The 69,865-nt window shown below is 43.2% G+C and overlaps 2 protein-coding genes across 3 annotated transcripts; one reads left to right on the top strand and one right to left on the bottom strand.

Moving 5' to 3' along the window:
• Nucleotides 1-3,550: 3,550 nt before the first annotated feature.
• Nucleotides 3,551-6,077, top strand: LOC141108345 (ER membrane protein complex subunit 3-like; the record flags this gene model as incomplete). Its single annotated transcript, XM_073599877.1, is given in 2 exon segments — nt 3,551-3,633; nt 5,814-6,077. Coding segments are annotated over 2 exon segments (185 nt in total), but the record flags the coding sequence as incomplete, so codon positions are not given.
• A 4,452-nt stretch (nt 6,078-10,529) lies between these two features.
• CDK16 (cyclin dependent kinase 16) lies at nt 10,530-63,827 on the bottom strand. 2 transcript variants are annotated; one of them, XM_073599874.1, is made up of 17 exons: nt 63,633-63,827; nt 54,314-54,449; nt 50,485-50,643; nt 38,104-38,234; nt 36,808-36,933; nt 36,644-36,700; nt 31,481-31,595; nt 31,119-31,213; nt 27,330-27,392; nt 27,118-27,241; nt 23,743-23,863; nt 22,838-22,935; nt 22,028-22,133; nt 21,904-21,946; nt 20,377-20,467; nt 16,780-16,851; nt 10,530-11,731 (listed from the first exon to the last, which is right to left on the bottom strand). In XM_073599874.1, exons 2-17 carry the CDS (start codon nt 54,438-54,440, stop codon nt 11,691-11,693), a joined length of 1,569 nt encoding a protein of 522 aa, XP_073455975.1. In that variant the 5' UTR covers nt 54,441-54,449; nt 63,633-63,827; the 3' UTR covers nt 10,530-11,690. The 2 variants fall into 2 exon arrangements, with proteins under 2 accessions (XP_073455975.1, XP_073455976.1); XM_073599875.1 differs by lacking the exon at nt 50,485-50,643.
• Nucleotides 63,828-69,865: the final 6,038 nt, after the last annotated feature.

The raw sequence follows: 69,865 nt of genomic DNA, 5'->3' as shown, positions 1-69,865 counted from the left end.
AGCTGAGGCAGGTAAACAGCTTTGTTGACCAGATTAAAATGTATTATGCTAAATTGAGTATAAAAATTAATACGTGGATGAATGGTTATATATCCCATAGATTTTGTTGTTAGCTGTAGCCAATCACAGCATGTCAACAGTTAAACAAGCTGTCACGAATGGAAAGCCAATCATGACAGTTAAGTATTGCTTATAACAGTGATCATCACGGTTATAAGCAAAAACGGTATAAAAAACTATGGCGACACTGAACTATTCTGTTGAAAGTATTAGAAAAAAAAAAAAAAGTACAAAAAAAGTTTCAAAAATTGAATAAATGATGGTAAAGTCTTGTGCGTTTTTGTTATTTTTATATATTAAAAAAAAAAAGTTATACTTAGCTGCTCCGTTTTCAGTGGTTTTGCCCAGAGCAGTCCAGATTCTCCTTCTCGGGTTCCTCTTCTGTGCTCATGGCCACTCCCTCCTATTGCTTGCTGTGGGGGCACCCAAGCCGAGCTCCAGCTCTGTGCATCTGTTCAGGACACGGAGCTGCAGGTTGCCCCGTCCCCTCCCTCTACTAGTTGGCTAACTGCCATTGACAGCAGTGGAGCCAATGGCGCTGCTACGTCTCAGCTAATCAGGAAGGAGAGTCCTGGATTTCTGAGACACTCATGGACATTGCTGGACAGAGATTGGTCTCCGGTAAGTATTAGGGGGGCTGCTGCACACAGAAGGCTTTTTATCTTAATGCGTAAAGATAAAAAACCTTCTGACTTTACAACCCCTTTTAAATGGTGTTGTGTGTGTTTTTTTTTTTTTTTTTTTTTAACATACTGTCACCAGTCAGTATCCCTGATCACCGCCACACCTCTTATTAGAGTCTTATGATGACTCTGTAAAAAAAAAAAAAAAAAAAAGGGTTATATTTTACCAAGGAAATGTAGCACACATTTTGGCCTAAAATTAAGGAGAGAATATTTATTTGCAACATATACTAAGAAAAACTTGTTTATTTTTTCAAAAATCAGTATTTTTTGCATCTATATTGCAAAATATAAAAAAGCCCCAGTGGTGATCAAATACCATCGATTTGCGTGAATAAAATGTAATTTGTGTACAATGTTGCATGACCGAGCAATTTTCAAGTTAAAGTAGCACAGTGCTGAATAGCAAAAAATGGCCTGGTCATGAAGGGGTAAAACCTTCCGGTGGTTAAAAGAGAGACTATTAGAAATTGTACACAATGAATGTCTCCTGCTTTGTAACCACTGTTCATGTGGCTTGCTTCAGGAACAGTTTACCACACCACATTATATTTGACAGGTACAGTGGTGTAAATAATTATTTGATCCCCTACAGATTCTGTAAGTTTGCCCACTTACAAAGAAATTTAAGGTTCTATAATTTTTATCATAGGTGTATTTTAAATTCAGTGGTTCTCAACCTCAGTCCTCAAGTACCCCCAACAGGCCACGTTTTCAGGTTTTCCTTTACTTTGCACAGCTGCTTTAAATCAATATCAATGACATGGTATTGATCAGAGCTATTTTATCTAAGGGAAGTTCCCAAAACGGCCTTTTGGGGGTTCTTGAGGACTGAGGTTGAGAACCACTGCTTTAAATGATAGAGAGAGAATATCAACCAAAAATCCTGAAAAACACACAATACAAATGTTATAAATTGAGTTGCAGTTCAGTGAGTAAAATAATTATTTGATCCCCTACCAACCAACAATAATTTTGGCTCCCACAGACTGGCTACAGTATATACTCATGTGGTACACAGATTAGTCCTATCAATTTAGAAAGGTGCTCCTAACAGCTCGTTATGTGTATAAAAGGACACCTGTCCACAGATCTTCTTTTCAAACCTCACTATAATGGGCAAGACCAAAGAGCTATCAAAGGATGTCAGGGACAAGATTGTAGACCTGTACAAGGCTGGAGTGGGCTGAATGACCATCAGCAAAAAGGTTGCTGAGAAGGAGACAACTGTTGGAGCGATTATTCACAGATGGAAGAAATACAAAATAACCATCAATCACCCTCGGTTTGCAAGATTTTATCTCATGGGGTAAGGATGATCATGAGAAAAGTGAGGGATCAGCCCAGAACTACATGGGAGGAGTTTCTGAATGATCTCAAGGCAGTTGGGACCACAGTCACCAAACAAACTATTGGTAACACAATACACCGCCATGGATTGGAATCCTGCAGCTCCTGCAAGGTTCCTCTCCTCAAGAAGGCACATGTACAGGATGGGCGGAAGGAGAAAAGAAGTTAATACATCTTCTAGTTTTGTTCTGTTGGATATTTGGCTTCTTTAAATTCGATAGCTTAAATAAATAAAGTTTCCTACTGATTTAATGGATGCTATACCAAATGCTGGGTTTCTACTGGTTGTTATGCCAAAGTGAATTGGATTCTATATATATATATTCTGACACTTTATCTGTATGTTTGATGGTTGGTATTCATTGACTCTGTTTATGTATGGAATACGATTGTATGGTCACTTTATGCAATAACTAATAAACATTTTGATTAAAAAAAAAAAAAGGCATGTACAGGTTTGTACATGAACATTTAAATGATTCAGAGAAGGATTGGGAGAAAGTGCTGTGGTCAGATGACACCAAAATTGAGCTCTATGGCGTTAACTCAACTTGCCGTGTTTTGGAGGAAGAAAAATGCTGACATTGACCCTAAGAACACCACCCATACAGTCAAGCACAGAGGTGGAAACATGATGCTTTGGGGCTGCTTCTCTGCTAAAGGTACAGGCCGACTTTGCCACATTGAGGGGCCATGTATTGTAAAATCTTGGATGAGAACCTTCTTCCCTCAGCCAGAACACTGAAGATGGGTCATGGATGGGTCTTTCAGCATGACAATGACTAAAAACATACCACCAAGACAACAAAGGTGTAGCTCAAGGAGAAGCACATTAATGTCATGGAGTGGCCTAACCAGTCTCCAGACCTTAATCCTATAGAACATTTACGGAGGGAGCTGAAACTTCAAGTTGCCAAGTGATAGCCAAGAAACCTTAAAGATTTAGAGAAGATCTGTAAAGAATTGGACCAAAATTCTTCCTGAGATGTAACCTGGTCACTAACTACAAGAAACATCTTACCTCTGCTTGCCAACAAGGGTTTCTCCCCAAGTACTAAGTCATGTTTTGCTTGGAGATCAAATACTTATTTTACTCACGGAACTGCAACTCCATTTATAACACTTGTATCGTGGTTTTTTTTTTTTTTTTTTTTTTGTTTTTTTTTCTTCCTGGATTTTTGGTTGATATTCTGTCTTGATCATTTAAAATACACCTATGATAAAAATGATAGGACCCTTCATTTCTTTGTAAGTTGGCAAACTTACAAAATCTGCAGGCGGTCAAATAATTTTCCCCACTGTATAGGTTCTTGAAACCCATGAACAGGTCACATTAACTTTTTTTTTTTTTTTTTTTTTTATAACCAAAACACGATAGTTGTCAGGAAAGTTGAGGATTTTGGGTCTTGCTTTATAGCATGCTGAAAACTGCCTTTACAGTTCTGTTGTCTTCGCAGCTGCTGATCAAAGTCGGATAATGCAAGACCAGATGACTGGAGCAGCCATGTCTGCACCCCGCGATCCTAATAAAGCTTTCAAAGTGAGTATCATCAGTTTGAACTTGTGTAGTGAAACTCCAGTTTTTGTTGCGAGAAGAAAAAAAAATGAACACCTCACTTGTGTTCTTTTGGTATATAGACAGACCCATTTCATTAACTTGCTTAAAGAGGAAGTAAACCCTGATGGGTGTTACTTCCTCTTTGTTTCTCTGCAAAGGTAAAGCATAATGGGCTACTATGCATCGCTTAGTAGCCCAATATGTGACACTTACCTGCAGGAGAAGCCCGCGATGTCCCCGTCTTCCTCGCTAGTAGCGAGCGTCCATTCTTCACCCCTCTTCCTTCCGGGGCCGCGACCCCTGGCTCTGTGACTGGCTGGAGTCGCGTGATGTCACTCCTGCGCATGCGAGCTGCCCTTAACTACCGGTAGAAACGGCACAGCGTGCCCTTTCTAACTCCGGCACATGCGCAGAAGAAATAGCCCTACGGCGATTTGCAAATATCTCCTAGACCGTGCAGGTCTGGGAGATATTTCAAGCACCTACAGGTAAGCTTTAATCTAGGCTTACCTGTAGGTTAAAGTGGTTGTAAAGGGTTTACAACCACTTTAAGGGTACAGTCCATTAGGGTATTGAAACTTGCTCCATATTGCGTAAAGCGCGTTCCACCTAAAACTGGAAAGTATCTGATTTCTCCTCTTCGTTTGGCACCTTTTTTCAGGAGGGGGGAGCGGGTACCTGTTTTTGATAGGTACCCTGTCCCCACTTCTGATGTACTTCGCTTCCTATTTTCAGGCTGCCCCGGTCCGGCTCAAGTAATCCGGCTCCCGCGTGTCAGCCAGCCGTGGCTGCAGGAGAGAGGAGGAAGCGCCGACAGTGGATGGGGATAGCAAGCTTATAGGTGACAACATTGCTCACAGCAGGGCTCGACAAAACCCAGGTTGCCATGGCGATTGGAAATTGCATCCTGGTACCTGGGCTACACTGCAGCAGTGGTCTGGAGTCTTCCCATGTAGCCCAACCCCCCCATGGGTGTGCTGACTAAGGTTGGGCTGGCCTGTAATTGAGGCCGTGGCCTGCTGGAGCGTGACACACCCCTTTATGTGAGCCGGCGCCCTCCTCTGGTGGGTGGTGCTGTGATGAGCGCGGCTGAGAGCTTCACTTGCTTGCTGTCACTGGCTGCCCACCTCTGACAACCTCAACAATGGGGTTGAGGTTGTGTGCTTGATCTGTTGCCCTTTCCTTTACTGCTGCTGAGTGCTGCCTATCGGTGAAGGAGAAAAATGACTTATTTGCAAAATTTTATAACAAACTAAAGTTTTTTTTTTTTTTTTTTTTTGTTTTTAATTCTGTCTTTTGCTGCTTGGTACCAGACATGAGCAATTCCTACTGCTCAACGCCCGGACATGCAGTTCTAGGCGCTGGGCAGCTAATTTAAAAAAAATTGTCTCTTAACTTTTTAGCTGGCTCCTAGTTTTAAAGCAAAATTGTCAAGCCCTGGCTCACAGGCATCACCAGTTGTCTAGTGCTCTCCTCTCCCCTGCAGCTGACACTTGTGACTGGAACAGCTGGAAATAGGTAAGTATACAGATCTTATACAGGTTACTCAGAATAGGTGTTAGGAGGAGGATGGAGAATTTTTAAGATTAGTTGGCGTTTTCTTGGAATTCTACCTAAAAGTAAACTAACCTTTTGATTTTATATACTTCTCTCATCCTGCACATACATCATGCTCCAAAGGGGCAGTGAGCTGTCCTCCACCAAAATGATTCATCAGGGAATAGCATGCTTGCTATGATCATCTCTCAGTTGTGTAGCAAACTAAGAGCAGTGCTGTATGCCCAGTATATCACCAAAGATGAAAGGCTAACTGTTGGAAAGTCTGGTAATGTCTGAAACTTTACCCAACGTTCAGTATAGACTTTTGAAAAAAAAAAAAAATCAGAGTAAGACGTAGAGCATTCTGCAGATTTGCTTTTCTTGTGTTTGTGCCACATCACGTGTTAGACTGAACTAGTGACTTGAGGTTCAAAGAGAAGTATTGTAGCCAAAGTCATATTTGTGTGACACAGCCCTTAGATCTACTGTTACCATATTTACTAGGGCAATTATGAAAATTTTGTCAGCTTTAGAAAATTACAACAGCTACAGACTGTAATAGAAAGGTATGTGTATGACTTATTTGTTGTATCACTTCTTTAATTGCCAACTTTTACTTCTAGGCTGAATGGGAAGCCATGGAGATAACAGAGCATCAGTGGGCCTTAGAGAATGTGGAGGAAGAGCTGATTTCTAAGGACTTGACCTTGGACTACAGCCAGTGATCACTCCACACAGCCAAAAGATTCTTTATCCAGAGTATTTTTTCCTACGGACTAGTGCCATAAGCGAATAAATATTTTATAAGCTGCTGCTCTTATTTGTTCCAGAGCAATCCACTATTAAATATTTCACAGCAAATCTCAATCCTTGAGACTATAAACACAGATGATGGTCTGTCTGAGCTATCTAGAGATGATAAAATGAGAAGCCAGAGAAATGGTACAGGGTATTTTCAGTGTGTCAAAAAGGGGATCCGTTTTCCTAAAAGAAACAATGGGTTGAGAGATGGACTCTCATAGTCCCCCGCCTCATTTATGCAATGGAGGAGATTTTTTTTTTTTGGTGAATTAGGGACAGAAGAAGCTGGTTGAGGACCCAAAGGTTAAAAGGCTTCTTGTGTCTCTCAATAAAGAAAATAATATTTAACTTACCACTTAGGCAAGAAGGGTGGCATAGGTCTTCTAGTGCGATCCTGGGAATGCAGTGGATCCCCACTCTTGCATCTTGAGAGATTCGGCTTGCTTCATAAAACTGCAGTCTTGGTGTTGATACCTTTTAATAAATTGTAATTCTATGTATCCTATCGAACTGACAGCACAACTTACTTTACTGGTTCAGACCTGCTTACCCATGACACGCGCTACCCCAAGATGCAGTAAGTGGCACTGTTTTTAATGCGCCACACTTAAATAAATTGTGTGCAGAGGTGATCAGGGCCTTGTGGCAAAGTGCTTTTCTTTCTGACAGCATTAGGTTATGTGTATATACTTTATGTACATGACAGGATAGCCTCCACTCACCATGTATAATAATAAAGAAATAATGGGGCAACTGTGACCCTAGGGGAAAAGAAAAAAAGTACAGTCATGCAGGGTGATGGCAGCAGCTCCCCTGGTCCTGAAATAACCAAATACACATATGAAAGGGGAGGGGGGTGTACCAGTATTAATTATTGGAACAGAGCAGGATAAAGGTACTCGCATGAATCGGGATCAGCGTACTGTCGTCATCCCTTCCACCTCTGGATGCAGCCAATCTAAACCAACCAGCTGAAGAGCACAGGAAGCCAGCTGTGTGACAGCTTGCGGTCCAAGCACAGCACGGTTGTTTCCAGCTGAGTTCTGCTGATTCAGAACTCTTTATTTTCTGCTTACCTGCCAACCTCTGCAACCACCAGCTGCTGATCTCTGCATGTTGCAGAGGGCCACAGCCGCATGCTGATCCCAACTTGTGTGAGTGCATTTATACTGATCTATTCCATCCAGCCCATCCTCCCCTTTCTTTTCCACTCACCATGTAGCTAAACATCACCAGCTGACATAGCCCTGGTGCCCAACTAGCAGTCACCTGCAATCAGGTTTGAGCTGTCAGTGAATCGATCAGCTTCTGCACAGGGAGTGCTGTGTGAGCAGAGCACTGTAAACACAATGCAGAATAAAGCTTGATGACCATAGCTGGATTTTGCATTCGTTGTCACAATGATAGGAATGCCAGCACTGGCTGTCACATGATCTCTAATAAGTGGGTGAGATATGACTCGATCTGTGCCGTGTTTGGAGAATCTGCAGGTCTGGCTACCGCTGTCTTTGCTGCCATGACCTTTTCTCTTGCTGGCTAGGGCAGTGATATTCAGCCTATTTCTTCAGTTTGGGATGCTCTCTGTATTATGATTCCTCCTGGCTGGACAGTGTTAATGACGGTCATACAGCACATCTCACAGTGGAGGAAGAGATGTTGAATAGTGCTGCACTGGCTAGTGCTAGAAGAGAGCTTATGTCAGAAAGGTAGGGCCCACAGACTAACAATACTTGACCCTGCCTGGTAGACATAAAGTGGTTCCTAAATCCCCCAAATACTGCTTAAATCATTTTCACCTAAAATGTCCCCTGCTGGCTCTATATCCTGAGAACTGAGCAATTGCAACACCTCCGATTGCTGAGTTCTCGGTCTTCCTGGAGCAGAGAGCGGTGACTGTCAGTTACCGCCCTCTGCTTTGCCCCTCCAGCCCTCATTGGGATGCCATCCTGCTGGGTCACAAGAGAGCAAAAGTAAGTGTACGCCTGTGATGCAGAGTTTTGGCCATACTTCTCTTTTAAACTCCCTGTTAATTCAATGGTCCAAAGAAAGAAAACCGGCAACAGCTTCATAGGCGGCCAAGGCTCAATGATGCACATGGAGAGCAAAGGCTGGCTATGTGGTCCGATCCAATAGAAGAGCTACTGTAGCTGAAAAAGTTCATGCTGGTTCTGATAGAAATGTTTCACAACAGACAGGGAATTGCAGTTCGTTGCATATGGGGCTGCATAGCCGCAGACGACTGGTCAGGGTGCCCATTCTAACACGTGTCCACAGCCAGAAGCGCCTACAAAAGCCACATGAGCATCAGAAATGGACCACAGAACAATGGACGAAGGTGGCCTGGTCTGATGAATTCAATAATGGTTGGAGGAAGACAATGGGATGAATTCAATAAAGCTGCTGCGCCACCGTTAATGTATTGTTCCCATTTCATGAAGCATTTGCAACATTTTTGGTTCTAAAATGCGCCACTTTTACATTGTTTGACAATCAATGTGCAGCTTTTACATTGTGTTGCAGTAAAGTGTGCCAAATGTAAAAGTGGAGCTAATTAAGACCAACTCTCTTTTGGCGAACATAGAGAAAAACTGGCTCTGACAAAATTTTGCGAAAGTATCTCTCATGCATTCTATAAGTGGTGCACCCTGAGCCAAATTCAAGTACAAGTTGTAGACAGGTATAGACATTTGGTGCATTCTTCACTTTTAGAACGCATGATGTGTTAGGACAGCCTACTCATTTTTTTTTCTTTTATAAGCCATTAGTTTTGCTTGGGCTGGCAGAGCAACTTAACGTGGAACTTTAGTCAGAAAATTAAGTACTGCTAGTTTGTTAGAGCAGAACTTTACCCATAACAACTTGATAAGAAAAATGTTCTTTAGCAAGGAACATGCATTCCACATGAATAATTATGATGCCAAAATGTGTGTGCTGTAAATTGCCTCCAGCATTGCTCCTGTTTCTTCTTGCTGCCATTTGGTGAATCCCAGAACAGCAGTAAATCATAAAGCGTAACTAAACGCATCAATTTAATGGTTTCAAAAAAAGTTACATTTCTGGAATGCCGGGATTGCTAACTGCCAGGCTTGTGTCCTCAACCAAACTGTCAAACCATCAAATGGTTGGTGTCATAACTGATCACATGTGAAGCGCCATAGCAGTTGCAGATCAGACAGAAGCAGCTTCCTTGGCTGTAGTAGATAGGAGGGTTTAATTCTGCTTTAAGGCTGTCAGCAAATCAGCATCTACAAACTCAGCAGTGCCTAAAACTAGAGAGCAACTAAGCATGTGCAGAGCAGGGTGAGAGTGTATTACTGGATTTTAAACAGTACAGGCACTTATTTTTTATATTTTACATAGCTATACCCGCAAATCGGGATCTAGCAGGACTTTTCTGATTAAAGTGGTAGTAAAGTTTTTTGGTTTTTTTGGACTTGTGCCTACAGGTAAGCCTATAATGAGGCTTATCTGTAGGCACATTGAATATCTGCTAAACTTGCAGTGTTTAGGAGATATTCCCACTGGATGCAGTCACCGACGCATGCGCTCTAAAGGTCCGATATACCATGCCGGAGACGCCGTTTCCCATGGGAGTGACGTCATTGTGGCCCCGGACAGCCGGAGCCGCAAATCCACAAGGAAGATGGGGGGGAAGCTGGAAGCCCTGTTAGCGTGCCGCTGGAGGGCTTTGTTCTAAAGTAAGTGTTTCATAATGTGCTAGTATGGGGATTGAGGGTTTTTTTTTTTTTAATTTGCAAGATCCATTTTAAATGTTTTGCACAAACATATTTTTCCTGGGTGCATCGCAATGTAAAGTACTTATAGCAAATTTGTGACAATAGGGCTATTGTGCAGCCCTCCGGGCATGTTTCGGCCTCCATATTTAACGAGTTGACCACCACAACCTTATAGCATAACCACATACCAGGAACTGTATCGGACACTGTGATCCACCTAATTTTATTTTCAGCTGTTTATCTTTGTAAGTTTGTAAATGTTATTAAAAACTTCTTTATAAGCTTTCACAGTGCACTGTGGGAACAAATTGGTTGGCAGACCAATAACAAGCCTGCAGCAAGTCCCGTCAGTACTCCTTGTTTGTTTTTATTCACAAAGTCTGTGATTTAATCTTGAAGATTCAAACCACAGCCAGACAACAAGCATTTTCAAAAGGAGATCAGAAATGGCCTCCACGGTGTCTTTCGTGCAAATTTCCCTAATGCATGGAGCATTAGAATTGGTTTACACTATTCAATACACATTAGATCCTGGTTAGCAGTGTTGCTTTGCCAAGCTAGGGGTTGGTTTTCTGCAGGGACTCTATCCTTGCTCAAGTCCCCGCAGTCTAGAGGTCATAGAGGTTCCTCCAGCTGCTTTGATTAGCCCTAGGTTTGCCATGAATGAGTACATGACTGGTAGGAACAGCAGAGTGGAAGCCCTGATGCAAATGGATTTATAGATTACGATGTACTGTGTATCATTCAGTATCACATAAATATGAGATATAGTGGTCAATAAAGCGATGCATGACTAAATGCTGATTTTGATTTTCACGGTTTTATTGGTTGTTCATACATCCGATATGTTGCAGGAAGAGAGGTGGAGCCTCTGCCTTGCTCCTCCCCTGGGTGTCAAACTAAAAGGTATTATTACAGGGAAGGTGAAAGAGGAATCTACGCACAACTAAAAACAATAGTTTTTTTTGTTTTTTTTTGTTCTTACATATCCTTCTGCATCTAGACTCCTGCAAAGCTTTGGTACCTGCACGTTACTGGAGACCATAGTAAACAAGATGTTCTTTTATAATACTGAGTATTTCTGCCTCAGGCACAGCCCTGCTTCTTTATTCCTGAGAAAAGTAAAGTGACTTAACCAGAGACCCATTTGCCGCCAGAGCGACCACCATTGTGGCCTTCAGCTCACCCACAAGGACGAGAGATACGATTTACCCACAATATAACTTACTCAATAGTAAACAAGAGTTTACAAAAATAATAACAAGAAGCCCTTTACCGATCAACTGGGTCGAGGTCTAGACCAGCCCTTAAAACTAGGATCGCAGCAAAGGCTTCCTTTGTATTCATGACCGTTCCTCATCAGCTCACAACAAAGTGTAGCATTCTTAAAATAATTCCAAAAGCCTCTCCCCTGCTCACAGTGGTCTTTACAGCTCCTGCAAGATGCCAGGTTTTTTTTTTTTTTTTTTGGAAATCTGTCCTCCAGAGTAGTTCATGAGTCTTCTACCTCATGTATTGAGTCGTTAGCTGACTTCACAGAGAAGATCTCTGTTAAGGTTCCAAAAGTTCTTGATATTAGGATTGTATGTCAATTTTTTGGGGTTGAAGAACTAAGCACATCCTAAAACTCCCAAAAACAAAAGAGGAAACAATAACTGGGTAGACCATGGAGGCTGAGAGACAATGCAGGAGGGAAGAGGGTACGGAATGACACACGGCAGGGAGTGTGGCAAAAAAATACCCGGAGGAACAGCAGCAGATCGGCACAGAGTGTCCGCACGGCAACGGGAAAGATTATATGGGTACTGCAGGTGCCACATGCTGGCACAGCCTAATATCCACATTTTTATTTGTCCTCCAACTGCGGGCACAAAATGCAGTCCTTCAGGCCGATGCCTGGCCTAAGTCTGTTTCCAGCTGTAGGGTCAACACTCTTCTGGTCGAAGATGGGACGCCAAGCATTCACCCGAGAACAAGACTGAGTCTACGAGACTGTACATTAACTGCAAAAAAAAAAAACAGGTTTACTGTATGGAAGCTAAACAATTACATTCCTTGACATAAAGATCATACTTACTGTATGGAGGCTAAACAATTACATTCTTTGACATAAAGATCATACATAAAAAATATTTAAAATGTCACTAAACCTACATCATAAAAATCTATTAATACTATTGCTATTCATTCTCAGTCACTATGAGATTTGTTCTCTGTATTCTGCAAAGAACCTGTTTGATCCTGCTGCTCTCTATCTCCACCTTCTGTCCATGTCCCCAATTCAGCTAGGGATTTTGCAACTCTGATGGCAACCCTGCACATGCTCAGTTTTCAGCGAGTTTCTATGCTGAGCATTTTCTCCCCATCACATCTGAGCAGCCCATGTGACTATAGAGTCACACATGTGAGCGTATACACAGTGGTAAATGACAACCCACTCCCTCCTCCATGCCCACTATTCAGCTAAACACAAGGGGGTGGGATATTACATGCAGATTGATGGAGGCTTCACCTCCCTCTTATTCTAAGGCACAGGCTGAAGGGGCATGACACAGCCTGTAGCTGGCAGAAATCCGCCCACACCATGTTATTGCCAAAAATAAAGGATTTGATTTCAAATATATATTTGTATGAAAGTTTAAAAGTTTTTTTTATATTATGTATTTTTACTCTGTGTTCCAAAGGGTGTTTTTTTTTTTTTTTGAACATGTGACCAGAAGAGGACAAGAAGATCCTCCTACTTATGTTTCCCTGCAGACAGGCTGAGAAAAAGCTGGGTCATGTGACTGCTGTATATTGATTAGGAATACATACAGAACGAGAAGGGACAATGTAAATTAAACAGTGTGTGTTTAGTATCACTTTAATAAAACAAGCAATCAAAAAATTTTAAGTTTTCTACTCGCTGTAAAATCCTTTTCTTGGCGTATATCGAGGGACACAGGAATTTAGATACTGCTGCCTATGGGTAGAGTTGGACACTGGCAAATAAAACTAAATAAAATAAATCAATCTGATGCTCAAGACTTAAAAAAAAGGCCACCACAAAACCTAAACTAGTGAGAAGGTGGTCAGCCAAGCCCATTGAAAAGACCCACAACATGAGTTGGTCCACGATAAATGCTGGCAACTCTTAGGATACTGAACATTACTTCTTTATTCCAAAAAATGACAGGCAATACAGCACAGGGTTCCAAGTATGTTAACGTGTTTCACACAACATAGTACTTAAACATAACGTACTGGAATAAAGAAGCATTGTTCAGTATCCTGTTGCAGTGTGGGGCTATCTCCTATCTTCTTGGTTCATCATGGTAGCGAGCCAGGCCAGCATCTGCCAGGAGGGATCAGTGATGGGATTGGCTTTTCTTGCTCACCTGGGAGCAGTGTTTCCCCTATATTTAAACTCTTAGAAAGCACAGGGTCCAGGAAGGAATCTATAATCAATCAGGTGACAAAGACCATATGGCCTTTGCACCCCTGGTCGTCTAGGATCAAGGGGATGAAACTCTGTACCTTAAAAGTTTATCTGACCCTGACAACCAATCTTGCTAGACAATTCCTACCAGGTACAACCCTGTATCAGCAGAGCACCACAGCCCACAGTGGCCTTGCGTGTCCTAGAGATTCAATTCTATAAAGTCAATATGACTCAAGGGGTAGGGTGCTTGGGAAGCATCTCTGCAAGGGAAGGCAGGAATGAAGGCGTAGCCTTAGCCTCAAACTAGTGAGAAGAAATCACCAGATGGAATGGAGGATAAAGCGAATGCATCCTCCCTAGCACACAAAGTGCTGCAGGGACACTCTAGAAGGATCCTGCTAGGGAACTGCCCTGCCTAAATTTGACCTCAAGCTAAAGAATGCTGGATCTGGAGGATCAGGAGCTAAGTGTCAATTGCCATGAAAAAAGGCAGAGGAATTATAGCAGTACCACAAATAGTTTTTATCTGATTAAAGACAGAACAGGGTAAGGAATCCAAAGAACCCTCCTCAAGAGGCTGCAGATCTGCCAAGGCCGAAAGACCCATCCCCAGGTGGACAGCCCCCATGAAGTCCTCCAGACATGCACTATCCCTGGCAGACGGTACCTGCAGTAGAAAGTGTGTGCCACCTGCTGATAATCCATGGAGACACAGGGCCCTCCAGCGATGATCTCTGCCCTCCATGCAGGAATCAAGGGTCACCCAGGTACGTTAACCTCTTCTCTCATTGCATTGTTCATTGTCCTTAAAAGAAACCGTATAAGCATTGCTCTGTGCAGGGTAAAAACTAACTTCCCTGTCACATGAAGGACTCCCACTCCTCAGTGACGAAGGCACAGCAACTCCTAGACGATGTCAAGCTGAGATGGAACTAGAAAACCTCCCCAATGTTGAAGGAACCACTTGTTCTAAAGAGCCAGACACAAGCCCTGGGGATGGTGGTTCTCCACTGTACAAAGCCCCCAAATACATGGGGAGAGGAAATGATCCCATGACCTGCTCAAAAACCAGACGCTTAACAAAGGAGAAGCAGTGTGAAATGGGCGAGGAAAGTATAGCACATGGAGAGGTAACCTTGAAAGGAATGTCCCCCAATGTCCAACACTTCCATGAGGAAGGAGTAGGGATTAACTCCCTGTTTGATAACAAGGGACCTGAGGGCACACACTCTGCAGCTCTTTTTAGCAGGGCTGGAATACCTTGTCCACAGGTGACAGTTGCTGTATCAATGCTGGAACCTGGAGAAACCTGAGACAGATCTTGCAGGTGTTAAAGCCCTTTGATAAGATGCTGACTACAAGGATCCATAAAGTTGACTCTTCACAGGAGGTCATCGGAGCGCCCCACCATATATGTAGCAGGTGTTTCTGAATGATACTGAGGATCCAGGACTGAATCATGGAAGTAAACAGTCAGAGCTGGTCCCCACCGACCTATTAAGTTAGGGAGTCCCTCTGTTGAGGAGCAGTGTTGAGGGGTACTAGGAAGATATTTTTATGTCCCAGGGAAAGGAGAATATCCTGAGGGAAAGAGTAGGGCCCAGCTTTAGAAAATAAGTTGACACATGCACTGGAGAAAGATGTCCAGGAGTGGAGGAAATCCAAGGACAATGGAAAAGGTGCATTAAAGATAAGGAGTAGCACAAGTGGGTGCCAGAAGCAAGGGATTAGCCTGTGAGCCTAAAGGTGCGCTCTCTGCACCTGGATACAAGAGAGACAATCTATCCAAGAACTCGCCAGGGTTCACAATCAGTCCCTCACTTGCAATTAGCAATGTATTTTCAGGTGCTTCAGCCCGAATGGAACAATCAAGTGTGAGTCTTCAAATACCGGGAAAACATTGAGGCAGTGCCACGGCTATGGACCTGGAATGTACTCTGTGGCTAGCCTTTACCTGTACACAAAGGTCCTGAAAGCATCACAGTACAGCACCCAGTGCCTGAAGGTCACATTCCAGGCTAGCGTCACGTCCAGTCCAGTGGGATCTTGGGACAGCATTCCAAATTCTGGTTTAGGAATGGCCGATCCAGATAGCTGCTATATACAGACATACTCAAGCAGCTATATTGTAAGGAACCTTGACTAAAGTCGATGAAAGAAGAGTGCAAAGAAAAAAATAAATCAGAAATAAAAGCTAGCAAAGGCTGGTTTGACTTTTCTCAGCAGAGCTGAAGAAAAGAAGTACATCTCCTAAGACAACAAAAACCAGAGGCATGTTGAGTAGAGGAGTTATCCTGGCCCACAATTTTTTGGATTGCCAGTGCCAAACCCTCCTATAGGCAAAAGTAAAAGCCAACAGTATCTGAATTCCCCTGTCCCTCAATGGATGAGAAGGAAATATGAATGCCATGATAAAACTTAAAATGCGCACAGACAGAAAATACACTATTGTTTCCCTTTAACTAGGTTAACCAAAACTCCTACTAAGTGCTGAATGCTGCTAATATGTAACCCTCAGGACTGGTACATTGCTTTTGGCATCAGGAATTGGGCATTAGCATTGCTTGGTGCAGGAGTTTAACAATTACCCCTCCCTGCACCCAAACCCTTAGAGCCAATACATACTGCAACGCAGAGCAGCATTAGCAATTCACCGCCCCGGCCACTCTGTGTTGCTGGCTGCGCTAGGGGGCAGTGTGGTGCACGATTCATTGCACTGTCCCCCATTTTTTCCTCTTTTGTATGAGCTTTATTTGAAGTGTACAAAATGTTCACTGCATTTTCCAGAGAATTTTTGTCTCTTCTCCCTTTTCATCTTTTTCCCCCCTTTCATAGATTCTGGATTGGAAATATTTTTTTTTATCTACTACCTTCGAGTGGAAGACCTAGACAAGTTCCATAGACACTACATTTTGGCTTGGTAGTTATACTGCTTTGACTCAAGTAAGCTATGATTTGATCACATTTGTGTTAATATATTAATATATTTATACAATGCCTGAACATTTAAATATATGCCAAAGAATTTTCTTATTTATATATACATAATTTTTTTGTATAGCGTTTATTTGTCTCTTGAGCCCTTTCCTGCCTGCCCGATTGCCTGATGTGATTTCAGAGCATCTTTGATTGGGTTCATCCCTGTCACCAGCACTGAGTGTGTTTAATATAATGTGTTATTTGTCATATCATCTACTCTATCATATTACTGTAACAAAACGTTTATTGTACTCTTTAGTCATTTTATTGTCTTTTGTAGAGATTACCCATCACACCCATCCCCTAAAGAGAAGACAACAGAAGCTGAAACAGGTTGGAATTGTATTTATGCACTGGTGACCTCTTTGGTCTTTTTTTAAGTCAATACATTTTAAACATATCCATGTTTGTTTGGTACCTTTAAAAGCCCCATCCAATATAATTTTTTTGCTACAAATTGCTTGGGGATGTGGCACCTTTTCTGAGCATTGATTGCCTGTCTGACACAATGGGTTCAAGAGCACCAGTGCTTGGTGATGGGCCCAGTGCTGTTACATGGACTCTGTCACATGCTCCCCATGCTGGTGAACATGTGCCAAGGGTGGGGATCATGCACAAATCAGATGTTTACTTGAAGTTGAATCATCTTACCTGGGTCTGGGACTGCCCTGTGCTTGTTCTCTGGCTCCAGACTAGTCTCTTTCAGTGCAAAGATGGAAGTAGCTGTAAAAGAAAAAAACTGCTAGTTACCAACAATTATGAGGACTTTGCTGGAAATGAATTTTTCTGCACAGGCAGGGCAGGCAAGAATAATATTTAGAGGATACACTGACCAAAATCAGAGAAGGCAAAGAGCAAGAAATCGTGCTTCCTCTAACAATAAAAAGACTACAAGTGAACCTGTTCTTTTCCTAAAGTGGCAGGCTCATTTTAATAGAGAGACCATAGGGAGTTAGTAAGGGAAAAAAACAAACAAAAAAAAAAAAAACCATACTCAAGCTCAACTGCTTATACCTTGAGTAAAATGCTGAAAACCCATGCTCAGGCTGGGATGTTCAGCCCCCAATATGGTCTATCTATAGCAAAAAAAAAAAGCCGGCCACTCAGTATACGCTTATTGATCTTTATTGGCTACATATAAAATGGCACAGCATACAGAATGCTGATGCAATAAATCGAGTGGTGGGCAACAAAACCAAAACTTCTGCAACAGGCCCACAGGAAGAACAAGAAGGGTCAACAGATGTTGTAGCCTAAGCAGAGACCAGCAGAGGCTCAAACAACTGTTAGGGCTGATGGACAGAAGAAAGTTCAATTCGTACAGAGACCCTAACAAAGGGACTAACACTGCTCTTTAAGCACAAAGAGAGGGCTCTGCGTGGCAAGAGCATCTGAGGAAGTCCCCAGAGGGGCACAGAAAATCACAACGGTAATGAAGAAATGCTGCTTCTTGCAAAGTGCATCAGGAGTGCAAAGCCAAGGCAGTAGGAAGAGGATATACAAGGCCTAACCAAGACTTGCCAGATATCAAGGGCTAGGTTTTTTTTTGCAATTTCAAACAGAAGAAGTTGCAGCATAAGAAATTGGAAATTGGAGTTGCTAGCATGGAGTTCTCTATTGTCACACTGAGAACTACCTCACATGATACAACTCTTCCCTTCCCTAAGTAGCCATCTCAATGTATTCCTCAGGAGAATTTCCAAAGAGGAGCTCACCTTTGTAAAACATGAGCAAAAAAAAAAAAAGTTTTGCCTATAATTCTACCTTAAGCCATAAGATTCTGTGCATATGCACAGAAAGTAAGTTTATTCTGGCAATCTGAGGGATCATGTTCTCCATGGTATCTGCAAAAAAAAAGCAGTGCTGCAACAAGATTTAGATTGTCTATATCAGTGGCCTCCAAACTACAGCTCAGGGGCCGGATGTGGGCCTTTGCTTGCCTTTATTTGGCCCTTGGGGCTCTATTTCTTCCACTGAGACAAGACACTATTCACTGACACCAACAATGGGACACTATTTCCCCCACTGACACCAATGATTGGGCACTATTCCTCCCCTTCATGCCAAAGATGGGGCACTCTTTACTCCCAGTGACCCCAGGACATTCCCAATGCCCACAGCCCACCCGCTAATGTCTGAAGGACAAAAAACTGACCCTTGGTTAAGAAAGTTTGGAGACCCCTGATCTATATCTCGGAAAAGTTGATTGGTTTCTGCAGTCAAGTTTGCCATGGCCTGGGCAATTGACAAGGTAGCAATAGCAGGTTGCAGTGCATGACCTGCCAAAGCAAAGGAAAACCTTTAAAAGGTTCTCCAAACCCTTATAAACTGAATCCATAAAGGAGGGAATGCCATCAATGGAAACAGTAGATAATTTACTGCAGGTCTGCAGGGAGAACAGTCCAGTTCTTTTTAAACTGTCCTTCCAATAGGGTTAAAGGCATGAAAAATAGAAGGAGGGAATAACATCTCAAAGTTGGGCCAATTATATAAGGCCCAATTGGCTTGATCAAGAATATAGAATGGATTTCTAGGAATTGCCTTAATTTTCTGCTCGGAAGAATATGTGGGAGGTGAGCAGCACTGGGTGTATCTATCTAGAGAATAAGAATAGAACACACTTATTCAAATAACAAATGAGCCCACAGTTCCTTCAAAACCGCCTGCATGCTTAGTACTGTGGTATGTCTAGTACAATAAAAGAATATAGTGTAGTATCTATGACCAAGGCCGGGACAAGGGGTGGGCAAGAGGGGAAACTGCCTTGGGCACTGTGGTATCATGTGAGTGGGGGGGGGGGCGACGACCATGAGGAGATTGGGGGGAGGGAATTTGTGTTGGGAGGGGGAATTCTGGGAGGTGATTTGTGTTGGGAGGGGGGATGGGTAAAGAGGATTTCTGCTAGGAGGAGAGTAATATGGTGGGGGGGGGGGGGGGTTTGTGCCAATATCTAAATTATTCTTTTTTTGGGGGGGAATTTGTGTTAGTAGGGATGATTGGGGGGTAGTTGTGCTAGGAGGGGAAATAGGGGGGGGGGAGCTTTGTGCTAAGAAGCTGAGATTTGGAATGGAGGGGAGAGGATTTACGCTTGGAGGGGAAATTTGAGGGGTAGAGGATTTGTGCTAGGAGAGGAAAGGGGAGGGATTTTTTTTTTTTTGGGGGGGGGGGGGGATCTGAGCTGGATAGGGGAACAAAGATTTGTGCCAGGAGGGGGGGGGGGGTGATTTCAGCAGGGAGGTGGATTTGTACTGGGAGGGGGGATTAGTGCTTGGGAGGGGCATGCAGATTAGTGCTCTTTTTTGGGGGGGGGGGGTTTTATGAGACCTAATCATATATCTTGGTGGGGGGGCAATTTGGCATGTTCGCCTGGGCTCTAAATGACCTTGTCCTGGCACTGTCTATGACATATCCAGGTAATAATGCAACAAGATATGTGTAGCCAAGAACCAGTATGTAAAAGTACAGGGAAATCCTGTCTTACCTTATCCACATCATTGGTATTGATCAGGGTCCAGACTTTACCCATCAGTGCAAATTCCACTGAATGGGGTCTTCAGGGTCTGGGTATCATATAAAAGGCCCTGGATCTGGATAGCACCCTGCAGCTAACTCACTGGTTGCACCACATACCAAGGCGAGTGTTGAACGCAAGATCCAGTGCCCAAAGCAAACATGGAGGGTAACAGACCCAGAAACTGCTAGTGAGCCAGAAGGCGAAAAACAGTCAGATCTGAACAGAAGTGTCAGCCAAACAAAGAAGAAAAACTGTCTCCAACAGGAGAATGAGTCCATTACCTAAGGGCATCAAAAACTGGAGCCACACGGAGTAGGCTTGGTTCTATGAGTACATGGGCGGAGGGGGGCAGAGTTTCCCAGCAACGCTTTTGCCAGTGTCCAATCACCTGAAGGTAGCAGGATATAACCCATAGTCTAAGAATCAATTCTTGTGTCCTGTTCTGTACGATTAATATACTTTTTAAAAAATTTTATTTGGATAGTGTAAGGAAAAGCAGAAACCTTTGTCTGGTTTATATTGCCACACAGAATACCTCTTTACAGTGCCCAGGCACTGAGCAATCCAAAGCTCCCATTTCTAGGTAGCTTCTGGCTACAGGGTTGAATATTTAAACAAAAAATGCCCAAACTGCTTTTTTTCTCCACTGCTAATTACTTAAAATGTGTGAAAAAAGAATGGACAACTATGAGCAGGGTGGAAGAGGAATTATATATGAGGAGGAGAGTCCTTACTGTCTGGCAATTTGTGAATACGTTCGCCCAGTTCTTGGAAGTATGAATGTTTCATGGCTTCATCCGCAGAGATCCTCCTTCTTCCCTCCAGCTGTAATACAGAAATAATAAAACCATAACTCACACACAGTGATAAATAGGTCTGCATTCTACTTCCTTTAGCTAAAGAACATCTATCATGTTACCATTTAGGACCAGTTCACAACATAAAAGGCGCGGTTTTGCATGTTCCTGCATTTTTATGCGCAAAAAGTTACATTTCTACACACTTCTCCTCCACAGTGCATAGTATTTCCTGGTTGCTTTCCCATGTGCTTCCTTGTACCTGAACATGTGCAAATGCTTCAAGTACGAACAGCCGAGGCAGTCCATTACCGTATACGAAAATAACCTTCAAAGTTACATCGCATAGCTGTCTGCCACATCTTAGCACCTTCAGGGTTATTCAGGAATACATTTTTTCAGAAGCCATAAAAAAAGTATTTCCATTTCAGATAATATAATGACTTGAAATCTGTGTTTATATAGAGCTGCTACATGGCAGCTTTGTGGGAAAAGGACACAAGGGGGTGCCAACTAATTGCAGAATAAATAGTGGGCCTTAATAAAACAGCCTGGAGAGACACTTCAATAGCAGTTGGCGTGGTGGAGAGAGCCGCGGAGTCACTCATCAGCCAAAACAGGAAGTCTTGGAAACCACCATGGAGTGCAGAATTGGAAGTGATATTACTCTGGGGTTGGGGGGGGGGGGGGGGGGGCTGTTACCATGGTCACAGGCCAAATAGGCTCTCTCAACATGGTTATAGGCTGTCCCCTGGTGTGACGTCACTTCCGGTGCCGCGCTCCATGGTGGTTCTTGAGACTTCCTTCTTTGGCTGATGAGCGGCTCCACAGCGCTCTCCACCATGTCGGCTGCTTCTCTGGGATGACTGATCCCTGTAACATCTTTTAATCTGCTGACAAGTGCATTGCATCTTATTTATGTAAGTTTCCATTTGGCTGTTTTAATAAAGCTTACTATTAACACTGCACTTAGTTGGTGCCCTCTTGTGTCCTTTTGCTGAATTTTAGAGATAGATTCCTGTCTCTCTGGTGGAGCTGCCTACTATATGTGCTTTTCTGGCCCTGCATACAGACTTTGGATTGACTATACTATGGACATATTGGACTTTAAGGCTATGTAATCACATGGACTTTTTTGGGGGGAAAAAACGCTATTTACACGCCTATATTGTGTCGTATCAACTATATATATTATGCCAGCTTTGTGGGCATGCTCTCCATCACAACAGTAAGAACACATGTTGTCGGTCTGTCCTCAAGACAACTCTGTGTTAACCATTCAGCTGCCAGCCTCTGCTATTTTTAGGGAAGTTTTGGACTACAAGGATGATTAGGCTGTTGAGCATGGTTCATTTAGGTATGAGCAGCAGGATTGCAGTTGATGGTTATTTGAATTACAATGGTGTACTTATTATTCAAATGATCATTACCACTTACAGACAGTCCCTTCTCTTTATTACTGACCTGTAAGAGCTTAGAGAGAAGATTTGCCCCATCTGAATCCAGCCTATGGAGATAAAGGAAAGTGCATTTAGATGGCAGTAAGTGTCAAATGGAATGAGAAAATTTGGATCTTTGCAGCCCATACCTGGGTGCGTGCTTCTGGATAGGATCTGGAAAATATTTGGGATAACTGTAGGATTTAAATTCTTCATTAGATAGGATACCGGGCCACGTTTCTTCAGTGGGTGTCCCTGAAAAGAATGTAGAGAGGCTTAGTAAATGAAGGCACCTATCCAAATCATCTAAATATATCAAATTTGAAATATACATATCACAGCGTTTATTAAATCTCCACGTCTGAAATGCATTATTAGGCATATAAATCCAAACATGTTACAGCTCTTAATGCTACCCTAATCTTTACACTTTTGTTCCCAAGAGTACAATCCCACTATAGACCTGCAGTAAAACGTGACATACATGCTCGGTTTACTAAAAGTCGACCTGAACTAGCTAAAGTGAGGATTTACTATCTAAAAGGGAGCATCTCAAATAGTGAATTATGCCTAAGCAACGCCCTGAAAAAAATCATTTTTGTTTTGGATTTTGCCTAAAGAATAGAGGCGCACATCCCAGTATGCGACTGATTAGGCACCTATATTCTGTAGCCTCATAGCTGTATATCTGCTGTGTGAGCACTGGCTGCTAATCTCATCAGATTTAGAGTGAGATTGGGTAATATTACTGCTACTGCTGCTCACTGTTCCCCTGATGGCTTGATAAGGAGGAAGCTGTATCTGAGGGCCTGCAAGGCAAGCAATGCCCTGCTTCTGCTTCATTCATCCTTTGCATTTGTGTTCCTCCACCTATCCTCATAAGCAGGTCAGAAAGGTGAAAGAGGGCTTCTGAATGACGATAGGTTAGTGCAGACGGTTCTCGATAATCTTTTATTTACCGAGTATCCTGAATATAAAGTGCAACTGTTCTTCCACAGTGGATCCTGGAAAAAGAGGTCGTCCTGTAACCATCTCATAAAAGATGCATCCGACGCCCCTGAAAAAAAAAAAAAGAATTATGTTTAATATCTGACCTAGAAAAGTCAGTCCGCCAAAAATTGATAGTGTGGTCATAAAAAAAAAAAAAAAATCTATAAATTGCCAAAGGCAAACATTTTGGACAGAGCTGTGTGTTTTACTCAGAAGTGTCTTCAAAATCAGCACAATTCCTGTTCCTTTGTGGCTATGCTGTTTTTTTGTCCACTGTATTTATAAAAGGAGCCATGGTTATCACACAAACATGTTTGACTTTCTTCATCTCCGATACATGGTGGATTTATAGGATTAGTAGTTTATAAGATATATCATAGAGCGACACATATATGAGAAAACAAAATATTTGACTCCTATTTGCGGCTAAAAAGCCCCGTGGGGAACTTTCCACTTTTTTCTTTTCAAAGTAGTTTATAAGATTGACAAGTTTGTCTGTGCTTTCCTAAAAGGATAAGTTACATTTTAAAAAAATAATAAATTGCAAGAAAAAAAATGTGTATTTTTTTTTGGAGCCTGTAAAGTTTCTGCAGACCTGTCGTTGTATCTGTGTGTCTGTACGGGCAGGCAGAATCAATGAGCTACCACAGCGTCGTTGTTCATTGAGAACTACAAGCCGACATCTGCAAAGGATGTCGGGAGTTGTAGTTCATTCACAAACAGAACTGTGTGTATGAATGATTCGGCTGCTTGGGTGGATCCCCGCACAGCTGCGCTGATTTAAAAGACGGACAGCTAGTACGGGGAGCTTCTTCCCAAACTGCTGTCACAGGGAAGAGGGGGGGGGGGGTGTCCACTTCTGCATTTTACTTACCACATATCAATCTGCGTAGAGTATTCTGTTGATCCCAGGAGAATATCTGGGGGCCGATACCAGAGTGTCACCACCTCATTGGAGTAGGTCTTGGTGGGGATAGATTTTGCCCGTGCCAAGCCTAGAGAAAAAAAAAATAGAAAATGTGACATATTCCCCCCTTTTCTTCACCATTATCTAATTACAAGACAATAACATTAGGAGCAAAGCAGTTAAAATACCCATTAAATCATCAGAAAAAAAAAACTCTCTTGAGCCAGCCTCCTTCTGTTGGGACTACACCAATTCAAAGGTAAATGAGCTCTTTGCAATTCATAGCCTCATTCTAGAGACCTACTCACATGTGGGGTGGGATAGGGCTGCCTATCTATGTTGTGCATCATCCTCTAAAATCTAAGTGATGGCTGAGACAAATTTCACTGAATTTAGTGTCAGGGCTGGGCTCAGCCCTTCCTTCTCTGAGCTGGCTGCTCAGCTGTCAGCTAATTGCCAGCTCCTTTCTCTCCACAGTTACTCAGCTGTTGATGATATCCTGCTCGTCAGTCCTGCCTACTTAAGCCGTCCAGTCCAGAGGTTCTCTGCCTTCGCCTTGGTCAACATCACAGAAACTATCGCCTGTGATCCTGTTCAAGACTTGCTTTGCTGTCATTCCTTCTGGCTCCAGATCCTGCTTGCTGTTCCACTACATTGATCCCTGACTTCTGGCTTGGCTGACTAGGCGTTCTGGATACTGAAGTTTGTTCTTTTTACTTTTATTATTAAACAAGTGTGATTTAACTGTACTTCTGTATCGGCCTGATTTCATGGTTTCTGACATTTAGTCACTTTGATATATCACATTTTCTGTACAGGAGATATGAAGCCTGCAATGGGTATGTACAAAATGTAAGCAAAAGGAGTTCCCAGATAAAGTGGTGCATTACAGCAATATTTGGGTTCAAAACCAAGACAATGAGCATGCATATCAAGTTTGATCTTTAAGGTTTGACTGAGGAACTTTCCACTTTCAAATGCCTATTCTCTGTTACTTTTATCCGTGCACAGTATAAAGATCGTCTTTTATCTGGTTTATTATGTGTACTGATTTCAACATGCAACATCTGTTGCATGCTGGGAGAAGCCAACAATCTGTATGCTCTTGAAATGTACAAATATTGGGTGGGAGATCTTGTCACTTTGTATACAATTGGTACAATCCCCAGCTATAATCATGAATCAAAAAGAAAGCACTCACATGCCCGACATGACAGACTGTGGGAAATAGGAATTTTCAAGTGCCCAAATACAAAACGCAAAGAATTCGAAAAAATAAACATAAAAGCCTATTTTTATTTTGCAGTTTAAAAAGCATATCAACATATATAAACATTAGATACCAGCTACAAATACAGCAAAAAAGTTTTTACAATGAGGTGAATATGAAAACGAAGAGCAGGTGGATCGATGTGTTTCGCACAGGAAGAGCTTCCTCAGGATCCACTTAGTTTTTCAATCTTTATGATACTGTAGCCAAAAAGGACTAGATATAAAAATATATACGGTATACACTATATTATCAAAAGAATTCGGAGACCTGCCTTTACACGCACCTGAACTTTAATGGCATTCCAGTCTTATGCCCTGTACACGCGGTCGGAGTTCCGATGGAAAAAGTGCGATCGTGTGTGGGCTCCATCGGACATTGGAATTTCCGACACACAAAGTTTGAGAGCAAGATATAAAATTTTCCGAAAACAAAATCCGATCGTTTAAATTCCGATCGTGTGTACACAAATCCGAAGCACAAAGTGCCACGCATGCTCAGAATAAATTAAGAGACGAAAGCTATTGGCTACTGCCCCGTTTATAGTCCCGACGAACGTGTTTTACGTCACTGCGTTCAGAGCGATCGGATTTTCTGACAACTTTGTGCGACCATGTGTATGCAAGACAAGTTTGGCCCAAAATTCGTTGGAAAAAATCTGATGGATTTTGTTGTCGGAATGTCCAATCAATGTCCGATCGTGTGTACAGGGCATTAGTCTTTGCAGCTATAACAGCTTCTGGGAAGGCTGTCCACAAAGTTTAGGAGTTTGTCTAAGGGAAGGTTTGACAATTCTTCCAGAAGGGCATTTGTAAGGTCTGGTGTTGGACGAGAAGGTCTGGCTTGCAGTCTCCACTCTAATTCATCCCAAAGGTGCTCTATTGGGTTAAGGCCAGTCAAGTTCCTCCACCCCAAACTCACTCATCCATGTCCTTATGGATCTTGCTTTGTGCACTAGTCCAAATCATTTGGTGGAGGGGGATTATGGTGTGGGGTTGTTTTTCAGGGGCTGGGCTTGGCCCCTTCATTCCAGCAAAGGGAACTCTTAAGGCGTCAGCATACCAAGACATTTTGGACAGTTTGATGCTCCTAACTTTGTGGGAAAAGTTTGAGAATGGCCCTTCCTGTTCAAACATGACTCCGCATCAGTGCACAAACAAGGTCCATAAAGACATGGATGAGCGAGTTTGGGGTGGAGGAACTTGACTGGCCTGCACAGAGTCCCGACCTCAACCAGATAGAACACCTTTGGGATGAATTCGAGCGGTGACTGCGAGCCAGGTCTTCTCATCCAACATCAGTGCCTGACCTCACAAATGCACTTCTGGAAAAATGGTCAAACATTCCCATAGACACACTCCTAAACCTTGTGGACAGCCTCCCAGAAGAGTTAAAGCTGTTATAGCTGCAAAGGGTGGGCCAACTCAATATTGAACCCTACGGACTAAGACTGGGATGCCATTAAGGTTCATGTGCGTGGAAAGGCAGGCATCCCAATACTTTTGACAATATAATGTATATCAAGTCCTTTTTGGCTACGATATCATAAAGATTGAAAAACAAAGTGGATCCTGAGGAAGCTCTTCTTGGGCCAACCGCATCTCTCCACCTGCTCTTCATTTTCATGTTCACGTATATACTACAGTAGATGAGCTCTCTTTACAGCTGCACATACACTAAGCATATTTTGTCTGGTTTCTAATAAACCAGCCTAAATGAAATCAGTGGATGGCCCTGTTGGCAGCACTCTACCCAACATCTTTTTTTTTTTAATTCTTTATTTCACCTAACAACTTTCAGGATGGAAAATTGACAAAGCCAGGCAGAAAACTGCCAAACAGCATCTACAGCCAATCAGATGCAGTGACTGTTTGGGTATTCTGACAGCCAACGGCACCAGCTGTCAGAACACAATAGCTGTAGTGAGTTTTTCATCCATCCACTCTTTTGTTTAGTCCATTCAGTGTATGGCTAACTTTTCTCAACAAATGATACATCCTGCTTCCTTGCATTAATAGAAAGCCATTTTGCTGGCTCCCATGGCTGTAACCAAACTGATTTCCCTTTCTCACCAAAATCTGCAAGTTTGAGCTCCCCCTTCTCATTTATCAGCAGGTTCTGTGGCTTCAGGTCTCGATGAAGAACCTTGCGCCTGTGACAATACGCAAGCCCTCGGAGAAGCTGGAAAAGAAAGAGCTGAGAAAAAAGGAAGAGATGTTATTTCTTCTGCTTCACCACAAAACCAAAACCACATTTTTACCATCTTCACACAGCTTTGCCTCACCTTGATGTTGTGAAGGTTTATTAGGTTCCCACAATCATCTAGATATTGCTTCAAATCTTTGTCCTGCATGTGGGAAACACAGAGTTTAAAGTGTAAAGGATTAAAGAGCCAATGGTGATAAAATACAAGCTGGTGCTTATAAAATAACTGATCTGATATTTCAGTATTGGTGAGATCTTAGAGCTGAGTTCTGGTGTCTGCACACCTAGTGTGACCATTATGAAGGGCTCAAACCATCCCTGCTAAATTTTAATTGTATATTATGTGCTTGAAGAACAAGGGCCACTTAAGTGACATGATAACCGGTCGCAGGCCACAATGAGCAGAGTGGTCGGAAGACAAGTCCTTGTCCACTCTGCATATGCAGAGCAGACACGGACACAACCTGCTCTAATCTATGAGCCCTCCGATCTGCCCAGATGGAAGGGGATGGATCCCCTTCTTTTTTTTTTTTTTTTTTTTAACGGATCGGATTGGAGATAGGCAGGTGTAAACGGACTTGTGTCCAATGTTCAAGATATGGATAACTACAATATTGACTATTAAACAGTCGTTAGAAAGTACAAAATAAGTCCATAAGATACTGCACTGTACAGTGGCTACCGGCTGGGGGAGCTAGAAGTAACTCTGTAAAGATCAAAGCAAAGGAGGAGAGCAGTGCCATCTGAGTGCAGTATATAAAGGCAACAACATTTAAATGCAAAAAGTAAACCACTAACAAAGATAATACCGTATATACTCGAGTATAAGCTGACCCGAATAGAAGCCGAGGCACCTAATTTTACCACAAAAAACTGGGAAAACTTATTGACTAGAGTATAAGCCTAGGGTGAGAAATGCAGCAGCTACTGTGAGTGGAAAAGAGGGTCAACAATGCCCATTTTCAGCCTCACTGTGCCCATCTGCAGCCTCACTGTGCCCATCTCCCTGCCTCATGTGCCTGATTTCCAGAACACCGGGCGCTGTGACATGCAGTCTAGTCGGCGGCCATCCAGTGTAACAAAGCCTCTCCTCGTCTTAATCCGTGACTGAAGACTAATTCAGTTTGCCAGCAGTGAATCAGTGTTCCGCCTATCACGGACGAGGACGAGGAGAAGGCGGGGCTTTGTTATACTGGACGGCCGCCGACTAGACTGCATGTCACAGCGCCAGGAGATCAGGTGCATCAGTCTGCAGACGGGCACAGTGAGGTAGGGAGACTCGAGTATAAGCCAAGGGGGGCTTATTCAGCACAAAAAAAAAGTGCTGAAAAACTCGGCTTATACTCGAGTATATACGTTACTTGTGACAAGCATGTAACTGGCTCTCAATGCTGCAAGCCACGTCTGGTTTGCTGTGTATGGTATCCATCCATCTGGGCCTGGTGGTGTCCAGGGCTCCTGACTGGCGTGGAGCCACAGATGACAGCTAGTGGCGTCATATCTGGGAGAGTAAGCAGGAGGTGTGGCGGTGTTCAAGGCATGCATGCTCCATCATCAGGCCGTGCAGTGACCATGTCAAAGTGGGCTTATAAGGGCAAGCCGAGCTGGCGGACTACAACGCCCAGCAAGTCAGCACAGTGGTGCGCATATACAAGACCCACATGGAGTACACTGGTGCTCTGGGATGGCGGGTCAAAAACCTGGGCTTGCTGATCCACCATGCCAGAGCAGGAGGTCACGGGCCAGCAATTGGGCACCCCTAATGTAGAGTGTAACAAAAGAGGCTGGAGCACATACAGATGGACAGGAATATGCTCCCTGCCATAATTCCTATATGCCGCATATAGGAATTATGGCAGGGAGATTATTATTATTGTTGGATTATCTAAAGCTGGTCATACTCTAATGGAAAGTCAGCTGATTCAGCAAGGATCAGCCGAATTTCCATCAGTGTTTGGCCGTCCCTGTTAAATAGAAGTTGTTGATCTTTGATAGTTGATCGACTTCTGACGAAGGGGCATGTTGGAAAATTTTCCTTGATCAGCAACAGCAGCCACTAAGCTACAGCCGCTGATCAGTGTATTCTGAAAGCAGTGGATGCCGCTGTCAGAATGGAATGTCCTGGACACGGGCAGGGGTTGGTGGGTTTGGGATGGACATTATTTGTGGATGTTTTCTCTGAGAAGGGAACACAAAAGTTGCCCCTGGCAATTTGCCAATTATGCCGCACATGAGGAAAAATAGTAAAGAAGCCACCCCATCCAAACAACCATTCACCTATGGAAAAGGTAGTTGCTGTACTTAAAGAAAATGTGACATTCCTTTGAAAAGCTTAACTTCAAGCAGACAGCTAAAAAGATTATATAAATAAGCAGGAATTGACGTCTAAAGGATTTGTATTCCTTCTTACCCATTTCTGAAATTTATATAGCCCTGGCACACAGCACTGTCCTATTTGACAGCTCAGAAGAAGACCTGATTTCTCTCTGCTGCGGTCACAGCAGAACTTTACCCTATATTTAAAATCCCCCCTATGCATCCTGCTTTCTTCCTGTAAAAGAATAGGGCCTTTTTTTTTTTAATAAAAAGCGCTGCCCTCCCCTCCATGCACGTCATTTGCCTAGACAAACAACATCAAGTCACATATCATGGGAGGCCTTTAGACTTTCATCGAATGAGAAGAAAGGGGGCGGGTCTAGTGGTGCGTCATCGCGAGGTCCCGCTGACTGAACTAGGAGGAGGCGGTAGACCTCTCGATGACGTCAGAAGTAAGACGGTGGCATGGGACCAAGCGGTGTCTGTTGACAGAAGGCTGCCAGCGGGACAACGCTGGGTCAGGGGGGCTGGGGGAGTATCCAAATTGTGCACACATCGCCTGGAGGTAAGCACGGGAATGGGAAAAAAAATTAAAGGGAAAGAGGGTGAAGGTCCTCTTTAAGTAACACTTACAGGTCTTGTACGCTCCCCGTCTGGACAGTGAAAGTAGAAGCAACAGACTAATGAGCTCATATCACTATTACTTTCTCCTCCTATGAGCAGTGCTCCGTCCTCTCCCACTTGCTGTACAGTGCATTGCAAGATGCTAAAATCAAGCCACCAAAACCCTTCCCTCTGTATGCCCCTTTTTAAATCAGACTCACTTTGATACTAGGGGCTGACACAAGGCATAGGCCCTGGACACTGCAACTCCTTCTGTAAAAAACGAGAGCCCTTTTTGGCTCCTGAAATTTTTTGCGCTACCAAATAAGGCTAGGTTCACATCTATGTGGTTTTTAGTGCAATTCAGATCAACAGAAAACGCACTACAATCCATTTAACCTTATTTCCTATAGGGCTTGCTCACATCTATTGCCTACAATGGTTTGCCTGCAAAGTGTTTTTTGAAAATGTGCGGGGGACTTTTTTTTAAACACAACACAGTATGTTTTTGGCTCTATAGACATCCACGGAATTTCATCAAAAATGTATGTACATGCATTTTCCTACATTATAACAGACATCTCTTCCTAACAACATCAACACTTCCCATAAAACTTTCTGCTATCTGCAGCTGTTTCCAGAGGTTTATTTTCCATGAATATGGAACCATTGGATAATTGTTTTTTAGAACAACTGTTTTTACGCATGCGGCGTAAACTACTGACCAAAAATGCATATGTTCCTATTTTTATTTTTTACTCAAGAATGTGCATCGCTTGTTTACATGCCTGTGTGCATAGGCACATTACTAATTACTAATGGGTTGTATTTTAGCTCTTGAGCTTTTTCAAGCTGCAATGTGCAAGAGGCCTAAAAGGTAAAGACTCCATTAAGTCATTAATAAATGAGTCACAACCACTGTACTGATTATTTTTGAGATATCACTCACCAGGTACTCGAAGACAAGAGTCAAGGTCCTCTCTGTGTGGATGATGTCATGAAGAGTGACGATATTTGCATGTTTTAAATCCTTCAAAAGGGAAACTGCAAGAAAACCGCAATGGTACTGTTCAAGTAATGAAAGCAGAAAGCAATATATACAAAAGACTGCTTACTAGAAATATTGGCCACATATTAAAAGACTAAAATCCTTAGTGTGTATTGATTTGTTTCTAAAATATGCATCCATAAGCAGAACTGGATGTTCCTAAAGACTTGGAGGTGTTCCACAAGACAGCTGTATTTCAAAGGAAAATAACCTTCCAGATTCGCAAAGTGAACTGTCTCACTAGTTGTGTCCTTCTCACTTACCTTCTCTGATGGCTGTACAAGGAGCACCCTCCTCATGTTCCAGGCGAATTTCTTTAAGGGCAACCAGGTTTTCGGTCAGTTTACTACGGCCCTTGTAAACAGTAGCGTAGGTTCCCTGACAAGGAAAGACATAAGCCACAGTCAGCCAAGAACAACAGAAATCCCTATAAGATTTAAATACTAACTCAAAAACCATTTTTTGGGTTTTGGATAAAGTATTCATTTCAGTTTGTGAACCCATTGGGGAGATTTTCCCATCACCTTCTATCCCTGTGACATCAGGGCAAAAAATGAAGTTAAAAGTGGTCACTGGAGCAGGAAGGCATAGACAACATTAGGATTTTTGTACTCACCAAAAAAATCCCTTTGAAGCACATCGAGGGACACTGAAGGTGAAAAAATCTGAAGGCTAGTCAGGGATATGCCTACTACCAGCATGCCTAAATTTTGTAGCAAGGCAGTACTGAGCAGATGTGTGGCAGGACCCTTTTAACGCCTAAATTATCCACCACCCCCTCAGGTTGTCAGCCCTAAACTCAAAATAGAGTACAAATAAGAAAAATTATACAGTGCTGCACTGGCGTAAGGGTAAGGTGTACGTTTTATTTGTACTGTAATATTGACAGCATGATCATAAAGACACCGTTAGACCTGTGTTCCTCAAAGGACTCCAAAAAAAAAAAAAAAAAAAGGATTTTACAGTGAATACACGAATCCTATTTTCTTTCTCATTCTTTGAGGGACACAAAAGTCTTTGGGAAGTTCAAAAGTAGTCTGAGGGGTGGGCAACACAGCAAACAATCGCCAACAGGCCCAAGAAAAAAAAACAACAGCAAAGAAATGGGGGCTGCTCAAAGATCCACTTTTCCCCATTGCAAAACCAGAAAGGGTTCCCTGAAGCAGCAGTCCCCAAACTTTTTGGTACACGGGCCAGTTTTGTGGCCGCCAATTTTTTCAGGGACAGTGCAGTTTCCTTAACATTACAGCCCCCCCCCCCCCCCATCATAGTGCCCCTTGCAGTCGTGTCTATTCCTTTTCTCTCTAACATCACTGCCCCTTTCATTTTCTGCCTCCCCTGCACAGTCCTACCTTTGGCAGGACAGAGGCAGTTATCAGCACGTGTGTCCTTTCCCGGGTCTCTGGCCCAACCAGCGAGGTAAACCTATCAGCAGGGCAGGGGCGGGAGGAGCTGCAGATCTGGATGCTTGTTAATATGAAAAGACTCCTTCTCTCTGTTCAGACCTCCAGCTCCTACCACTCCCTGCCCTGCTGACTGGAGGACATCGGTGGCAGGGCAGGAGCCCCAGGAGAGAACACACAGGCTAAGTGGCACGGCTGGTGGTGTCAACTATGTTCCGTGATAGTCCTGTCCGGACCGCGGTCACCATTCACCTCCTGCCGTGTGGCTCGGCCATCAACAGGTCATGGACCGGTACTGGTCTCGCTCCCCGGGGATTGGGGACCTCTGTCTTGCAGGATAAAACCACCAGCTCAATCACTTGCCCTGCAGAGGTAATGGCTACAAGAAACACCACCTTGTGTGTGAGAATAGAGAAAGGATTACCTAGTGGGTTAAAACGAGAGTTTATGAAGCGCAAGGAGTCCCAGATTCAGCTCCCAAGGGGAACAGATAAGGGGAAGATACAGGGGAAGAGGAGATCCGGGCATAAAAGGTCCTAATCACAGAGTGAAAAGTCAACAGTCTCTAAAATAGAAAGTGCAGAAACCTGACATATGAAGCATCTGCAAGGAGTCTTCCCGGGTTAAAATACTGCATCCGCCTTGACAAGTCTGAAGCTATTTGGATCACAAGGATGCCCTTCCTATCTCAGTCCTGCAAAGAAGATGAGGAAGATGTTTCACAAGAGGAAAGGCATAGACCAGGGTGTAATGATCCCTCAAATCAACCAAAGCATCCACTGCTTCCACTAGAAGATCTCTGTACCTGAAGAAAAAAAACTTGTCAAGTTTGTACTTAAACTTGGAGGCCAGGAGATCCACATCCTGTGACACAGGTCCTAGAAATTCTCTGGGTGTAGGGACCACTCCTGGGTCCAGCTGCTGCTGGACAAGGAAATCTGCCTAATTGTCTATGCTGAAATGCACATGGCAGAGAAGGCTGGGACATTAAGTTCTGCCCAATACAAGATCCAATCCACCTCTCTTGGCACTGCAAGTCTTCTGGTTCCTCCATGACGACTGATATACACAACTGCAGAAGTGTCTAAATTTGCTGAAGTTCCAGAGCGTTGATCGGAAGACGAGACTCCTCCAAATGACCAATGTCCTGCATGAATAGGCTGGAATCTATCCTCCAAAGGATAGGAAATATGTATTTATTCGACTCTAGAGCTGGATTCCTGAACCTCCAATCCAGGTACAACCTGGTTCTCACTACAAAAAACAAATTGGTATGTCCAGAGACTGAACCGGAAAAGAGAAAAAAGAGACTTCCAGCAAACCGTCGCAACTAAAAATGTAACACTACAGCTATCTGCTTTATGCGTTCAACACTGAAATAAAAAAATATCTCTTTTAAAGTGAAAGGCAAGTCAAAATCTAACTAAGCTTAAATATACTCCCACCCCCCTTATTTGCCCATTCTATCTACCCTGTAAAAATAAAAATGCCTATAGTCAACTTTTCTTAAGCTGCGCCAGTCTGGTCACATGATCGCTTCAGTGTGGAGAAGAGTGCGCTGACAACGGCTGCTGAGCCTGGGCGATGCCCTCATCCAGAAGCTTACTTATGGGGCGTCCGCTGTTGGCTGTCCCTCCTCTACATTGAAGCTGGAAGCCAGCAATGTGACCAGACCAACTTCAGAACAGTTAAGTATAGGCATCTTTAGTTTTACAAGGTAAATAGAATAGGCTTAGAATGGAGGTGGGAGTAGATTTAAGCTTAGTTTTGACGTGCCTTCCACTTTAAGGGATTTTTGACCAATATGACATGGCTTGACAAAGTAAAGTCACAGCTAGGTTCGGATGAAGAGCAGGATCTTCCAGAGCTCTGAAAAGGACTTCCGATCAATTATCGATTGGGACGTTTAAGTATGTGTCAACCCTTACCCTTTAAACAGCTCATTCAGTTTAAATAGAAATGCAAGGCAAAACATTTGTGTATATAAAACGTGCAGGAGGGTGTGTCGGCACAAGTCTGATCATTGGAGGACAGGCAGGCTGTGCTCCCAGCACAGCTAGAAAACTGACCAGGCTGTAGTGGATGTGCTTCCATACCCTGGCATGGTCTGTTTGAAGTAGGAAAGCAGGGGACTGGCAGGATCACCAGGTATTTCAGAAACAGGAAGAAATACAAAGAGAACAGAACACTTTTAAACATGAGTACATGGTAGCACAGATGCATATCAGGAATGAAATGTTGAGGTAACAGACTCTTTAAAGATAGAGCTGTTTTCTATTGGAACGGCATCTTGATAAAGGCTGGACATGGTCACATGCCCAGACCACTTCTGTAGAAAATCTTTACTAAGTGGATAAAAGGCAAATAAACGCTTTTGTGGAGGGTGCTTCCAAACTCCACATATTATATAATATACCAAAAAAATAAAATAAATAAAATTAAAAAAAAAGTAAGTAGAGTAGAGGAAAACATGAATCTAGGCTGCAGGCAGTCCCGGACAAGTTTGCAGAAAGTAAGCTAGGGGCACCCAATATAGTGGGACTGTCCCTCCTGTATGTAGAATCATACACTGCATGACCCACGTGGTGGTAAGTTCAGGAACTCAAGAAACACGAACAGCTGGTAAGCAGGTGAGGGCAGGATGGCTAAAGGTGACCAAAGTCACTGTAAGCAGCCAGCAGGAATGGATCGAAGATTGGAGTTCCACCGGTCCCTTTGCAAGCAAGAGCAGTAGCAGAGAGATGCTTCCTTAAAGCTCTATGGCAGAAAAGAAAGTGCATGGCACCTGCAAGCGACACTCCTCCCAGTGCGCAGCCCAACCACTCACCAAATGAGACAGGGCAAATGTTGAGGCAATGCCAGCAGCTCTTGACCTTGAAAGCGCTTTACAGCTAACTTTGACCGAAAATGGAGTCTGAAAAGCGCCCCACACAGAGCCCAGTGCCTGAAGGTCATTTCCAGGCTATCCTTGCAACATCCTGTCCAGACACAATGCTCATAAAGCCAAGTTAAGGAAGACCACTGCAATCAAAGAGACAAAGCATGAGCACTGATGTAGAAAAGAGTTGTGATTGACTCTTTTTACCACAGTAGAGCTTAAGAGGACATCCATCCTCCTATGACACAAATGAAAAACAAAAATGAGGCATGCTGGCCATAGAAGGGGTGGGCTGGATTACAGTTTGATGTTTGCCAGTGTCCAATCCTCTTATAGGTGGCAATATAACCTGTAAGTTACCAACTTCCTTTAATCCTCGAAGGAAACAAAGAAAAACCATTTTCACATATTCTAACCCATCGTCAAGCTGCTAGACATATGTTTTTGTACGTGTCCCCACTGCAAAGATTTTCTATCACTTTTGTCCTGACAGAAAGTGAGGGACAAAGACAGCAATAAAAAAATACGACAGAGGCTCTAATGCTTTCCCACAGTATCAAAAACAAAATAAAACATTTTGGCTAGAATTGGGTTTTAATGAAGCAGCCACTTACGCTTTAATGTATTTTACAATAATCCATAGTTGCCCTTGCCTCCGTCATCCAGAATTTAACATAATTCTTGATCCAAAATTTCCCTCTTCCCAAACTCATCACTCCTACTACAAATAGCTTTTGTTGATGTCCTCCAATTCATTCCACCCTCAATAGACCTCTGACACGTTTCCTGCAGACGCACACTAGAAGTCTTTAGCTGCCTTGTAAATGTGATTTGTGGGCTACTGATGTGTTGCTGTACAACAGGGCTGCTTCCATGTAAGCCTACTCTGTGCATTACTATGTATTCCCATATGTGGGAAACTCGGTTCAGAGTTGGGAACCACACATATTAGAGGTACTTAGGCATGGCAATGTGGATTCCACATATATTTGCACATGTATGCAACTGAAAACTTTGTTTTTAGCAGTTTAGCTAGTTTTTTTTTTTTTTTTTGCTGGCTTGCTTGAAAGTGTGCTGGAGACCCCTTTTGTCACCTAAATCATGTCTACCTCCTCACCAAACCTTTATCAGTGTTGGTTACCCACCTCTCCCAATTTGTCCAACTTGACGTACGTCTCCAACTTCCCAAAACCAATCTCTGACTGAAAGGGAAAAAATACGTAAATCAGCACGAATATGAAAACAGGATACCAAAAAAGGGACTTTCCTTTAAGAAAAGGAAAATTTGTTTACTGACAGGCTTACTTACCAAAGAGACTCGTCTTAATCGCCTACTCAGGGGCTTATCAAATGGAGGGCTACTAAGAGACAGCTTCTCCAGATAACCCTCAGGAAGACGAATATCCGCTGGGAGGGACAGACGCTTATTAATATCCTAGAGAAAGGGTAAGATGCAGATTAAATGGCAGCAGTCATAGTCCAAAATATCTCAGGTTCAAAGTTCTCTCCCAACATTATGTGAAAAATATCAAAACAAAAAGGAGGGGGATCTATTCAGGGTGATAAAGTAGTTCTAAAGCCTAAACATTTTTGACCTTAATGTATTCCTTGTATTAAGGTAAAAAATGTTTAGACATCAGTATCCCCCCCGCCTTCTTTTACTTACCTGAGCCCTCATTCGATCCAGCACTGTGCATATCTGCAGCTCTTCTCTCCCCTCACTTCTGGGTCTCACTGGCTTTGCTGTGGCACTAGAAGCTTCTGGCTCCCGCTGCTGTCAATCAATGCCAGTGACGAGGGAGCAGGGCACAGTGTCAACTGATGTAGCAGCGGGACTTGAGAGCGAGCTTGCACAAGTGTCCCCATTGGAAGCAGCTTCCTATGGGGGCACTGGACATAGAGGAGAAGCCAAAAACACCGGCGAGGGACCCGTGAAGAAGAGGGTCCCCCGCACAGAGCAGGTAAGTATAACATGTTTGTTTTTTAAATACCTTTACAACCACTTTAAGGTTCAAAAGACCCTAGGTAAAATAGGAAACCTATTAAAAAAAATATTGAAGCTGAAATAGTTTTTGAAGACCCAGACTTCCGGGCTGTCATATTTAAACTTCTCTCATAAGCAGAATGTAGTGAAGGGTTGGGACCACTGTAATGCATGTGTCTTCTGAGTCAGTGAGGTGAGGATATGCAAGAGGATGGCAACTCCAATATTTTAAATATATGTATCCTTTAATGGTCTTCTTAGAAAAGATGAACCACTGTGCTGTGGTCTGGATTCTTTCCTAAATGAACATAATATAACTGGATACTAAAATTTATAAGTAAAAGTTGATCCAGGGACTATCCGATTGCCTCTTTGGGGGATCAGGAAGGATTTTTTTTCCCCTGCTGAAGCAAATTAGATCATACTTTACTGGGGTTTTTTGCCTTCTTCTGGATCAACTTTGGGTATTCGATAATGTATAGCGATGTTTTCTGTTTTTTTTCTCCTCTTCTCTTTGTTGGTTGAACTGGATGGACTTGTGTCTTTTTTCAACCATATTAGCTATGTGGTCAACCTATACAAAAACAACAGCAAGGAAGAAATAAACCCAATCAGTTTCACCTCTGTAGATATTTTACGAGCAGCGTTGTTCCTCATCCTCACTCGCACAGGTGATTGAACCTCATCCGAGGAGCCAGACGCTTGATCACTCTCTCCGTCCGAACCCATCTTTAGGTCTTCATGTACAATCTCTACGCAGAAGGAAAAATTGGGTCATATGAAGGAGAGTAGCAAGTCTGAGATCACAAGAAAAGAGACCAAATCTTGAAGATGGAAAGCATTTCTAGAACAGCTACTAAACTTTGTATAGGTATCTTGTTGGATTTAATAGATGGCTGGATAGGTTATTTGAAGAAAAGTTCAAAATTGGCCGCCAAGCAGCAAAATTCAATGGTGAAAAAATGTTCCAGAAAAAAAGCAAAAAAAAAAAAAGCATGACTTCATGTAACGAGTGGGAGAGCAGACACATCAGAAAAAAACTATGTTATGTTTAAAGAAAAACAAAGGTTATGAGAAATGCCAGTAGAGAGAAAGAGGCTACAGTTTCTGTTCCAATGAAATAACGCCTGTGACAAAAGTAGTGCAGGCTTGGACCAGGAACCAGGTGGTCGATGAGCCTCAAAAGAAAACTACAGCTTGTACCCACATTTATGTAGCCTTTCCAACTGCTGCCAATGGAGAATATGTTTTAAAACTACTGGAAATGTTGTGTTGACTCCTGAAATTAGCTTTTGTAGTAGGTGGAGTGAGCAGCTACATCTGATTCTGAGGGTGATGCCAAAGGCCAAATAGGCCACAAAGAGGAAAATAGAGATGAGGGTCTGCTAAAACAAGGTCTTAACATAGGGTCAGTCTACTACGAAAAGTTGCGGCTGCTACCCTAAGGCACACAAACATCAAGAAATAACCCCTTAACCACCAGAAGATTTACCCCCCTTTATGACCAGGCCACTTTTTGCAATATGTCACTGCATTACTTTAACTAACAATTCCGCGGTCATTCAACGCTGTGCCTAAATAAAATTTGTCATTTTTTTTTTTTTCTACAAATAGAGCTTTTTTTTTTTGTGGTATTTGATCACCACTGCGTTTTTTACTCGTAGCACTTTAAACAAAAAAAAAAAAAATAATGTTTTTTACTTTCTGCTATAAAACATATGCAATTAAAAAAAAAAAAAAAAAAAAAATCTAATTTCTTCATAAATTTAGGCCAATATGTATTGCTACATGTTTTTGGTAAAAATAAAATCCCAAAAAGCGTATATTGATTGGTTTATGCAAACATTATAGCGTCTACAAACTATGGGATACACAATGGAATTTTTAGTTATACTAGTAATGGCGGCAATCAGAGATGTCTAGCAAAAATGCGATATTACGGCAGCCAAATTGGACACTTATGCCGTGTACACACGGGCGGACTTTACGACCGGACTGGTCCAATGGAACGAATCCATCTGACAATCCGATTGTGTGTGGGCTTCATCGGACCTCCAGCTGACTTTTTCTGATGAAAATCAGACGGACTTTAGATTTAGAACATTTCAAATCTTTCCAACGGACTCGAGTCCAGTCGAAAAATCCATTCGTCTGTATGCTAGTCCGACGGACAAAAAGGACGCAAGGGCATCCACTGGCTATGAACTTCCTTATTCTAGTCCAGTCATACGTCATCACGTTCAAACGACTGGACTTTCGAACTGACTTTAGTCCGTTCATGTGTGCGCAAGTCCGGTCGTTCGCAAGTCCATCGTAACTCAGTCAAAAGTCCGTCGGAAAGACCATCAGACATTTGATGCTGAAAAGTCCACCCATGTGTACGCGGCATAACTGACACTTTTGACACTCTGCGGGAACCAGAGACATTAATATAGTGAAGTGCTAAAAGTGCAGTGCACTTTTTTTTGCACTTTTTACAGTGCTAAAAATATGCACGGTCACTGCACTAATGACACTGGCTGGGAAGGGGTTAAAAATCTAGGGTGATCAAAGGATTAACTGTGTGCCTAGCCAGTGTTTGTGTTTACTACATGTGTTGCTTTTACTAGGGGAAGAGATGGATTTTGAGTTCCTGCTTTGCAGGAACACAAAATCCATCCCTTCCATGTCAGAACGGAACTCTGTCTTGTTTACATAGGCACAGCTCTGCTCTGAGTCTCTGCCCAACGATCGGCAGGTGTCGACGAACATAGAGTGCCCGGCACCCGCAGATCGGTGCGGCCCATGTGCACCCCCTGCAGGCAGAAGTGTGGGATCATGTGCGTGTATATATATGTGATCCAGCGCACAGCTGCTGCCCTGTAGCAGTAAAACTGCAAGTGGTTAAAGCACTGCTCTGGGCAAAAATCATAACTGCAGGGTCTCAGTGATATGCCGCACACCTACAAGCATTCTTTGTGTGCACTTCCACACTCCTCTAACCTTGAAAATCTGAAAATGGCTCCCATCTGCTGAGTGCCTACAGAAAATAAAAAAATGCCTCAGAGCTGAAGAGGAGGAAGATTTCCCAGAAATGCATCCTCTGCTAGTGTGATCGGTGTGGTAGACCTTTTTTGCATTAGGTGGCTCAGCGCCTAAGAAGAGCCTGCACATTTTCAGCGATCCAGACGCTGGGTTATGGACTGACCCTGTGTGTGTCTCGGGGCAGTGCACTGACGGCAGCTTTTCTTCTTTTACCTTGTATCCTATTTAGATTTTTTGGATATATGGTTTTTATTTTTCTAGTGAAACACACACAGTACATTGATCAATTTCCCCCGTTTCTTTTACTGTCTTTAGAGAAAGCATTGGTGAGAGTCTAGCGCTCGCGTTGGCGCTCAGGTTTTTATGTTATACCAATACTGCTACCCAAAAGATAACAAAATGACTGCCAAGAGTAAAGATAGAATAGGAAATGGATGTAAAGCTTAAAAATCTCACAAAATGTTTGACAATAAAGTTGTGGGAGAAGTTAAAATAAACCAGTCATGTGATGAATACGGGGGTCTCCCTCTGAACATGCTAGATGATTGCCTGCAATACAATACTAGTTGATCACCTATCACACTGCAAGTGTGAGTATGACAGCTAGCAATTAGCTTTTCAGGAGATGTCGGTGGTGTTATCTTCTAACTGTCTCCCATAATGGGTTTCCTTTAAAGTGAAACTAAAGTCTAACTTAAATAATTGCGAGCAGGCAGGCTCTTTATTGCAGAAAAAACATGCAAAGTCTCTTCATCAATAAAATAAACTTGCCTGTCTGCTTGCAGTCTTCTTTAGAAGAGACTAGACTTTACGTTTAGCTGCACATGCACAGTATCTGTGTGTCGGAGGGACTGAACTCCTGCAGATGAGCAAGAGTTACAACATTCTGTGCCTACTAATCAAGAAGCCAAAGACCCAACACCCAGAAGAAGATGGTGAAGATGCCAGCACCGGCAAGGGACCAGAGTAAGCTTTGGAGACTTTAGTTCAGTTTTAAAACAACTCTTTCATTCTTCAAAGTTTACTGAATTTATTTGGCCAACACAAATGAATGCACAATTAGTGAAGAAAAACTCTGCAGTCTGTCCAGCAACTCAATTAGGCCAGCCATACACAGTTCGAATCTCAGCCGGTTCAGCAGGAACCGGCCAAGATTTGAACCATTAATGGGCAGGCTGAATGTACCAAGTTGACCAATGGATCAACTTGGGTACAACCAGCCTGCTGGATTTGCTTCCAATTATTGCAAGGGGTTGCTATAGCCACTAGCGATGATCACTGTCTTCTCCCGGTGGGCGCGACTTCCTCTGCCCACACTCTTGCCTGCCCGCCAGGAGAACAATGGCTCTTACCCATCAAGGAATCCAGCTGTGTCCTCACCTGAGCCGATTTTCCAATCGGGTGCTACCGCCGCCATCTCCTCTAAGGGAAACCAGCAGTGAAGCCTTGCGGCTTCACAGCCGGCTCCCTACTGTGCATGCGTGAAGCCGGCTGCGCTCTGTGAATGGGTCGGCTGCGGGGGAAGGAGGCGGTGAGGTGAACTTCTGGCTGAGTTCGCCGTGGCAAAGTCAGCCAGAAGTGGGAGTGGGTACCTGTCAAAACCAGGTACACACTCCTCCTAAAAGGGGCCAGATGTCGCAGTGGAGATGGGGGAAGGCGGACAAGCGCAGCTTCACCTTTTGGGTGGAGCACTGCTTTAAGTGGGTTTTCTCTAGAGCTGCACAATTAATCGTTAACAAATCGCAATCTTGATTCAACCCCCCTCATGATCTTCATCCTGCATTTCCTTGATTCAGTGCAAAGAGTTCTCTGCTCACAGCTGACAAAAAAAAAAAAAAAACAGGCAGCCTGCCAAGTTTATCACAACATTGTAAGCCCTGGGAGATAACTATAAACAAAGTGTCATTTAGTTATTTTAGATCAAAGGGATGAACTTGGGTCTGTAAATGAGGTTAGTTTAACCACTTAAACAGGAACTGCAGTCTGCTCACATAATTTTTAACAAAAACATCTTTGCCATTCTGAAGCTTCCCTTCAACCACTTTGCATATTATTTCATATATACTGTGATTCTGTACTTGCCAAATATGCTGCAGAAATATCCCTCCACTGAGTCCGGCTGCAACCATTTTAACTGTGGGCATTCACTTCCTGGATTTACTCAAGACACACAGAGGCACACCTCCAGCCCTGCAGCTTTCATTGGCCCTCTTATGACTCATCCCCCCTCCCTTCCTGGCAAACTCTCACAAGAGTGAGTGAGAGAGCTGTGCATGATGTCAAAAGCCTAGGCTTTTTATCAGACAAGAAACAGGAAGTGGGCTGTATAAGGTATTTACTGGCAAAAAAAATGTTTTACTATCCAAAGTTAAAACAACAACAAGGGCAGAAGATTTAATAGACAGAAAGATGAAAAAATGACTGAAGAGCCGCTTTAAAGACCAAGCCTTTTTCTGACACTTGTTGCTTACACGTTAAAATCTGTATTTTTTGCTGGATAATCATTTAGAACCTCCAAACATTTATATTTTTTAGCAGAGACCCTAGAGAATAAAATGGCGGTTGTTGCAATATTTAATGTCACACTGTATTTGCGCAGCGGTCTTTCAAACGCATTTTTTGGGGGAAAAAAGTACCAGTTACTTACCGGTAACTGCCTTTCTGGGAAATCTTCCAGGGCGGCACACCTGAAAGATGAGAGGCTCCTCCCTACAGGAAACACAATCAATCGACAGCTGTTTTAAGTCCCCACCCTTCCCCTTGATCCTTAGTTTGTAGAGAAGTAACTCCTGAACCTGGTTCACAAGGGAAATCATTCCTCATAGACACTCACCTTCTAGTGTTCTACAATTTTCTCTCCTGCAATGGGTGGGAAGTAGGCCTGCCGTCCTGGAGGATTTACCAGAAAGGCAGTTACCAGTAAGTAACTGGTACTTTTCTCAAGTCATCTTCCAGGACGGCACACCTGAGAGGATAAGCAAGTACCTCAGGCCTACCTTAGGGTGGGACCACTGCAAGACCCTCTTGGCCAACCTCGGTTCTGCAGTGAGCTTTACCTCCACTCCATATGCTTGATGAAGGTATCTTAGCTGGATCATGCGGCTGATCTGCAGGTCTACTCCACCAATGTCCCTGCCTTCTCTGCTTTGGATGCAGGATCTAGGTGGAGGGAGCTCATAAAGATGGAATCAGAAAACATGTTAAACTTGTAGGTTAGCAATGTTGCCTGTCTCACACATCTAACAACCATGGCCTATTGTGCCTATAGGTGCTACTTAGAACCACTAAAAAGATTAATCAGAGACCTGTGTTGTAAGACAAGGAAACTACATTGATTAATAAAAGGGCCTGTCTTAACACTACCCTGTTCAGGGAAATAAAACCGCAAAAAAGGGGGGCCCCTGACAGACAACCTTTTTTGTTCATTTCTATCTTTACGTCAGCAACGACTAAAGGGAAGCCTACCTAAGGGTAATAGATTAACAGAAGCTTGATCCCTGGGTTTAAGGCATGCCCAATCTATGGCTTTACTTACGCCTGAGAGCCTACTTCAGGAGATTAAAGTGGAAGTAAACCCTCCTATCGTTTTCAGCCAAGGAAGCCGCCATCTTGGCCTCTGTTTAATCTACAACTGCCATGATGCTGCACATGTGATCCGTTATGACACCCGCCATTGGATGGTTTGACAGTTTGGTTGAGAGCACAACCAATGGGAGTGTTACATTTCCGGCACGTGCCGGAAAGGTAACTGTTTTATGGATGGGTTTACTTCCGCTTTAAAGTCCATAGCAGGAGTAGAACACTAATATTGCTACATCTAGTTTTGCTAGAAGGGTGAAATTAAGGCCATGCACCGAGCCGTAACTTATTCGGTCGGGTATACATCTTTATACTTCATCTTCAGGCCATAATACTCCTCTGAACAGAACTTCCCAAGTTCTTACTAAACAGGGTGATTCTTTATCGCCTTCCTCCGGTGTCTTATAACACTACTGGGCTTCAACCCTAGGAATTGGTTCTGGCATCCCTAAATTTAAGGGGCTGAGGCTTTCTGACATGTGACGTCTGCAGCCGGAACTCCTGGCCCCTCCACGGAAAAGAGGGCTGAAATACAAAAGGTGATAAATGCGTTATTAATATCACAAATAAAAAGGTCAGAGATTGTGGGCAAAGCGCAATAGATTTAGACAGAAAGGACACAAGCATAGACAATGTTGTGTATCTGAGTGTGGCTAGCTAAACCAACATATCAAATATGGGAAGAGACCCCCAAATCTGAACCTCAATGTAGACAAGCAGTCCTCACAGTCTGGTTTTCTGATGCGCGGTCAATATGTAAAAACATTAAGACACAAGCAAACCCTAAATGCTGCGTGTTTCTGAAGCGCAGCTAGCTAGGTCATAACTGATATAAATACAGAAAGGACGGGAACCCTCTTTACGGTGGTGTTTTACTGATGTACAGCAAAACAAGGCCATAAATATAAGACAGAAAGACCCAAACTTCTATGTTGCGTATTTCTGACCAACCACCAAATACAGTTATAAGATCGATATGAACACCAACTCCCATGTTGTGCATTTCTGCTGTGCCACAGGGTAAAATAATATGGAACACAAGACAATCTTTTCTGTTATGCAGTTCTGTAGTGCAGTCAGATAGAACCAACGCTGAGAAAGGACACAGGCAAGCTGCAGCATTGTGTTTTTCTGAAGTCTAGTAAGGTAAGGCAATATGAAACAGAAAGCACCAACAAGCTTAAAAGTTGAGTATTTCTGCTGTGCAGCAACAGAAAAACAGACAGCCTTCACTTTCTGGTGTACTGCAAAGTAAGGCTCCATGATGTGTATTCCTGTTGTGTAGCAAAACCTCACCCAGAAGAGACAGATAAGCTTAGGGCTCCCACACCCGTGCGACCCAACCTGCAACCTGGGACTGCAAAACGCAAGAGAAAAGTCATACACAGACACTCCAATGGGTACCATCCGTGTCAGTGCGACTCCGGGTTGCAGCGCCTCCAAGCAATCCCTGCTTTCTGGATCCACAGACCTCAAGATTACACAGGTCGCAGGGAAAAACTTGCAATTTTCAGGTCGAACAAGCGAGGGGTCCCCAATGCTGTGTCTCCCTGGAGGAGTGTAGCCAACAACCCCCTGCTGTGTATCCCTAAGAAGCAGCAAGGTAGAACAATGAGAAACAGAAAAGACACCGCTCACGGCTGTGCCTTTCTGATATGCAGCCGATAAGGCAGTAAATATAGGACATACAGGACACAAACAATCTTCAATCTTTGTGTATGTTTGATATGTAGCAATATACCAAAACTGAACAGAGATGCCACCATCCTCAATGTGTCTCCCTGCTGAGCAGCAAAAGCAAATCAGAGAAGGACAAGCAACCTTCACTGTTGTGTCCTGATATGCAGCCAAGACATGAAAGACAGACAACCTTCAATCTTGTATATCTCTGATGTGCAACAATATAACAATTCTGAATAGTGATATCACATCCATATTGAAGTGATTTGGCATGCGACTCAACATGTCAAATCACATGCCTAAAATCGGCAGCCATTGCCGTTAATAGCACCGTGTGAATCGGCACAACGCCACTTTGCGGTGCTGCACCAATTACCAAAGGCTGTATATGTACTACCCCTGGCACAGGTTCAATTTGTATTTCTGCTATGTAGCCCAACAAATCAGGACCATCAATATTCACTGCTGCCTTTCTGATAAGCAACCAATAATACAGGACACAAAAACCCACAGACTGACCTCAATCTTGTGTATGTCTGATATGCAGCAATATAACAATTATGAGCAGAGATGTCACAAGACTCAATGATGTGCATTTCTGCCTTGCTGCACAAAACCAGAAAATACAGACCACCTTCACTGTTGTATTTTTCTGATCTGTAGCCAAACAAAGCAGTACCTTTAGGATATAAAGGACACCAAACAAGCTTCAGTACAGTGCATTTCTGATGTACCGCAATATACCCCTTATGAGCAAAGATGTCACAAATCTCAATGTGTATTTCTGCTGTGCCACAAAACATACCAGCAAGGACAAACCTTCACTACTGAGGTCTACTGGTGAGCAGCCAAGAAGGAGTCATGGTGTATCCCTTTATGAAATAACCAAACAGGGGCAAATTATTTCATAGGCATAGCCTGGGCTGTAGAGCCTAACCCTTCACCACCAGTGAAAGAACAAATCCTAAAATGGTTGTTCTACCTTACTATAGTAGCTGTTGTCCTACCTTACCTCCGTTCCCTGAGACTGAGCAAACGCTAGCCAGCTCATACACAGGAGGGGCTAATCAGCAACGAAAGTCTAAACCGGTTCACGACCGGCACAAGCCCATGTACGTCGGCAGAATGGCACGGCTGGGCAAATAAGCGTACCCGTACGTCCCTTTAAATTTGCCACTATGTCACTGCGTGCGCGCCGGCCAGGAGCTCCGTGAGTTGGGTCAGGGGTCCCGCGGACTCGATCTCCGTGGAGATACCCACGATCGCCTCACGGAGAGGAAGAACGGGGAGATGCTGATGTAAACAAGCATCTCCCCGTTCTGCCTAGTGACACTGTCACTGCTCTCTGTGATCGGGAGCAGAGATCAGTGATGTGTCACATGTAGCCACGCCCCCCCACAGTTAGGAACAGACAGTAGGACATACTTAACCCCTACCTAGCCCCCTAGTGGTTAACCCCTTCACTGCCAGTGTCATTTACACAGGAATCTGTGCATTTGTATAGCACTGATTGCTGTATAAATGACAATGGTCCCAAAAATGTGTCAAAAATGTCCGATGTGTCCGCCATAAGGTCGCAGTCACAATAAAAATCGCTGATCGCTGCCATTACTAGTAAAAAAAAAAAAAAATCATCCATAAAAATGCCATAAAACCATCCCCTATTTTGTAGACGCTATAACTTTTGCACAAACCAATCAATATACGCTTATTGCGATTTTTTTTTTACCAAAAATATGTAGAAGAATACGTATCGGCCTAAACTGAGGGAAAAAAATGTTTTTTTAAATATTTTTTGGGGATATTTATTATAGCAAAAAGTAAAAAATAATGCGTTTTCAAAATTGACGCTATTTTTTTGTTCATAGCGCAAAAAATAAAAACCGCAGAGGTGATCAAATACCACCAAAAGAAAGCTCCATTTGTGGGAAAAAAAGGACGTCAATTTTGTTTGGGAGCAACGTCGCACAACCGTGCAATTGTCAGTTAAAGCGACGCAGTGCCGAATCGCAAAAAACTCACTGGTCAGGAAGGGGTAAATTCTTCCGGGGCTGAAGTGGTTAATGAGCCCAGCCCTAGAGACCAATTAAGACAGCCTCTAGAAGAGGTGGTCACCAATTTAGCCTGGAGGTAAACAGCTACCTGCAGGCCTTAAACAAGCAATCATGTAGCTCTTGGATAGGTTTGCACAGAAAATCCTCAATTAAAGGATGTAGGAAGAGATTTATGGTAAATCACCTTTACATCTGTCACTGAGTGGACTGTAGCCCAAACCAACAAAAAGGTTTTTCTTACCTCCTGCACAATAATATAACCACATTGTAAAGGTTAAAGCTTATGAAAAGTTACCCATAGCAAGCAACCCCCAAAAGGAGGATCTGTCACAAGGGAACCCTTACTGTGCCACACAGAAACTTGGTCCCTGCCACATCGTTGAAAGTTAGATCAGCTTTTAGGCATCTTGGAGCAACTTCAGATTCCTAGCAGCTGGGCTAATAGGACCGGTAACCTAGTGCACCTGCTGACCAGAGGAACTTCTGAATCCTCCAACCACTGCACAATTAATAACTTGTTCAGTGGTATACCTGGCCTGTAAGTAACTCTTTGTATCTACCAGGTCCCCCCTCTTCGCTATATTCACCCCTACTAATGTACCACAACTGGGCATGTAGGGAGAGGCTGGCAACCTACTGTTGCGATAACCACAGTGTCTCTGATGTAAGAGGGAGCTGTGGCTGGTGGTTTCAGCAGTAGCTTCTGGGCTATTTGTATCCAGACCCCAGGTCCTGCACTGCACCAGTCAGTATATACACAGGGAAGGGGGGGGGGGGGGAGCAATGCCTTACCTACCGCTTTCCCATCTGAGGTAGTTTAGGCACACTCGCTCCTCTGCACAACGTGTCCACCATACAGCGTCTCTGATGTAAGAGGGAGCTGTGGCTGGTGTTTTTAGCAGAAGCTTCTGGGCTATTTGAATCCAGACCCCAGGGGAGATTATCTCAAATGCCCATCTGGCTGGAATTGGGGATTTTGCAGCTAAATTCCAAGGCAAAGAAAAGTACTCACCATTGTTGCCTTCCCCTGGTGCCTCCTCGCCTAGCGAAAGGAGGATGTGGGTGCCTGCTCCTGCTGATTCTCAGCCTTCCCTCCTGGGTAAGAACTTCGCCATTTTCCCGAAGTCAGAAAATGACGTGGGTGCTTGACGCCCGGCGCCCTCCCCAGCAGCGCAAGCTACCAGGGGCCCAGGAGTTGGGGGACGCGCTCCCCTCTGGAAAGAACCGATGGCCAGCAGCCCATCTGAACGGAGGCCCGAACAGGTAAGGGGGGAGGCAGGATAATGGCCCCTGAGGTTCTGGGTACACCACTGTACCCAGGGTCCTTGAGCTCTCAGGGGGGGCTCTTCCAATTGCTGCCCCCCCGAGGAAAACATAGGGAGACCCCCCAGGAAGGACAAGAATATCCTACCGGACCCAGAGGCTTCCCGAGCTTGTGGTCCAGCTCCCAGGGGGAGACCACCAGCCCCAGGCTTCATTTGGAAAAAAACAAACGGTTTCACTGTGTAGAGAGAAACACAATCAAAAACTGAGGATCAGGGGGAAGGGTGGGGACTTAAAACAGCTGTCGATTGACTGTGTTTCCTGTAGGGTGGAGCCTCTCATCTCTCAGGTGCGCCGTCCTGGAAGATGACTTGAGAAAAATACACTTTAATGAATTTAAAAATATAAAATAAACAGTAAAGTTAGCCCAATTTTTTTGTATAATGTGAAAGATGATGTTACGCAGCGAGAATCGTGATCTTTATTCTAAGCAAAAAAATTGTGATTCTCATTTTAGCCAGAATCCTGCAGCTCTAGTTTCCTCTGGGAACTCCAGTTTCCTCCCACACTCCTAGGACGTGCTGGCAGGTTCATTAGCTCCTGTTTAAATTGGCCCTAGTATGTGAATGTATGCAAGTAAAGTAGGAACCTTCGATTGTAAGCTCCTTGTGGGCAGGGACTGATGTGAATGTACAATATATTTAAAGTGCTGCTTAAATTGTCAGCACTATATACACACACACCTGTAATAATAATAATAATAATAATAATAATGAAGCACATTATGAAGCCAATACAATCTTTACATGTTTTGAGAATGGAAGGTTTACTTCAGTGGAAATATAGGACGAAATAAAGGAGGAAAGCTTAAAATTACAATAAGCTTTGCAGGACAAATAATACTGTCATAGAAATTTTGATCCTAAAAACCTATTTTGATTCTAAAATTGGAATAATTCATAGGGCAAGTAAAAAAATATGTAAAGGCCATTTAATGATTGGTGGGAGGTTTATATACAATACAAAATATATAAATACCGTATATAAATGAAATATTTACATACATCTTAAATACAAGACTTGGAGACTATTTCAGTCTATCTCACAAAGATACACACTAAGTGATACGTACACACAAACACAACACAACCTGGTGGTGTGCACAAGCAAGGTGTGGTATGGCAGCGGGGCCACACCTATCAGTATTCCGATGTGCACACCTGCAGGCTTATTTAGTAAGGCACTGTGCAAAACCCCCAGCAGTCAATCAAATTTCATCTTTTGCTGATGAGACTTGACTACAGAGAAATTCAATCAGCAGCTATGGGTTACTGCACGTCATCGTTTGCGACGCCTTACTGAATAGGCCCGATGGTTTTTGATGGAGCGCGCACACACGTACCTAGTCGGCTGCTCCGGTTCAGGTAAGAGCTGAGACTCCTGCAGACGGCACTGTGGGGCCGGGGGATGGGCGGCTTTTGGAAGGAGCTGGCGGTGTAGTGGTGCAGGAAGGATTGCATGCTGTGGGACGAGAGGCTTCTCCCATTTCTGACGATGGGCTCTGAGGGGGAGCGGGACAAGATCAAGGGTGGAAGGGGTAAGGAGGAAAGAAAGGATGTGGCAGGACAAAGATCCGATGCAGGAAGGAGAAGGATGGAGGAATGGAGACGAAGGAAGCAAAGACAATGGAACAGGTAGCCATGGCACAGTTAGTAAAGAGGCAAAGGAGAGAGAGGGTGATTACAATGGCAGACACAGTGGGAAATGACAAATTTAAAGGGGATGAGGTGCCAGAGAGGGGGGAAAACAGCAAGGGGAGAATAAAATTAACTTAAAAGAAAACAAAAATAATACAGATTAAAACTGAAAAACAAAACTAAATGAATAAAAATAAAAGAGGAAAAGAAAAATTTCTAGATTTTAACCCAAAACCAGCAGCATGCAAAAGCGGGCACTCACCATCAGGGCCTCCTTTAAGAACTGGTTTGTGGGTAAACTACCTTTTCAAACGCATGCTTCAAATATCGATAATCTCCATCAAGTGACTTACCACAAAGCCCAAACAAAGTTCCTGCCCTTGGCTTCTCTGAACTATTCATTTAACAAGCTTCTCTGCCTATAATTATTTTTAAATTGCAGTGAACAGGCAAGGAAAGCCTGTACATCAATAATAATTCTCTACTGCCGCTTAACCTAGCCACAGGGTGCTTCACCACCCAATGGGTGTAGCTAGGTGTGTCAGAGAGTTGCTAAAACCCATCCACAAGATGGCCTGTGGACAAAATCACAACTACTGTGAACTACAGAACTACCTTCTGTGAGGTTTTGGTTAATCGGCAATAGCATGCCAACCTAGTGCTGACCCTAAAGCATCAAAATCCATGGTTCCTGCTGAACCAGAGGTTTTTTTTGATCCATGTATGGGCAGGGTGGTTGTACAGAAATCGGAGGGGAAGTCTCCCCGCTGTCAGAATACAATAGCACAGCGGGGAAGATTCCCCCATCCACATCGAATGAAATGAATCACTTATGGGCTGCCTAAGAAATTAAGGGCTGTGCCAGAGTAGAACCAGGTGGATTGCACAACAGGTGCATGCACATATGCTTGATATCCCTTACAAAGCCTGAAACATATAACAGAACATTTAAGAAGTACAACTACAGGGAGAGCTAAATTCCATTACAAAATAAGGAGCACTCTCTCAACGGGGTGGACTAGCATAAAGTATGTCTATAGTCACCATAGCTCCCCTAACTGAAATTAAAATAGAAATATGGCCTCCTGATAAAAAAAAAAAAAAAAAAAAGGCCTGTAATGTGTCAATATGTGAGATGTTCCCCCACACAATGGGACTCTTTAAAAAGTGGATGTAAACCCTCTCATATACCCAGTGAGGTGAACAGCCTCAGGTGATACACAGGGATGAAACAAATCCTCCTACATAAGTTTGACTTGTTTAGCTGCAGTCTTTTCCTCTCTACACCCCTGTAAAAGGGCAGAACATTTTTAAAATCTTTCTTCATCAATCAGGAGCACAGGGGAGGGGGCGGAGAGGCTGCTGTTACAGTGTGTGAAAGTTGACTGGAGGAAAGGCACACACCCACCCCTTAACACAGCAGAAGAACAATGTTGCTCTGTGCTGAGCTCCCTCCCCCTCCCTCTGACACATAATGTATCTCATAAGTCAGGGAAACTTCTCAGAAGCAACTCATGCTGATAACAGAGGAACAAAGCACCAGAGAGAAACAACACTTAGGCCGGCCAAACACGGTTCGAATCTCGGCCGGTTCAGCAGCAACCGGACGAGATTCTAACCATTAATGGGCAGGTTGAACGATCGATCAACCTGGGTACAACCAGCCTGCCTGATTCTCATACAATTATTGCTAGCTGATGCTAAAGCTGCTAGCTATAATCACTGTCTTCTCAATGGCTCGGCAAGAGGGATTACCCTTGTCAGCACTGTCTGTGTTGATAGGGGAATCATGTAAATTTCTTTCCAGGAAAGAAGTATGCACCGTGTATGGCCTACCTTAGAGCTTTGGAGAGAGATAATTAAACACTACAGATATATGTACTCTGCTCAGATTCCATGACTGAGGTTTATAACCACACTACCAGTAAAGTAGAACTATAGGCAAAACTTTTTTTTCATTTTGGATAGAGTAAGGGAGGATTATAACCCGTCAGATTTTTTTTTTTTATTTTTGCCATCTGTGTTGCATTGCAGAGATTTCCCTTCACTTCTTGTCCCATAGGCAAGCAGAAAGTGAGAGGAAATTCCTGCAAATAAAAGGGAACTCATTGGGGACCCCCATATTGGTTATGCACTCTTAGCTGGCCCCAGTGTGCCCTACTGAGGCCCGGGCTTTTGGAGACGGCGGTGATCCTATCTTGGACAAAGGCACTGATGGCAACATGTTTTTACTAAAATAGTGGCTGTTTTAATGGTGCTTCTACCTCTGTTCATATGGATGAGCAAACATGCCCTTCATTTCTTTGTATCCCTGAAGAAGGAAAGCAGAATTTCTGAAATGCGTTGAGTATTCCCATACCATAAAACCACCCTTACAATGTTTCTGTTGCTTGTGGGGTTGTGGAGCAGTATGATGTGTAATATGAGGATTTATATGTAACAAGCTCCCACAAGCACTTTATGTACTAATACAGCCATGTATATATTTTATGTGACTTGTTTTTAAGAATGTGTTACAATAAATATTATCAAGAGGATACGTTAACACAGTGGTATCCTGTTGCCTTAAAGAGTCCCATTATTGGGGGAAATTCTCACGTTTACTAATTGAGGGATGATGGCAACACTTTTTCTGTTATTGCCCCTGACTCTATGCATGTAGTGTGTCAATCAGCACCTGGCAACACCTACTCCTGCTCCCTACCTCTGTAGCTGAACCCCTCCCATTGAGAGCTGCAGTCCCTGTAATAGGGATGTGCGAGACACAAATAAAAGAGAATTTGGCTCAGTCAAGAATGTTTTCTGTGTATTTTATGAGGCTTGTGCATTACACAGTAACTGGATACTTGTTTAGACTCTCATACATGAACCATTAAGGTGCTTGAAAGCACGATCAGATAACGTTTAAGGCTCTAAGGCCCTGAGGTGCTCCATTATGTAAATAGTTACTGTATATACTCTTAGTCATGTAACATTCTACCCCCTGTCCGCACGAAAATCATATAAATAGTTTGGATTGAATTCCACTTTAAAGTTTTTAAGTTTCCTTTGCTTGGCAATCTTATGCACTTAAACTCTTACTCTTAAACTCTAAGCCACAACTGGTCCTCCCTCAACCTCTGCAAACCTTACAAAGATTTATTAGGTTTTCCTTACCTACGCTAACCTTCCACCTGGACCAGTGTTCATCAGCCATCTTAGCCAATGCCCTTTCTTTTCATTTCATGATCTTCAACAAAGAATAGTCAGTCTCGTTTGTCCTTACAAAGATTCCACTAGCCCACAACCGGGGTTCTGCCAGAAACTATCCAAGAGTCTTTTCAGGCCATCTTCTAATCAGCTAGCTTACACTTTTATTCTGGCTTCTTTTCTTATGACTAAAATGCTCTCCAGTTTTGGGATTCTCCAGCCAATAAACCGTCCTTGCTCTTACTGCAGTTAGAGACGCCAGTGACCTCCGAATGCACTCACCTGTGCCCTCTCACCCATTAGATCCATCCTACCCTCCAGTTTTCAGTAGACAGCATCACTTACCATTATCACTGCTGCCATTGTCCTCCAGAGTGATGGGTTCTGAATGGTCTCCAGAGCTTTTTTCAGCTGTTCGCCCACCCCGAAGGGTCATGGAAAGCTGTCTTTTGATCTTCTTCATCCGGTCCATGGCTGCCAGCTGATGAAAAAAAAAAAAAAGATCATAGTATTAAAAGAACAAATAAATAAAAGAACAAGAAAAAAAATGATGAGGGACAAATACAAACATTTGTGGTAGACTAGTGGTGGAAAGGTTTGAAATGGCAACGCAAGCAATGTCATCAGTACGAGTACAAGGTTTGTGGTGTCAAGAAAAGATGGAATATAAAGCATTATTGTCCAATAACTGGTGTAAGCTGCAACTACAACTTCAAGCTTAAACAGGTTTTTCCTCACTCCAATCAGCCCAAATGAATATTGAATGAGAGAAAAAAAAGTCTGTATATGTTGATGGAGAAGGGGGTATTAAAATTAACCAGTGGCTTATCCCCCCCATGGCAAGCACAGAGCTACTTCAAAATAAGGTGTTGAAGATGTCACTAAACTAGGCAATTGATACATCCTAAGTACACATCTAACAATCCGTGTAAGTCAAACGGAGAATCTGATGAAAAATGTATGAACAGAGGTCACCATGAGTGAAAACTGAATCCACAGATATAGGCCACCTCTTGGTACTCTATCACCATTCACATTTGGGCGCTCTACCACCACCCAGCCTTTGTATGGCAACACCCAACTCTTGCCCCTCTGGCAACACCCAACTCTTGCCCTTCTGGCAACACCAAACCCTTGCCCCTCTAGCAACACAAAACCCTTGTCCCACCCACATCTGGGTGCCCTACTACCACCCACCTCATGGTGTTCACCTCCTAACACAGCCTTATCTTTTATATTTTAACGAAAAATTAGACAATATACTGTGGTTTTTTTTTTGCACTAAAATTATGGTAACTATTTTTGTATTTTTTTTTACTGCAAATATGGGTTTGATAAACAGTTGTGCTACTAACATGTGACAAACAATTGCAACTGCCACCAATCTATTCTCCAGAACCTTTTCTTTATGAAAATAAATGCAGTTTAGAAGTTTTAATTAATCGTCAGGGCTAAAATGTGCATTTTAACATTTGTGCAAAAAAAAAAAAAAAAAAAAAAAAAGCTCTGGTAGACAAGTTGCTGCTTACCATTTTATTTGCTGAAACATCCTACCTAGCTTTCCCCTTGTATGTAAGGGGAGGGGGTTGGGGAGTTATGTTTTATGTTTACCATACAAACTTTATTGAAATGTCACACAGACATCTCATGAAGTTTAATTTGCCGTTGTGTTGCTCAGCCATTCACAGGGAGTTTTGTATTCTATGAATAAATACAAAGTTTCCTCCGATTGGCTAAGGCAGAGAGGCGGGCAGATGACGTCACAATCTGCAACTCAGCCATTCAGGCAGAAGAAGCTTTGTGCTCAATCATAGAATACAAAAGCTCCCTGTGAATGGCTGAGCATCACTCAACCTGAATTTTCCAGGAGCAGGACAGGAAGTTCCCATCCCACTGCCAGAATACAGCGCTGTATACTGTATGTAGCTGAGGCCACATATTGTTTTTTCTTTTTACAGCACACACAGTGGGCACATCTAGTAGTGAAGGTAATAGTTTGTTAGGATCCGCTTGGACTAAACTATTTAATACTTCACTAAAAGCTGGAGATCAGCTTTAACCTTGCCTGTACTGTGCTGACAGATCTTCATGATCAAAATTGGAGTAAAATAAATTGTGCACATTGTCTGTCCTAACAAAGGGTTAAAGATTTCAAGGCCTGGGTGGTCCACTGAATGTTAATGAACCAACACTTAAGTTGTAATTTCCACTTAACGACCAGCAGCGTACCCGTATGTAGCTGGACTTTTGGTTGGTTATTATTATTATTTATTATTTCAGGTACTTATATAGCGCCGCCAATTTTTACGTAGCGCTTTACATATAGATTATACATTCACATCAGTCCTTACTCAAGGAGCTTACAATCTAAGGTCCCTAACGCAGCCGCAGGCATCATCCCGTCATCTTTTAGAGCTGGCAGTTGGCTCTCTTGTAATAGTAATCAGAGCTAACTAGCCACTCGATTGCTATTACAAGCAGCGGGAGGGGACGTCCCCTCCCCCTTCCTCCTGCAGCTCTCTCAGGCTCACCCGTCCCACCCGACAGCCAAGCAAATCCGGGATCGGCTTTGATCGCCTTTTCGTGATGGGAACCCAGAAGCGATGACATGACACCACTTCCGGTTTACCCAGATGTCAACGGCGCCATTTTTTAAAACTTGAAAGTATTCAAAAACACTGATCTTGGTGTTTTGAATGCTTTCAAGGGCAGAGGAGGGATTTGGGGACTTATAGACCTCAGATCCCTCCATAAAGAGTGCCTGTCACAAAGGATGTTTACATTCCTTGTACAGCAATAAAAAGTGATCAAAAAATGTTTAAAGCAACATTGAAAAAAAAAAGAAAATAAAAATTAATAGATAAAGTGGATGTAAACCCGATTCATGAAACTTGAGCTGGGCACACATATCTCTAGTGTTTTCTTAGCTCTCTTTAAAGCCCTAATTCCCATGGCTTTATCCTGCTCTGTTCTTAGCATGATAACTTCTGACAAGTTCTCTGTCAACTGTGATAAAACCTGCCTGAATTTTGTGTCAGGTGGATGCTATAGATTAGCAGACAGCTGGTCTATTCACAGCACAGCTCTGCAAGTCTCTGCCTATGTGGAGGTGTGTGTCTTTCCTCCAATCAGCTGTCTCACAGTGTATGGCAAGAATCCACACCCATAGGTGAATCATGAAGAGAAAATTCTAACACTATTTGCACTTTCTAAACAGTACATAAAGCTGAAGACAGCACATATGCATGTAAAACTTATGTAGGAGGATTTGTTTCATCCCTGTGTATCCTCTGAGGCTGTTCACTTCACTGGGTATATGTGAGGGTTTACATCCACTTTTTTAAAAAAAAGGTAAAAAGGTAAAGTGCCCCCTTGCTAGCGCGCAAAGGCAAATGCACCCGTCAGTCCCGCACACACACAAACAGCGATTGCCCCATACTTGTTAGGTATCGCCGTGAACATCAGATCATAGGCAGTAATTCTAGCACTAGACTTCCTCTGTAAAATGTAAAGTAGTAACCTGTTAAGTTCAGAATGCAATACAGGAGCCTTTAGTTATACTTTAACAATAAGGGATTGTGCAGTTTCACAGCTGCTGCTATTGTGTGTAAAATCTTTAAACACCTAACATATCTGTAGTTAGCAATTGCAGGCTTTGTAAATTTCTTAGGACGGGTTACCTTTAAGAACAATACAGAATTCCAAAAAATATCTGTGGGGTGTATATCCCTGCTATACTTATACAACCAGTAGAGCCACATATAATATGTTTTAAAAAAGGTCTTAAGACATTTCTTTTTAGCAAAGCTTTTCATTTTAGATGTTTGTTTTATTGTATAAATTGTTCATTTTTCTTTTGCTTTAACCTGTAGCACTTTGAGATCTTATGATGAAAAGCACACTATAAATAAAATGTATTATTATTACAATATCATCGCCATTGCTCTACACTATTCTCAGACTCGCCCAAATCAATCTAATATATCTAGATTTTACATAGATTTTTTTCACTGAAATACAAAGAATCAAATGTAAGAAGTCAAGAATCAAAATAATCCACGATTTTCATTCGACCACTGAGAAATAAAGTCGCAGATATCCCCATCAAATGCAGCAGAAAACCCAACCATTTTCTGATTGCTCAGTAGGGTTTCTGTGTTCAATCAATTTCCGTTTAATCTCAATTTCTTCTTTAATAAAGTGTATGTAAAGTCCCCTGAGCCGTTATAACCCCTGTCAGATTTTTTTTTTTCCCATCGATGTCCCATTGTGGAGATTTCCCTTCACTTCCCATCCCACAGCCAAACAGAAAGTGAGATGAAATCCTTGCAAATTTATGAAAGTCCTTGGGGACCACTAGGTCAACACAACTTGTGTCCCCATTGGAAGATTTCTCCTATTACTTTTCTGGGGACAACCCAAGATTTGGGATTTTCTTTTACTTTCAATGATAATGGTAAACAGGACAAATAGGGTGAATCTCCTTAACTTGGGCACAGACGGCAATAAAACCTGACAGATATTATAATCCCTCTCCACTCTAACTAAAGGCAAAACTTTTTTTTTGTTTTGGATATACTTTAATTGAAGTTGGTCAGTCAATCAAATTCATTCATTTTAGGTTGCCTTCAGTCTTGCAATCACTTTTTGATCATACAAAGATGGTTGAAATGGACACAAAACTGCTGCCAACAAGATTATAATTTGGCATTTCTGAAACACCCGTACAGCTAACAAAGCTTGCTCACTGATGTTCTCTGAAGTTGACTAAATCACCCAAAACCAATCCTGGCCTTGTTAGGCATATACACCCAAACTCTCACTGCATGTTCCTCTGAGATGTTAGCTCTGGGCAATGAGAAATGATCTTCAGGCAAATCTATGTTGAGGTTTATAACAGAGAGCCATAACTATAATGTCTAGAATGAGGAGGAGCAAAACAACCATGAAAACCAGACATACTAGGACAAGCAGCTTAAACCACGGCCTGCTTTTCTGCAACCAGTCATGTGACTTATGCCAAGGCTCTGGTTGAGGGATATCTTTTGCCCAAGAGGTTTGTAGGACAACAAAGAAATGAGACTGCTCAGGCAAAGTCATGGATTGGCGAACTAGATATGGCAGCAGAGCTCCAAGATCCTCCAGTAAAGGCCACCTGACCAGCAGTTGTAGGATTTTAGGTTGGATTCCTTTTAAACATGGACAAATAATTGGTCTGCTTTAGATGTGTATGAGGAAATAATGAATATGAAGTCAATCTGCAATTTTAATTTTCCAAAAAATCTTATTACTCCATCAAAGTACGGCATCATAAACGTTACTTAATTGAACTGAGATAAATATGAACTACAGTGTCTAGTAAACTGTTTACTTCACAACGCTTTTTTTTTTTTTGTAATCCATGTACAAACCATATCATAAATCTATACACGTCAGCTAAACATAAATGTCAATCTTCTCATACATCTAGTTTTTCACTCAACGATAACAAAACGCTCTCCTTTCCAGAACAATATTCAGACATCCTCTGCAATCCTTATAAATTAAGTCCTCCACTTTATCATAAAAGCCCACCCTCTGCTTTTCCTATACATCCATTTCTCCTCTGTACCATACTCCTACATTCCCACCTATCCCACTACATCCAGTCCTCCACCATACCATAGCCATACATCGACTTCTCCTCTGTAACATACGCCGACATTACCCTTTCCCACTACGTCCAGTCATCCACCATACCATAACCACACAATCTCTGCTATTCCTATACATCCATTTCTCCTTTGTACCATACGCCGACATTCTGACCTATCACACTACATCCAGTCCTCCACCATACCATAACCACACATTCTCTGCTATCCGTATACACCCATTTCTCCTCTGTACCATACTCCGACGTTCCCACCTATCCCACTACATCCAGTGCTCCACCATACCATAACCACACATTCTCTGCTATTCTATACATCCATTTCTTCTCTGTACTATACTTTGACATTCCAACCTATCCCACTACATCCAGTCCTCCATCATACCATAACCACACATTCTCTGCTTTTCCTATACATCCAGTAATCCCCAGTACCATACAGTACTCATACATTTTCACCTCTTCAATTAAATCCAGTACTCCACCACACTATAACCACACATCCTCTGCTATTCCTATATATCCAGTCCTCCTCAATACCATATTCATACATCCTATTACATTAGATCCAGTACTCAACCTTACCATAACCTTCCGCTATTCCTATACATCCAGTCATCTGTACCATACTCAGACATTCCCACTTATCCCATTAGATGTTGTCCTCCGCCACACACTCTCTGCTATTCCAATACATTCAGTCCTCCTCAGTACCATACTCAAACATCCCAAACTATCCCATTAGATCCAGTCCTCCTTCTTACCATAACCACACATCTTCTGCTAATCCTATCCATCTAGTCCTCGCTACCTTGCTCAGACATTCTTACCTATCCCATTAGATCCAGTCCTCCACCATACCATGCATTCTCTGCAATTCCTATAAATCCAGACCTCCTCAGTATCATGCTCAAAAATCTATCTATCCCATTAGATCCAATCCTCCACCATACATCTGTCATTCTGATACATATCCAGTCCTCCTTAGTACCATACTCATACATTCTCACCTAACCCACTGGAACAAGTCTTCCACCATACCATACCCACACATCTAGTCGTCCTCACCTATCTCATTGGATCCAGTTCTCCACCATACCATAACCACACATCATCTGCTATTATAATTCATATAGTTCTCCACTATACCAAAAAAAGACAAGCTTTGCAATTCCTATACAAACATCCGCTATATCCTTACCGAACATTCTCTGCTATCTCTATACTTTCTGTATTCCACTTTGACATAGATATCCCATATTCAATTCTCCACTGTACCTAGTCATCCCTTGCTGTCTGTTCCAATACATGCATTAAAGGTTGTAAACCCTTGTGTTTTTTCACCTTAATGCATCAAAAAACACCTGGCAGTAACCGGTCCCCCAGCCACCCAGTTTTATTTACATGATCCCTGGAACTTCATCCAGCGGCTCTCTTCCTCTGCCTGGGGTGCTCGGCTCTTGATTGGATAGATTGATAGCAGTGCAGCCATTGGCTTCCGCTGCTGTCAATCAAATCCAATGACGCGGGGGGCAGGGCCGAGTCATACATTCAGCGGCTATGGCCGCCGAATGATGGACTTGGGAGCGCGCCCGCAAGGTAACCCCCCAGGAGAACGCTTCTCCTAGGGGGTATTCTGATGTGGGGAGGAGCCGTGGAGGTAAGTATGACATGTTTGTTTTTGTTTTTCAAATAAACAAAGCTTTACAATCACTTTAAATAAAATACAAACACTGAGGCTAACAAGTTGGGGATAAGAAGCTAAGAATTTTCATACCAAAAAGAGAAAGAGAGAGTAAAGGGTCACTATTATCCAATTATGTGTAGATTAAATAAAACAGAAATTTGCTTTTCACATGATTGGATAATTGAAGTAAATCTTCACTTTTTTATGTGAACATTCTCAACTATTTTAGAAAATTAGCCTCAGTATACACTATCCATATATATCTAATCCTCCTCCAGTACATCCAGTCCTCCACCATGCATAAACTTTACTAATCCATCCTATACATTCAGTCCTCAACTATAACTCTGCTATCCCTATACATGCAGTTTTCCACAATTAGGCCTCATTCACGCGAGGTGGATCCGCTCAGTGGAGTCCGCCAGTTCAGCGGGAGATCTCTCCGTTGATCTCCACTGAGCCGGCTGATGACAGGTCCGTCTGTGCTCACTGAGCAGGGAGGAGCCTGTCAGAGCACCGCTGATTCCTATGGAGGGATCGGACGAAAACGGACAGCATGTCCATTTTCATCATATCTCATCTGATCCGTCTGTATCGCCATACATCTGATTTTAGCGGACATGGTCACCGCTGACATCTGTCGCTCCATAGACCTGCATGGAGCGTCCATTCAGGTCCACCTAAAAAACTGACAGGCGGACCTGGACGATCCGTCCGTGTGAAATGAGCCTAACCAAAATCTCCTAATCCTATACATTCAGTCCTTCACTATAATCAAACTTGCTTAATCCTATACATCCAGTGCTTCACTATAACCAAATGCCTGATTCACACAATGCATTTTTAGTATTTTTTGCATTTTGCAGATTTGCACTACAGTCCATTTAACATGGTTTCCTATGGAACACGTTCTATAGTGCAAATCTGCAAAAAGCACTAAAAAATGCATAGGTGTGAATCGGGCCTAATCCCATACATCCAGTCCTCCACTATAACCAAACTCTACAAATCCTATACATCCAGTCCTCCACTATAACCAAACTCTACAAATCCTATACATCCAGTCCTTCACTATAACCAAACTCTACAAATCCTATACATCCAGTCCTTCACTATAACCAAACTCTATTAATCCTATACATCCAGTCCTTCACTATAACCAAACTCTATTAATCCTATACATCCAGTCCTTCACTATAACCAAACTCTACAAATCCTATACATCCAGTCCTCCACTATAAACAAACTCTACAAATCCTATACATCCAGTCCTCCACTATAACCAAACTCTACAAATCCTATACATCCAGTCCTCCACTATAACCAAACTCTACAAATCCTATACATCCAGTCCTCCACTATAACCAAACTCTACAAATCCTATACATCCAGTCCTCCACTATAACCAAACTCTACAAATCCTATACATCCAGTCCTCCACTATAACCAAACTCTATTAATCCTATACATCCAGTCCTTCACTATAACCAAACTCTACAAATCCTATACATCCAGTCCTCCACTATAAACAAACTCTACAAATCCTATACATCCAGTCCTCCACTATAACCAAACTCTACAAATCCTATACATCCAGTCCTCCACTATAACCAAACTCTACAAATCCTATACATCCAGTCCTCCACTATAACCAAACTCTACAAATCCTATACATCCAGTCCTCCACTATAACCAAACTCTACAAATCCTATACATCCAGTCCTCCACTATAACCAAACTCTACAAATCCTATACATCCAGTCCTCCACTATAACCAAACTCTACAAATCCTATACATCCAGTCCTTCACTATAACCAAACTCTACAAATCCTATACATCCAGTCCTTCACTATAACCAAACTCTATTAATCCTATACATCCAGTCCTTCACTATAACCAGATATTCACTACTATTTCTGCACATCCAGCCCCCTATACCTTAAAAAAAATCCTCTACTATTTCTATACATCCACTTCTGTATATAATACCCAAACTGTGATTCCTATATATTCCTGTACAAGAAGTCCTCCCCTATACCAGAAGGAGGCATCCTATGATACTGCTATATCAGAAATCCCCTGCTAGTCACATCCATCCCTCCCATACACCATAACCTGACACCCCCTTCCATTCCTATACATCCAGTATTATAGCATAGTAGTGAGTACTCCTCCACTATTCCTATACATCTCTACCATACCAAGTAATCCTGTGCCATCCCTATCCATGCAGATCCTGAGAGGTGCAGTATAATGATAACATCCCGATCCCTCCGCTCCCCCCTCCTCCTCTGCCGGCACAGCCCCCTCCCCCGCCTCTCACCCGGTGTCTGCAGTGCAGGGGCTCGGTGACATGTAGTAGGGGGTCAGTGACATGGAGAAGGCCTGGCCAGTTCTCTGTAATCCTCAGCCATTGTTCCTGTCCAATCCTCCCCCTCCTGCGTGCCGTCCATCCTCCTCCTCCTCCTCCTGCCCGGTGCTCTGTGCCCTCCTCTTCCTGCCACCCTCCCTGTGTGTGTGTGACACTCCCCGGATCCCCGACACAATGCATCACCCTGACTGGATCTGTCCTACCCTATACGTCCTACAGGCTCATCCTCTGCACTCTCATACACTGTGTGTGTGTGTGTGTGTGTGTGTGTGTGTATATATATATATACACACACAGTGTATGAGAGTACAGAGGAAGAGGATATATATATATATATATATATATATATATATATATATATATATATATATATATACACACACAGTGTATGAGAGTATATATATATATATATATATATATATATATATATATATACACACAGAGTATGAGAGTACAGAGAATATATATATATATATATATATATATACACACACACAGAGTATGAGAGTATATATATATATACACACAGAGTATGAGAGTACAGAGGATATATATATATATATATATATATATATATATATATATATATATCTCCTTCCCTCTGTTTTACCGGCACTGGGTCTAGGGTTCCTTTGAGTTTACCTCTGGACGATACACGCACCAACACTTGAGTACGTTTTCAATGCTTTATTGAACAATTTACTAAGGAAATAGCAGGAAAGAGGCAGAAGGGAAACTGCAGAAGAAACTCAAATATCTTCTCATAAGGTTCTTGACAAATGTCCTGGTAGAATTTGGATATTATAATAGAATGCGCTCCCCTCGTGGGACACACTCCTTGCTCGCCTGGATAGGCCTCTCTCACTTGCCTAGCAGCCAGTACGTAGCATGAACAAAAGTCTCTGCCACAGACTTGTTTGGGATAAACCGGTACGATCCTCTGCCACAGGATGTATTGGTCTTTTTCTGCAATGAACGTCAGTCACAGTGCTTGAACCTTTAAGCCAACCCAGCAACACTATGCTGTATAGTTACTTTTAGGATACGTCCTCCAACCGAGTCACCAGGTCCCTCTATAGACCAGCACACTGCGTGATCCTTCCATGACGGGTCCTCCCCTGGGATCTCCTCGGTTGTCCAGCTTCCTCCCTTTGGATAGACAGCTCAGGACCATTCCTCGGCTACTGTGGTAGGCCCCAGACAAGCTTCTGGGCCCACCCATGCGCCGCAGCGATGTGGGCCTCCGGAACCGAGGACCACGAGATTGCTTCTCTAATGCATACCTGTCGGCCAGGAGGGCCAGCAGGTGACTGTAAAATGAACCCCACAATATGGCGTCTGTACCATAAATACCCTCACCCAGAATGCATCTCGGAGGACCACCTCCACCTAGTTGTCTCCGGGACAGAAGAGCATCCATACGCTTCGACGCGTTGCATTTCCAACACTGACCAGTGACAACAGCGACATCCAACGGTCAGCACGGAAACACACACAACGTCATCCAAGCTGGAACAGAGGCGAACCTAACCTATTTAACGAACAAGTTACTAAATTTACCTAACATATGGTAGATCGCAAATCTACCAGCACTACATATATATATATACACACAGTGTATGAGAGTATGTATATATACACACAGAGTATGAGAGTACAGAGGATAGATTTATATATATACACACAGTGTATGAGAGTGCATATATATATATATATATATATATATATATATATATATATATATATATATATATATATACACATCCTCTGCACTCTTATACACTGTGTATCCACATCAATACTGCGCACTTTCACCCCCTTCCCTCCCAGGCCAATTTTCAGCTTTCAGAGCTCTCGCACTTTCAATGACAATTGCGCGGTCATGCTACGCTGTACCCAAATAAAATTTTTTATCATTTTGTTCGCACAAATAGAGCTTTCTTTTGGTGGTATTTATTCTTGACTTTGTTTTTTATTTTTTGCGATATAAGCAAAAAAAAAGCAGGAATTTGTAAAAAAAACAATATTTTCTTTATTCTATTTTAAAATAAATCCAATTAAATCGAATTTTGTCATACATTTAAGCCAAAATGTATTCTGCTACATGTCTTTGGTAAAAAAAATCCTGTTAAGTGTATAATAATTGGTTTGTGTGATCATGGACAGATGTACGCAAATGACATAGTTGCCAATAGTCCCGATTTTCCCGGGACAATCCCGATTTTGGGACCCTCGTCCCGGATGGAGGCTGTCCCGAATTGGGATTTTCCATAAGGAAAATCGGGAATGTTTTTTTTGTTGTTTTTGGAGCAGCTGGCTCCAGCAAAATGGCGGCCGGCGCCGCCGCTCGATCTTCCCCCTAGTGACAGTGTGTTGTGTAGTGGAGAGAGGAAGGGGGCTCGATCCGTGCAGCCAATGAAGCGGCTTCTTTAGCTGCACGGCCCCTCCCCTCTCCACTGAAGGAGAAGACAACGGCGACGGCGCCATGTCTTGTCGAAAGTTCCCCAGCCCCGTACTGCGCAAGCGCTGCGTCTGCGCAGTACAGGGGGTCCATACTTGCTGAGGGGAACTTTCTCGGCAGGCAGAACACCGGCCGGCCGCACCTGCACTGAGCGGGGGGTGAGGGGGGGCTGCATTGAGGGGGGGTCTGCACTAATATAGGGGGGGCTGCACTAATTGAGGGGGGCTGCACCTAGGGGGGGTCTGCACTAATAGAGGGGGGGCTGCATTGAGGGGGGGGTCTGCACTGATGGAGGGGATCTGCACTGATGGAGGGGGTCTGCACTGAGGGGGTCTGCACTGGTGGAGGGGGTCTGCACTGATGGAGGGGATCTGCACTGATGGAGGGGGTCTGCACTGATGGAGGGGATCTGCACTGATGGAGGGGGTCTGCACTGAGGGGGTCTGCACTGGTGGAAGGGGTCTGCACTGATGGAGGGGATCTGCACTGATGGAGGGGGTCTGCCCTGATGGAGGGGATCTGCACTGATGGAGGGGGTCTGCACTGATGGAGGGGATCTGCACTGATGGAGGGGGTCTGCACTGAGGGGGTCTGCACTGATGGAGGGGGTCTGCACTGATGGAGGGGATCTGCACTGATGGAGGGGGTCTGCACTGATGGAGGAGGTCAATACAGACTCTGCCGGGGGCACCTGATGCAAGGACAGACTCTGCCGGGGGCACCTGATGCAAGGACAGACTCTGCCGGGGGCACCTGATGCAAGGACAGACTCTGCCGGGGGCACCTGATGCAAGGACAGACTCTGCCGGGGGCACCTGATGCAAGGACAGACTCTGCGGGGGGCACCTGATGCAAGGACAGACTCTGCTGGTGGCAGGCGACGTGGCTAGTGACACGCTCAGGGATCCCACTGATTCGGCATTATGGTGAGTTGAATGATTTAATTTTATATTACAATGTAATAATAGAAATAATGCGCTTCAATCATCCTGACACCATAACAACCATGGTGCCGGGATGATTGAAGCGTTAACACCTGGTGTTTGGAGTATCTTTATCTGCTGATTGTTAAACTTTCTAGAATACACATATTTCTATTGTGTAGGATCTGGGGCTGCTGTCCCGTCATTCCCCTCTCCCCCTTTCCTTCTCCCCCTTTCCCTCTCCATCCCTCATTCATCTCAGACTCTAACCACACCCTCTTGAGCCAAGCCCATTTAAGCCACGCCCATGTTTCACGTAAGCTATGCCCATTTTTCGCCACAATGCGCTCTGTGCGCCGCACTTGTAATTTTTGGCTAGGCCACGCCTACAAACGAATGCCCCACCCCCTAATTATTGTTCGGCTCCGCCTACAGCCAAAAATTTTTTTTGCAATGTTGGCAACTATGAAATGATCATGTACAGATGTGCGCAGGTGATCACAGTCATATGTGTGCAGATAATCATTGGGACATGTGATTTTACTGGGACATATGTGGGGGACAGGTGTTTTTGGGGACATGTATTTTGGGGACATGGGTTTTACACTGTGTGTAGGGATGAGCTTCGTGTTCCAGTCGAACCCATGTTCGACTCGAACATCGGCTGTTCGATCGTTCGTCGAATTGGGAACAATATGGGCCGTTCGCGCCAAATTCGTGTGGCGCGTCACGGCCCATAATTCACTGCGGCATCGCAGTGCATTGCTGGCTGATGATTGGCCAAGCATGCACTATGACCCGCATGCTTGGCCAATCACAGCGCCGTCGGTAGAGAGAGCTGTAATTGGCCAAAGCCAGAGTGGCTTTGGCCAATTATGGCTCAGGGGGTTTAGAACACGCCCCACACAATATAAGGCCACCTGCACGGCGGCCCTGTGTAGTGTGTTCCGGCGTGCTTAGAGAGAGAGAGAGAGACAGTGTCATTTCATTTGAGTTAGCTAGATTAGGCAGGACAGTCAGTGAGTTAGCTGCACTTACAGTGTATTGTGTATATATATGCATCCCAGGTGTTGCATATATATATATATATATATATATATATATATATATATATATATACACACTGTATTCAGTTTAGCTAGATCCGTTCCTGTTATCTTCCTACTGACAGGCAGGCTTGTCTTGTTACAGTATTTACAGCTACCTGAAGAAAATTGCTGGTGTTCTTTTGATCCTATTAGTACCACAGTCAGGCAGCTAGACTATTTACAGTTACTGTAGTGCATCCTCCTCACAGTGTTCAGTTAAAGCTACAAGTTAGTTTAGTGTGACTTCTGCACAGTGTTCAGTTAAAACTACAAGTTAGTGTAGTGCACAGTGTTCAGCTAAAGCTACAAGTTAGGGTAGTGCGTCCTCCTCACAGTGTTCAGCTAAAACTACAAGTTAGTTTAGTGTGACCTCTGCACAGTGTTCAGCTAAAGCTACAAGTTAGGGTAGTGCGTCCTCCTCACAGTGTTCAGCTAAAACTACAAGTTAGTGTAGTGCGACCTCTGCACAGTATTCAGCTAAAGCTACAAGTTAGTGTAGTGCGTCCTCCTCACAGTGTTCAGCTAAAACTTCAAGTTAGTGTAGTGAGACCTCTGCACAATGTTCAGCTAAAGCTACAAGTTAGTGTAGTGCGTCCTCCTCACAGTGTTCAGCTAAAACTACAAGTTAGTGTAGTGAGACCTCTGCACAGTGTTCAGCTAAAGCTACAAGTTAGTGTAGTGCGTCCTCCTCACAGTGTTCAGTTAAAACTACAAGTTAGTGTAGTGCGACCTCTGCACAGTGTTCAGCTAAAGCAACAAGTTAGTGTAGTGCGTCCTCCTCACAGTGTTCAGCTAAAACTACAAGTTAGTGTAGTGCGACCTCTGCACAGTGTTCAGCTAAAGCTACAAGTTAGTGTAGTGCGTCCTCCTCACAGTGTTCAGCTAAAACGACAAGTTAGTGTAGTGAGACCTCTGCACAGTGTTCAGCTAAAGCTACAAGTTAGTGTAGTGCGTCCTCCTCACAGTGTTCAGCTAAAACTACAAGTTGGTGTAGTGTGTCCTCCTCACAGTGTTCAGCAAAAACTACAAGTTAGTGTAGGGCGACCTCTGCACAGTGTTCAGCTAAAGCTACAAGTTAGTTTAGTGCATCCTCCTCACAGTGTTGAGCTAAGACTACAAGTTAGTGTAGTGCGACCTCTGCACAGTGTTCAGCTAAAGCAACAAGTTAGTGTAGTGCGTCCTCCTCACAGTGTTGAGCTAAAACTACAAGTTAGTGTAGTGCGACCTCTGCACAGTGTTCAGCTAAAGCTCCAAGTTAGTGTAGTGCGTCCTCCTCACAGTGTTCAGCTAAATAAGCTACAAGTTATTTTTTGGCGAGCTCTGCACAGTGTTCACCTAAAGCTACCTGTAGAAGGTTGGTGGTGTTCTCATACTACAGGCAGGCAGTTGATTTTGCTAGCTGCAGTATCAGTACATATATATATATATATAAATATATACATATATATCCCAGCTTAGTGCAGCTACAGGCCATTAGTATGTCTGGAAGGCCAACAAGGAGAGGCAGACAGTCACAAGCCAATAAAAGAGGGCAAGCAGGCTCTGTGTCTAGAGGCAACAGTGCTGGTCGTGGAGACGGTGCATCCTCATCAGCACGTGGCCGTGGGACACGCTTAGCCTTTTTCTTCGGCAGATGCCCGCGTTGAGCCGCAACATGCGGAAGACTTGGTCGAGTGGATGACCAAGCCGTCCTCATCCTCCTCATCCTCTCTC

This window comes from Aquarana catesbeiana, linkage group LG09, assembly GCF_042186555.1.
Source record: "Aquarana catesbeiana isolate 2022-GZ linkage group LG09, ASM4218655v1, whole genome shotgun sequence".
NCBI lineage: Eukaryota > Metazoa > Chordata > Amphibia > Anura > Ranidae > Aquarana > Aquarana catesbeiana.
Note: the sequence above shows the minus strand (reverse complement) of the source record. Positions and strands in the feature narration are given on the sequence as shown.

Bases quoted from the DNA above. Each gene is read 5' to 3' on its own strand.
- CDK16 (XM_073599874.1), bottom strand. From the start codon at position 54,440: ATGGACCGGATGAAGAAGATCAAAAGACAGCTTTCCATGACCCTTCGG. The intron at 31,214-31,480 runs GTAAGTGAGAAG...GTTTTCTTGCAG, and splicing joins TTGTACAGCCATCAGAGAAG to TTTCCCTTTTGAAGGATTTA. The intron at 23,864-27,117 runs GTGAGAAAGGGA...TTTTTTCTCTAG, and splicing joins GCTCAAACTTGCAGATTTTG to GCTTGGCACGGGCAAAATCT.